The 56,047-nt window shown below is 44.6% G+C and overlaps 1 protein-coding gene across 1 annotated transcript; it reads right to left on the bottom strand.

Moving 5' to 3' along the window:
* Window positions 1–25,574: 25,574 nt before the first annotated feature.
* Window positions 25,575–46,114, bottom strand: LGI2 (leucine rich repeat LGI family member 2). Its single transcript, XM_049795378.1, has 8 exons — window positions 45,931–46,114; window positions 45,762–45,833; window positions 42,770–42,841; window positions 39,428–39,499; window positions 38,783–38,854; window positions 37,498–37,667; window positions 32,167–32,331; window positions 25,575–29,619 (listed from the first exon to the last, which is right to left on the bottom strand). The coding sequence occupies exons 1-8, from the start codon at window positions 46,110–46,112 to the stop codon at window positions 28,802–28,804; spliced, it is 1,623 nt and encodes a 540-aa protein (XP_049651335.1). The 5' UTR covers window positions 46,113–46,114; the 3' UTR covers window positions 25,575–28,801.
* Window positions 46,115–56,047: the final 9,933 nt, after the last annotated feature.

Here is a 56,047-nt window from a genome sequence, read left to right as displayed (position 1 = left end):
TTTAAATACCTCTGAATGAGGATATAACCTATCATAGATAAAGCATCCATTTTAGTAGTTTTGGTAATTTATATCAGCATTATTCTATTTCATGTTCTTGTTAATCTGATGAAAGATAAGTACACGCTCAAACCCTCATGCACACATTTTGGAGGAAGCATCCTATGTTTGTGGGGGATACTATTACTTCTGGCATTTATCTGTTCCCCTATTTATTTTCTTTCCTTTGCTTTTGCTTTTCCTTTTTGGAAGCTGCTTTTTGTCCATTTATATTCCAGCTGCGCCTTCTCAATTTTCTCAGGTTCATTGCTGGTTTCACTATCCCGTATCAGCTCTTCTACTTCACATGCATGATCTGTCAGCAGGACAATATGATCTGCAGATCAGAAGCAGTTTAGCAGTTATTCATTTATGTTGAATACTTTTGTGCCCAGTCAGGTCTGTGAAGGACACATCTTAGGCAAACAACAAAGATCTTTAAAATGATGGTGTTTCTTTTTTCCTCTTCAACAGTTTTGGGCCTTCAATGTGTTGTATTTCTTTGTGTATTAGATGCTGCATGTATCTAATACATGCAGACATGTAATTGGAGACAGTCTTTCTTTTTTTTTTTTTTAAGCTACTGTATGACTGTTAGCTGGTGTGACTGAATACTGGAGTATTCAGAGTAAAGTAGCTCTCTCCTCCAGAGAGAGAGTGGAAAAAAAGAGAATTTGGGGGAAGAGACAGGAAGAGACTGTGATCTGCACAAACCAGCTCTAGGAGGGAGCTGCCGAGGTTGGTGGTGAGGTCTGCCAAAGGAAAGGGAAAAATGACACAAAGCAGCAGCCAAGAGGGAGGAGTGTAGGTAGTGGGTGGGATGCTCATGGAAAGAACTGAGGGGAAAGCTGTAAGGTGGTGGGGCAGAGGAGAGACTGCAAGCTTAAAAAGAAACTGATTCTGAAAATAAATAAACACATATAAGCAAGAGAACTATCCTAACTCTGAGGTTTTCTGAGTGATTGAAAATCCAAAGTCAAGAGTTATTCTGTTATATAGATTTTCTAGGAGGATTGTATTATGTATAACTTCATATGCAAGTGCTTTGCACAATTTTGTTTTAAAGGCTGGTTTCTCCAAAGCCATGTGATGTTGCAGCATCTAAGTCTTAGGCACACTTCTGTCTAGAGAAATCTTCAGCCTCAGGTAATACAGAATGTTGCATTGGAAAACAGCTGGTTGGGTGCTTCCTAACTTGCTATGGCTGAAATGCTCAAAAAATGGCTAGGGTGGTGGGCACAGGTGTTTGGACAGGTCACCAGACCTTAGATATGGCTAGTAAACACCCGTTATACAGAAACGTTCAGTTCAAACACTCTCTTTCGTGGACATAGCCTGACACCAAGCATGGACTTCAGTGAAGTCCTGCAGGCGCACCAGGCTGTGGATGAGGCTCTGGAAGATGCTGGATGCAGTTCAAATCCAACTCAGACAAGAAGGCTGTAAGTTCTTTAAAAGCATCTGTAAAATTAATTGGTTTGATTTGATCTAGGATGTATTGGAAAAGTTTAGCACTGTTGTTTCTGCTAGTGATAGTAGATAACTGCGTAGGGATTATGAATAAGTTATTTTATGTTCACCAGCAGAATTCGTGGCTCTTCTTCCCCTCACCCTAAGAATAAGGAAAGCTCAATAGGAACTAGAACAGAGCAGTAAAAAAAAAGTACCAAATCTCAGAGCCTGTTTTAAGGCCTTGTCATTACAACTGCATATAGAGTTAATATAAATGAATTCTGTTTTCCCAGAGGCATCAAACTCCTCCTGTCAAGACAGTCTCTCAGGAGAAACTGGAAAGTCTCTCACTGCCCTCCTTCTGCATTATTATTATTATTTTCCTTAAAATATCTTGCTATTGATGGAACTAAAAATGAAATATATGATCAGAGAAAATATTTTGTCAAGTGACTCAGACAGGCACAACTGATGGGTACCAAGGAAACGTGTACTGCATGTTATGTTCCTCTGAGTGTGTTAGAAAAATATAAGAAATAGTTCATTTTACTAAGAAATCCAGGTGGGGAATTCAGACTACTTTCTGTTACTATGAATTGAAGAGTGACCTACTACTGTCATCAGATCTGACATATGAGTGGCTTTTCAGACTTGTAAGTTCATTTTTCAACTGGTGGGGTATATCAAATCCCTGAAAGCTGTCTAACCATTGCAGAGACATTTATTGCTGTGACCACACCAGACTCTTTGGCACAAAGTCCATCACTTCACATATGTGGTCAATACTCAGCAGACTGTAAGCAAAGAACAAGGTGGAGAATATGAAGGACAACCAGCCTGATACTGTGCTTCCTAGTCAATTTAGAGGGATTAAAGGAAGAAAGTTCACTTACTCAGAGCAGAAAAAATAAAGTGAAGCATTTTTTGTTAAGAATATCACAGCAAAATAATTTTGCATTTGAAAATGTCTATCTGGAAAAAACAAAAAGTATCTGCTTCGTTATGCAGTTTTTCTGGATTAATGAGGAAATTTCTCATCAAACCCTGACTGCACACCTTGGAATGGGCAACGGCACCATACAGAGACACTGAGCTGAAGTTTGCCTGGTGTACATTCAAATTGTGCAGACCTTTGAACTTCAACTTCAGTCACTTCTAAGTGAAGTTTGGTGAGCATTCTTTTATCTCCATGGAAGCTTCTCCAGTTGGTAAAAGCAGTTAAATTTTAATTGGATCAAGGAGCTGAAGCTTGTGTTTCATAACTGGCAGGATATAACCTCCCTTCCTTCACATAAATACTTAGTTATGGAAGTGCAACAGCTTTAACAGAGGAAATTAAGAGATCTGTTTCTGTGCTCCAGGTTTGAATCAGATGGAAAGAAATTCAACTCCATAATTCCTTTATCACAGGAGCCGTTGGAGTAGATGCTGTTTTAGAGTCACCAACTCTTTTCTTTGCCTCTGCCGCTTTCTTGTATTGGTGACAATTTTACTGATGAGTTTATGATCCTATTAAATTACTATTCCAGTGAAAGTGGATCTATACCTTTAATTTATTCATTGCTGCTTGCTTTACCTTTGAATTTCATATCTTTTTCTTTTTATTCTCAGTTCCTAACTGTTTATTTTTAAAATAAACTCTTTCACCAAAAAGGGTTTTTTCTTCATGCTTGTTGGTCACTGAATCAATTTAAAATATAATCTCCTAGTCCTAGTGAGAGGTCATATGTGGATGGTATGTTTATTTATTTACTCTGACAAATGGTGAAGGCACCAAGCAGTCAGTACCAAGCAGAACCCCATAAAACTAGATAAGATAAGGGCTGAGGGCTCTGACTTGTATTCAGCAGTGGGCAGAAATCACAGACTGAAGTGGGTACTCTCCCTGGCCTTTGCCTTGCCCTCCAGAGGCAGTTTGTATGGACAAATGAGAATTATGAAACAGCTTCTGGATCACAATTTTAAACCAAGCGTACTGAAATGAATGAAAATGGATTTCGATTAATTCATATATGCCATGCGTATCTATGGACTTTCTTTAGCCATCTGTTTCATATCATCTGCCTTCTTTTGCTAGTGAGATTCCCGAAATCCACCAACAGGGCACAAGGGGTGGTTGTGAGGGTGTGTACTAGCAATTTGGTGTGGTTAGCTGTATGCAGAGCTAAGGAGGCAAAGACATTCGGATCTCTGCTGAATAGGTCAGACCCTACATGGTTTTGCCAGAACTATTTTCTCTATAAAGGTTTTCTCCATCATGGACTTAAAAATTTTGGATCTTCCCTGAAAGGGGTGTCAGGCATTGGAACAGGCTGCCCGGGGAAGTGATTGAGTCACCATCCCTGGAGGTATTTAAAAGGCACGTAGATCTGACACTCAGGGACATGGTTTAGGGGTGGACTTGGCAGTGTTAGGTTTTACAGTTGGAGTCGATGGTCTTAGGGTCTTTTCCAACCTAAATGATTCTATGATTCCATGGTTCTATGATTCTATAATTCTATATCAAGATTCCTGTTAAGTAGAAGCATCTTTGCTTTACAGAAATACATACATTGAAAGGCTGGAATAAATAAAATTAACTAGTCCTTTCACCACTGGAGGTGGTGTCCAAGAGGACCACACTCTATAAGAAACTTCAGGGCTAGAAGATGTGGAGAGAGCTGTGGTGGAACTTTAAATGCTACGAGGAGCCTAATTCCTATCCAAACTTTAAGACATCTGGCCTTTCTGCTTTAAAAGAAGCAATAACACTATCGTCTAACGGAGTGTACTGAGTAATATGCCCCCTTGGTGTTTCTGTATTTGAGTAGGATAGCAGCCAATTTGTGTACACAAGGAATAAGACTTTGGTGGAACATTGCCAGTTTTTAGGACCCTCCTATGAGCTTGCTGTGCTCAGTCATAGTTGTTCTCAGTTCTAGACTGTTCTCAGTCTATTCCTAAAATAAAGGAAAAAATCCACACAGTAAGAAAAAAGAAGTCAAAGCCTTGTTAAGGCACTTCCTTGGACATTTTGCTGATGGAGAGTGCACTCTGCACTCTCCAGACCTCCAATTCTGCACTGTTCATGGGTTTCGCTAAGGGCACAATGTCATTTTTCTTAACTTTAGTGGTTGGGCAGATTCTGACACACCAGGAAAACGTATCTGTTTCAATTTGGTATTTAACAAGGTGCACAGATGGTGTTAAAAAGCAGGTAGAAGTGGTTAATCACCTGTGAATTTTAGGCATTTTTCTGCTGACCACAGAGGACTTTAGAAGTGCATTTACTGCATGGGTTTCTCCACGATGATTTGCATTTTCATGGTTGTTTTCAATCAATCACCCCAGAGAGGTTTGCAAATCTTTTCATTCCAAAGCGGTGAAGACCTGCCCATGTCCACATTCCTAGCGCAACAAATTATTTGGGACCTGAATCATGTGGTATTCAGTATTCGCATTCAGGCATATCCGTACCTCATCCCACCCTGAATTGTTTCATTTTACTGACACCATCTGTTTCTTGTGCCTAAACCAATTTGTATTCCATTTCAAGAGTTGTCCCCTATGCTCAGCTTTCTGACCTTGTAAATCGATCTCCTGTACAGTCTGTAACAAATACTTTCCTGAAATCTGGATGAATTATGTCAACGATTTCATCTTTATCAATTCAGCAATGCATTGAAATGACCCTAATACGTTTGTCATACATGATCTTCTTTTAACAGAACCATGCAGCTTTCCCTTTACTAAATCACATCTCTAACTGAATTGTAATCTTCTTCCTTATAAATGTTTCCATTATCTTGCTCACTATTACAGTCAGTCTTACAAGTCTGTATTTTGTTGGGTCTTCCCAGTGTCTCTTTTTGACAGCTTCTGAAGCTGCTCAATGGTGAAGTGCATTTCAGGTAAATATCATTGATATGCTCCTTAAAAGAAGAAGAAGAAAAAAATTAAAACCTCGTAAAATATACTCCTGGTGTTCAATAGTAGTTTTAGAAATTCTCTGAAATAAATGGAGAATAAAGGAGGATTTCTTTATTGCTGGCAGTTAGTGGCATTGATGGATCATGGCATAGCCATTCTCAGTATGGCCAAATAATTTCACTGTATAGAATTTTATATAGCTACAGCTAAAATTCAATGAACTGATTCAGAAGGTTCAGGATAAACTATAACAATAAGTTAAGCCCTTAAATCGATTTGGTATTTTAAAAGGATAGGGAGCAGCAAGATGTCATCTTCCTTCACAGATGTAACTTTAACTGGAACTGTAAATCCAAAGCAGAGTATTGGGGGATAAGGGTATATAATGTGTGATTTAAGACCCATCCTGGAAATCAGTGAGGATTTGAGTACACCAACTCTAAAACATAATCGGAGCGTTATAAGAGTCCATCCAGAAAGTTAGGACGATATTTTTTTAGAAGAATAAAGATAAATTTCATATCTTAAAGAGGCTATTTTTGAAGAGTGCCAGGCAAGATGAGAAAAGAAAATGACTGTGAAAGAAGAAGCAGAGCAGCAGAGGCATAGATAACCACTCATCCTACTATCCTCTCAAGATACGAGCTGGGGATGATTTCTATCAATGAGTTCCAAATATAACATTATTCAGCTTTCATTATGTTGTCAATCTAATTTGAATGTAAGTTATTCAGAGCACATGGCTGTTTTGCCTTTGTGTTTGCCTGTAAAGCGCTGCGCACCCAGAGCCAGGAAAAAAAGAAAGAATTCTTGGATTAGAGGAGACAATGTCTTAATTGAAAGTCCTGTGTGCAAATGCTTGTTTCCTAATCACCTTTGTGAAACCTGCCCCTGCTCTACCCCACAGAGCAATTCCTCTTCAAAGTAAGAAGAATTACAGCTTATTTTATACTAATACTGGACAGCCTCTCCACTTATGAGGAATGGGAGAAACTCCTGCCAACTTACATTAGTTTCTGGGAAAAAACACCTGAACTCCCAAGATTTGGCTTTGGTGATGACCTTCAGTTCACAGAGCTCTCGGTATTGAACAAACTCCATGTTTGAGATGAAATCCTGAATTCACACTGAAGTGAAATAGAGTTTTTTCATTGATGTTAGAAAGGCCAAGGTTTCAATCCTTCCTTTTAAGACAGGAGTTATAAAAGATTTTGCATGCTGTGGCATGGTTACATTAGAGTTGAGTGCTGTAGAGGTAGCTCACAAGTAATAGAGAAAATATTACCCCTAGGGCTGCAAGATCTAAGGTAGTCACTGTGACCTAAAATAGCAGCTCGTTATGTGCCGACAAGTCCATCTTCCTTCTCTTGACTCTAAATAAAAGCATAAAAGTTTAACTGAAGGGACAATTAGAGCCTGAGAATGTGCATCTACCTGCCCTTTATTAGCCAACTGGGTAATTTTCTAGCTTTCAGCCTCCCTTTCCCTTATATCCCCCTCTTTACAATAAATCTACTCTAAATTTCCCTATTTTTGTTGCATTGGCTCTTTCTCCTCCTCTTTGTATTTTATTTCCGATTTCTTTCTGCCCCTTGGCTCTAGATGGGCCCTTTTTCTCTCTGACTTTATTTTGTGCGACTGTCTTTGAGCAGCTTTCCATGCTCTCCACCCCAAGGCCTGACGGAAGGACTAGTTCACAATTACAAAAGTCCAGATCAGAGAGGCTTTCCTCTGCTGAATCCCCAGATCTGTCACTGGCCCATCCATAGCTCCCATCTCATTCTCAAACGAGGCCAGAGTGAGGACTGCTGTCTTTGCTGGAACTCTGGCACTTACTTTTGGGCACAAGGTGCGTTTGCAGTTTGATCAGAAGCCATTGCAGGGCATCATGAAGAAGGCACTTGTGAGGCACTACAGCACATCCTACCCAAGCCTCCAGTAATGTGAGCCAAGGATAAAGTCAGTCCATGAGAGTAACTACCAGCAGCAGGCGGAGCAGCACACTCGGACTGGGATGTAAGCAGAGACTCTGTGTGACAGACATGGATCTATCGGCACGCTGTCGGACCACTGCCTTTCCTTTGGGTGGTACACAAGAGCTGGGTCCAGCAGATGAGTCCACAGCTCTCACAGAGAGTTCACACCACTCCCTGCGAGGGTGGGCTGGGTATGTGAGGCAGGACTTTGAAAAATGCCAGGTAATGATGGAAAGCACAAGAATTGACCAAACAAGATGAATACCTACCATATAAAGCTAGGCATGTAAAAGGTGGAGGCTTGAGCTAAGCCAAGTGTATTGAATATCCAGCTGAGAGTATAGTGGGAACAGTTTAACATATGAAGACAATATTGTTTCCATCTCAAGAGCTGAAAAAGGAAAATGAAAAAAGAAAGGGGGGGGGGGGGGGAGGGAGGGTAGCCCCCCTTTACTTGGGAAAAAGCCAGAGAATGGTTCTTGCCTTCATACAACAGGATGTACATACTGGTGGTGCATTATATTTCGGTTTTGGGAGCTGAGCTACCCTCTGTTCACAGTGGCAAGAGGTGTGTCCAGGCACAAGATGCAAAGCATGGCACGTCGGAGCGCATGGAGCAGCTCAGTTAGCGGTGATGGTGCGCAGCTGCAGAATGCAGAACGGCTCAGCAGGGAACACCTCCTCGCCAAGCAGCCAAGGGACGAAGGACAGGCACAGAACAAAGGAAGAGGGCTAGTGATGGTGGATTGTCACTGTAGTTCTTTCAAAGACTAAAACGCAGCCAAGCAGAGGCCGACAGGTAGAAGAACCAGCACCTGAACAACTTACAAGGGGCACAGGAGCAACCTGGGCAACACCAAGCTGGGCTGAAAGCAGAGTCAAAGCACTAGGCTGCTACCTGCCAGCAAGCAAGTCTGGGTGCAAGCACTAAACACCTCCCCAAGCAAGAGGAGAAAGAGGCACAGGAAAGCTGAGGAGGCAGATTCTCAGGAGAGCGATGGAGACCAAGCTGCTCAGCTCCCAGCCCAAGCAGAGGGGTCCTGGCACGGAAGAGTGAGCCGCACATTGTGCAAACTACACAGAAAATCAGTGGTGTTATGTGATCCTACATGCAAGTTAAAAATGGCAGTGTTTTGTGACTTTTCAGGGGTCTCATGATTTGGGGGCTTCAGGTGAGCAGCAGTAGTACAGGGAGTTCTGTAAAACATTCTTCGCTCAAGGATCCATTCCACATATACCATACTTTTACTGAATTTTACAATAACTAAGCATATTAGCAAATGATACTGGAAAAAGTGTTTTATGGTAAAAGGAGGGGAAAGAATTCATGAATTTGAGCAGGCTGCAGGATAGCATTTACCCTACGACTTATCTGTGTAAGAGGCAAAGAGCTATCCCATGCAGGTTGCACCTGAGGTGTTCCCCCACAGCCATCTTGTTGGCAGTAGGGCTGTGTCGGTGCTTGCGTGACCTGGACCCTGTGTACCACACCAGCAGAGGCAATGTGGCAGCGAACTCCCCTGTTGCATTGCCTGTTGGGTTCATGCCTGCCACTACAGCTACTGTTTCTCTTTTTTGTTAAGGGAAGGATTTAAATCAGCTCTCAAGTTTTACACTGGCATAATGTTAGGACGAAAGCAGTTAGTAACCAGTGGGGAAAAAAACACTGCCACAAAAAATAAATAGAAATGAGGTATTCTGTTACAGTATTGGGGCATTTCAACCCTCAGGGATTATTCATGTAAATGAGTCTTGTGCTTATTCTGTCAGGGAACACAAATTAACAGCACATGAAGAAATAAGAACCAACAGTCTTAAAACCCCAGATGAAATCAAACCACACAAATCAGATCCCATTATAGATTTCAGGACCATGCTCTCGATCGGAGAGAATTTTGCTTCTGTAAAGTTGTTAAAGTTGACCCCATATTAGGGTGAGAGTTTTGAACTTACCTCCCAAAACGTCTGCGGTGTTTGGAGCATGGTTTTTCTTTTGGATTGTGCCCGTCACCACATAAAGCTGAAAGGTCTGCAAATATGGTTCATTTGGAGAGTATGTGGAGGTTTGATTTATCCCAGAGATCTATTGGCATAGAGGCTTACCAAAGCATGCTTTCAGGAAATCAGAGTTGACTGTTCAATGCTACCACCATAAGGGCTAGCATTATTCCCCACAAAAAATAACAGCACTTCTTCTGCTTAGCTATGACCCTAAACAACACATAAAGTTGAACTATGAGAGAGAATACTCCCTGTAATTCTGTTCCTGAATATGTGTAAATCTCCAAATACTGAAAAAAAATTTAGACTAGTACAGAGGTTAAAAAAAAAAAAGTTTCAATTATATGAAAAGTGATCACAATAAGGAGAAATCATTCTTGATATCAACACCACTGGCAATCCAGATATCTGGAATTTACTTGCTGCCTTGTCATCTGCTCATCAGAGTCACAACATCGGGGGGGAGGGTGTTGTCTCCTTGTCTCTGAATGCTGAGTTTCCACTAGCTCACACTTTTAAACTGTTTAGAGGGGTACGAAAGCAAGATGATGAACAGAAGGAAGATTTTTGCTTGGTCACTTGAGCCTTTGGTTTGGAGATCTAAATTACCTGAGACTAATCTAAATCTTGTCATGTAGACAGGGCACTTCAGAACATGGTTTAGTGGGCATGGTTGATAGTTGGACTTGATGATCTTGAAGGTCTTTTCCAACCCAAATGTTTCTATGATTCTATGATTCTATAAATTACCTAACTAATTTCTAATGAGAGTGAGTTACAATGTTTAGTCTGAATCAGAATGGCTTTCAGACTGTGAAAGGCATGCTTTGCATCTCACAGGGATGCATAGTTCCACAGCAGAGGAATTCAGATTCAGCCCCTATCTGCACTAGCCATATTGGTACCCAGGTACCTTACCTTGCTTATCTGTCTTTAGAGGTTTTTGTTCAGCAAGAGAGCATTACTTTAGTCTTTCTACAGCTTGTTATGTTGTTTACGATCCTACTCAGGCTGCTGTTGTTTTTCTTCTTCCCAGTGTGAAGGTACAACATGCTGTTACTGTTTACAGCAAATAGGCTAGCAGAACTATGCAAGCTAAGGAGAAACCTACATGCACTGGTATATTTGCTGTAATATTTTCACAGAAACTTGAATATATAAAATTTTTAAATAATTTTGGTATCAAAATGGCTCATTTTGTAAAGGAAAAGAAAAAAAGCTCAAAATCAATTTGTGGAAAATACTGTGAAAGAAATACCTTGAAAATGTGACCTGCTTTTAATAATGTCTTAAGAACTGGCCTAATTTTAGTGACCTCTTAGAGGAATGTAATACTACCTAGTATGTTCAGAGGTGGTATATTCTTTCCAGGAAAAAAAACCCCTCCAGATTAGTGCACGTAGAAAGCCTGAAAATGGCATTCTGGACAAATTAATTCCAATTTCATTTGTACCTGTACAACTCAGTCTGTGAGCCACTTTACAAAGATGTGGTCCAACCTCTAAGAAACAGCCAGACTTGCAGACTTCAGAATTCATCACTGAGACTCAGAGCAGGAGGTTGCTCTCTGAAGCCATGAAATTGCATGTAGATATTTAAAGCCTATATGGTGTTTCTTGTCTGCCTTTAGAACTCACCCTGCCTGCTTCCAGCATATGTGTGTATATGTGTGTGTGAATTAAAACATGTTGCCCCCTCTTGGTAGTATAAAAAACTTGTCACTTAATGCGTCAAAAGGACTTTGGTATCTATTATAAAATCACAGAATAATTGAAGCTAAAGGGACCTCTGGAGGTCATTTGGTCCAACACCTTGCTCAAAGCAGAGCAAATGTCAAAGTTAGGTCAGGTTACTGAGGCTTTGTGCAGTCTAGTTCTGAGTATCTCCAAGGATGAAGATCCCACAACTTCCCTGGGCAACATGGTGCAGTGTTTGACCACAGTCATTAATTTCTTTTCTTCTACCTAACCAGAATGCCCATTACAGCAACTTGTGAGTGTTGCCTCTTGTCCTTTTGCTGTGCAATACTTTAATGTAGAAGAAAAATTGTTCTCTGTTTCATCTAACTCTACACAGACCTACTCATATTACAGGGGAGGGAGAATGAAGATATTTTCTGGCTATTACAGCTTCTTTTTGCAGGCTGCCCTAAATTAAATTATACAGTCAATTCTCCATTATCAGAAAGTAATGGCTGAATTCAATGGTTTTTATTGATGCATCACATTGGTGTTCAGATATGGGATTTCCCATGCCTCAAGGCTGCCTTTACAGGGATTAACAAGTCTTTATTTCTATGGTAGAAATACACTAGATTTTTCATGTTTATGAGAAATATAAGAAACTAATGATATTCACTCACTCTTCTACTTTGTCCTTAAAACATATGTGGCAGACCTGTAACCACTGAAATAGCTAGTTAAAGTTATAAATGTATTTGTATTAGTGAACATATAGGTAGACTGTGTAGAAGGGAGGTTACTGTACATCCTTAATCTAGACTGGCTTGTTTAATTTTTCTTTAACTATGTTACAAAGAGAGTCTGAATTATAATCTTTCATTTAAAAATTAAGAATTTTATTCATCATAATTATTTTTATACCCATAGGTTAATGAATTGGGCGGCTACCTCGATCATACATCTGGATGATTAGGAAATATGAATATCAAAGGTTGGGAACTGAGGTAAAGTGAGACTAATGCCAGTATCCACACTTAGTGCTTGCATTGGACCTTGGGCTTGGACACCAGTGTTCTGCCTAAGGCTGCGATCCCCCATGCCCTAGCTAACACCATGAGTTTTGCAAGTAAAAATTTCACTGGGCACCTACTTATTCTTGTGCATGTGGTCAGAGCCACCTTTCAGTTTGGACTGAACAACTCCATATCCATCTTGTTATCAAGTCTGGCTGAAAACCTCCAGGATGGCTTTCCTCTACTTAAAAGTCCAGATTTGCTCCACTATGTCTCAGAGCACAGTAGATATGTCTACAGTGATCACAACCACTTTAACTTAAAAACAGTACTGGACGAGAAGCTCTAAAGATAAGGATGACCTCTTGCTCTACCTAAAAAACCCCAAACAGTGATGAGCACTCACACACATTTCTCACGGGCTGAGGCAGGGTGCAGCTCTGCAGTGAGTCATTTTCCCTTTGATAGGTCCCCAGATGCATATACTTCCTTGCTTTCACAGAGGTGACAGCTACCCTGCATAATCCTGCATTCATCGCAGGATATGAGCAAGCACCCACAAAGGTGCTCTGGAGCAGTGACAGCACCCATCTAGCTCATCCCACAGAAACTTGCCCGTAAGGTTCATCACCAGTCCAGCTCCAGGAGAGGCTCGGGCTGTGAAACCCTACCTCCTGAAAACAGGGACCTGCATATTGCTGGGAGGCCAGGGTTACATTCTTAAATCCTGAGAGGGCAAAACCCCACGGAGCGGTTTGTGGATGGCCATTGCAATTTCTAATCTCTTCTGAGGTGCCTGCCTCTACCTAGGAGCTGGGCAAGGTGTCAGGGGCAGCCCCCAGGCTGTTTGGCAGGACGTCCAAAGGACACCTTGGCATCACCCTGACATTCCTATTAGTCTAGCCCCAAGTGACTCGATCATGGATATAGGGACTGGGGGAAGGGCAGAAAACACAACTTAGGTCTTCAGCATCCTGTCCTGAGGCCTAATCTTATAGATACGATGTCCTAACTATCTTGTCACCCACAGTTTCATATGCCAAAGTTGATGAGCTCCAGGTAACCTTCACAGCTTCAGCGCAGAAGAATTTGTCCTGTACTCGCTAGAGGGAGCCCATGGGGTCCTAGCAGTGCTAAAGAGGAAAGAAAATGATTTAAAGGCAGAGACCAGCAACATTGCTCTTTTCCCAACTTGGTTTAAGTCACTAGTCATCTTGGTCCCTTTTCCCCTTTTCTAGATCTGGGATTTTTATACAAACTGCAGTTGGGGAAGGGAGACTTTCAGAGCGCTGTCTGAAGAGAATCTTGCATTTTATAAAGACAAGACTATATACGAAATACTAACATGGTCAGCTGAGCTCTGGTCCAAACATTGTTGGCTGAGATCAAATAGCATAAAACGGCAGCTGTCTAGATGTTCCCTTAAACATCACCGTGACCAGGAGCACACTGCAATGCTAACATGCTCAGACACTCTTCTACACCTTGAGACCGAGGGCCCAAGTCCTATTTACAGAGTGGTACAATGAGGAGTTGACCTCCTCCCCAGGCTCCTATGTCACAGTGGCTAAAGGGGAAGAGTTCTGGTGGAGATATGGATTCACCATGCAAAGCAATTAGGATGGACTTCAACCAGTGGTACCACTGATACAGTGCACATTTCAAAGGATTACACAAGATGTGACATGGCCTTGTTTTTCTTCTCTTCTTTATGCCACTGTGCGCTGCTGCTACAACTTCTTCTGGCATCTAAGGAAACAAACCCAGAGCTGCTGCAATGTAGGGAGATGGGCAAGATTTGAGGAACCATGGAGTGAATCATCCTGGTAACTAGAAGGATGGGCAGGGGGTAGGTACCCTAACATGGATCACAGCCGAGATGGCTTGAGCATGATGGGATCCCAGAGGGCAGGGCGTACCCCTACCGCATGGGTCAAACATGCAAGAACATGACAAACTGGAGGTTCCTTGAGGGCTTGGGCTTGCCAGCACTGTGTAAGCCTACCATTAGTGGCATTAGCCCCATGTTTCACTCATTTGCTCAGACTCTTGCTATGCTTCCCTTTCCTGCTTGAAGATGCCTGTTTAATTTTGCTAAGGACTCTGAATGAAGATAAGGCCTGTGTGTGTAATAACAGACTGAAATTAAACTTCAAACAAATTATCTGTTAGGATTTAGGAAAATCTTATCTGGGGAGGAATTAATCCTTGCTGCTTGTTTTGGGGCTTTAGCAGGCCACCGGGGATTTGAAAGAGAACACTTTTTCAGGTCTGGTGCATACACAGCAACTGGAGCAATGTGCATAATTCTGTGGCGGTGCTAAAAAAACCCCACAAAACCCCAAACAAAAAAAAAAAAAAAACACAACCCCAAAAGACACCTAAACATCTGAATTGTAGCCTGAACTGACTGCAAACCAAATACAGGTGCTGTACATCATCAGCTGCCACTGTCAAAGCCCTGGTCTCCTTGTGACTAATGTCCCTGCTTCCTTCGTCATTGTTTCTCAGGACACTTCTGTAAGCTGTCTCTTAAGCCTTATTGCTCCATGCCGCATGGTTTGGAAACTAGCCATTGCACCCTCCCAGCAATGTGAGGTTGTTCTGAGAAGATGCTGCTCAATCCAGCCTATTAATCAAATTAATAGAGAGGGGGTAAGAAGTGTCTGTGGGGGTTACTTTGCTGAAAAATGCTCATGTGGCTTAGAGTGCTGTTGGGAATGGGACTAGAGGTGGGGCTGACAGAAACTGGGCAAAATCAGCCCCATTTGAATGCTACCATGCTGTGATGGTTTGAGGGATTTAGTCCCAGGAACCATTTCAGACTAACACTTTAGTTCTGCTTCACTCACCTGCAAGTAATGCCCATAACAGACAATAAAGACAAGGACAGAAAGACCTCTGGAAACACCTTACCCTCTTACCACAGAGATACCTCAAGTTTCCATCAGCGAGAAATTCCTGGTGGAGGTCTTTCATCTTTTTCTCTTCCATCCATTTTTTCTTTCTTTCAGCTTAGCTGTCCACACCAGCTGTAGGGTGAAAGAGCAGTAGAAAGAAGGAACAAGAGAGAAAAGGAGCTTTTAACAGCCAGGAGGAGATAAATGAGTGCTCTTTGGAAGTATAAACTAGACCAATAGTCAGGAAAATCACATGGGAATATCTCCAATGTTTATTGTTTTGTGGTTTTCTTAAGAATATTTTCTTGCAATTCTGGGGGCATAGATTATGCAGGGTTCAGAGCAAAAAGCCGTTTCAGGACTGCACAACAGTATGAGAAGAGAAACTGCCTGAAAACATTGTCTCAGATTTCCATTATTCTCAGCCACACAATGGGATAAGATGCAAATCTTAGGTGGAAGTATTAGATGCCTGAACTCTGCAAAGATTTCCACTGAATCCGTTGTGTATTCCACTACTGTCTTGGGAATGTTTGACTACATTGCCATGCTATCAGATAGTTATGGTTCAGGGTACCCAGAGCAACCTAACAAGTAATAGAATGGGCTAAACTTGCATCCTGAAACGCCAGAAGACTGAATGCACCCACTGTAGGTGTCCAGAACATCTGACTGCATTCCCTGAAGCTGTGTATGAAGAGGGATATCTTGCCTGAGGGAAGTGAACACAGTCAGAATCTCAGAACACAGCAGGAAAACATGTACAAATAAAGAGCAAAATGCCCTTTCCCCCTCTTTGATAGTTGGCTTAGGTTCCTTCCCACCCATGTAGGTAATAGCTCTCTGGCCACTCTGCCTCCCCATCCACTCTTCCCTCCTTGCAATTTGAAGCAGTAGTCCTTTGGTATTTGCAGGTCTGTTTACCATTCCAAGGACTCCAAGTCACTGCCTGGCCTACCATAAAGATGCAATTTATTAGGAAGTTAAACAGACGAGAACTCACTGAAGTCCAGCTCTGTTCCCCTCCCCAGCTAGCACCATCTCTCATTGCAGAGGTACAGGTCTGCATCATTGCTCCATCCTGTCTCTGACCATGGATTACATCAAGGAGAGGAGCTGAGAGGGCTCGGTTCAATGTGTGGTCTTCTTGGTCAGAAACCACCTCTCTCCAGAGCAGGGCTCCTTCCACTCCCTGAGCTGCTCGTGAACCCATGTTGCTTCTCATAAATCTCAAGTGTCAGCAGAGGAATTGTGCATAGGCGGACTATGCAAGGAAAGATCTTTGAAACAACCTTTTTCCCTTTCATCACAAAGAATCAGAAGCAAAAAAAGGAGGACCCCTTCTTTACCTCTGAAGCTTCTGGCAAGGACACCAAATTTACAGCCACTGAAGCACGGTGGCATACCTCCAGCAGTGCACAGTCCAGTGATGCCCCGCCCAAAAAACCCATGCTCAGTACGGAGATCTGAGGATCTACCAGCCCAGAAGTGCTGTGTTGGTGCGGTACTTTGCCTCAGCCATCCAGCCCTGTTGGATGGGCAAAACTCCCTGCAGTCCCATTCCTCCTGGTCCCCAGCAATGCCGCAATCACACGGATCAAGTGTGGTGCTGTTGGTGTTTCTCTTGCCTACCTAGCCATCTGCTGAGAAGAAAACCAAACACAGCTTGCACCAGCTGAAGTTGTTCTTTCATGCTCTTTCTTGGAAGGCATCTAATGACCTGCTGGTAATCACTACCTGCATGATCTTTCTCACTATGCAGCCAAGCAGGACGAGGCAGAAGTCCCTAGAGACATGCAGTCTTTTTTCAGTCCAGCCTTCAACCTGGCAGAGAGGTCACTACTGAGCAATCTCTAGTCCATGCAAAAGGAGTATGTTATCTTGGCAACACTTCAAATGTCTGCTGACCTGAAGAGTGAAAGACTAGAGACAAGAGGTTAAGTAGTTTGGTGTGCTGAACGCATGGTATAATAGCTCCTTTTTACCTTTCTTGATTTTCCATCTGTACCTTCCATACAGCTCTTGACAACAGATGTCATATGTTTTATTGTAATAGATATTACTAGCAAAAGGCAAATACATTTCCAAAGGATTGAATTTGTTGCCATGGGAGGCAATGCAAATAATTTGGGGTTAAATACAAAGAGACAAACGAAAGCTCTCTTGTTAAAGTAAATACAATCTCATTGCTTTGCATTCAGTTTTAGAAGGTTCATGAATATCCTTGTTTTCCATAACCTTGCACGTTATTGAAAAAGATCTTTCATTTGCTCCTACTCTTGGCAATTTCCTTAGATATTCTATTTCCTTGCATCTGCAGAAACTGAGATGTTTTTTGCGTGCTTGACAAACCATCAACATCTGCATGTGAAAGATTTCAGAGAGAAAAAAACAGTTAAAAAAAGAAGATAGAAACCTTTCCTAATAGTTTTTCCCTTGATTTTCATACACTTGTGTAATAGGATGTATCCAATGGTGGATTTTTCAGAAAATATATTTAAACTGAGCAAATTCAGATTTGATTTGTTGACACTAGAGAACAAACTCAGTGAAAGAAGTAGTCTGTCTTGCTCAGAAGCTGCCTCAGACTGAAGCTGTGTACTCCTCACAGGAATATATTTCTATCTTCATAGAGGAACCAGTTGGAAAACTGGTCTTGATTTGAGAACATGAAACAAAAATACAGAATTATGCAGGTATGATACCTACTGGAGGTAGCACCTGTAACTGGAGGGTCACCAGCCAGCACACTGAGGTGACACATTTGAATACCTACTCAAGGTCATGCTGCAAAAAGAAGGGAATGCTGAAAGGTGCTGTGAGCATCCAGGCGTCCTTTCTGCTTTCCCACACAAAATGGTTTATAACTCTGTGCCACGCTTTGGTTTCTTGGCAACAACAGTTGTCAGGTTTTAGCAAATCAGGGAAGGGAAGGCCCAAACCTGATCCCGATGAATTGGAGCAAACTTTCTCCCAGTTTCTCTTGCTGAATTGTCCATATAAATCAGGGGCTTCTGACTGAAATTTGCTTTGTACAAAATAAGCTGCAGGAGCAGTTGCTACACACTGTCTCTCCAGATGGGAGGAGCTGCTCCCTGAGGAGCTCCCATCCCCATTTTCTGTTGCTCAGCGGAATTCACATCCACTGCTTCTAACACTCTGTCTTTTGCCCAGAGACCCGCACACCCTCAGAGGCTGCCTGTGCCCAACAACCACACATCATTTCCAAGGAATGAAGGGGGTTGCTTATCTATTCTTATTTCCAAGTGTAGGCTCTGGGGAGCCCCAGGACTGGGATACCAGACCCTGTCTCCCCTCAGGATAGGGGAGAGTTGAGCTTTCCTACCACCCATGCTCTTACAAACAAGAGAGGGCCCAATAAGCATTCTCCTTAGCCCACCCACGGGGAGATCCTGGCAGCAGCTCATGACCTACTTCAGATCAGAGGGTTTGTGGAAGACCATTTTGTCATTGTTCTTATGACTCTAGCTAATTTTTACAGTGTTTACCTCCATGTCAGAGTATTCATGGATAACTACAGATAGTTGGTCTTCTTGGGTTGAAAAGGATGATCCTGAGCTAGCTGTCAGTGTAGACAAGTGAAGGTGAAGTACAGCAAGGAAGAAACCCATGGATGAGCCTGAGATGTTTTTAGTGAAGACAAACTTAATGCCTTGGGCTGCAGTTGGGAGCAGTAGGAGTGACTCACTCTCTTCCCTAAATTATGCCACTGCGTGGGGCATGCATCAGACATCAGCAAGCTCCCAGTTATTCCAGAAGTTAGTATGCTGTGCCAACTCATTACTTCCTAAATAGCTTCAGTGTCAGTGCTAAGTGCTAAGTGGCGACTTAACTGACTGCTGACATTCACTACAAGGTCACTAAGCTAAGTCTATACTTAGGAACACTTTGGTGCAATGCAAATGACATGGAAGTGATTTCATCTATACACATTTTGACGAGGATAAGAGGAACAGAGAATTAAATATTCTTAGAATGGCTGGATTTTCTATGCAAGTGGTTATAGGCAGTATATTTCTTCTTTGCTCTCCTTCCATAGGGAGGACCTGAACATAAGGAAAAAAAATGAACAAAAGGAAAAACTTTTTCACTGTGAGGGTGACCGAGCACTGGCACAGGTTGCCCAGAGAGGTTGTGGAGTCTCCATCCTTGGAGATCAAAAGCCTTCTGGGCATGGTCCTGAGCAACTGATTCTAGATGACCCTGCTTGAACAGAGGGGTTGGACCAGATGACCTCCAGAGGTCCCTTCCCACCTCAGCTATGCTGTGATTCTGTGACTTTTTCTGTTTTGGCTCAGGTCATGATCTGACAGCCTTTCCGATACCCGAATGCCTTGTCTCTGCTGATCCTTCCTATCACAGGCCTGACCAACATGGACAAAGAAGGTAAAAAAACACCATTAACATTCAGCTCACTAAATAAAACCTGGAGAAGGAGTCTCAGGAAAGCAAACACCAAAGGCAACACCAATAAGGAATTGAATAAGAGCTGAAAAAGTGAGCATTCCTGCATTTTTTCCTAAGGAATCTAGCATGCCTTTACTGATGACTGCAGCAAATGTGCAGCATTTCTCACTGCAGAGAGTTATTCTTGACTTACACAGCTCTCTTTACAGTCCACATACTGCAAATGGATTCTTCCCTCGCAGTGCTCACTGAAGAGAGTCTCCCCAAAAAGACCAGTGCGTATGGTCAGATGACAGCAGTGTGCAGCTCCACCTGGCAGCCTGGAGCTTTCAGCATCTTCATGAACTCCCAAATTCAAAGGGTAATTCTCATCACCCTACCCCTACAGCTCTTAGCACGTCAGCAAGTAACCTATTCCCAACTGCATCCTCGTCCTGCCCCTTGCTGCTAAATCTCTGCCTGTCCTAAAGCTCCAGGCATTTTAGAGATACTTCCTGCACCCCCTGTGTACCAAGCAACATCGTAGAGGCTATCAGTACCATGTTCAAAGTCCTGGTCACTTTTGCCAAAATATTCCAGAGTAGAGCAGAACACTGAAGTCAATGTCTTTTTAAAAGAGGTTTTTTAGTTCATTACTTTCATGGATAGATTAGCATTTCCCTTCACACCTTCCATGGGGAAGCTTGTCTCTACTGAGAAAAAGGGTCACGGAGCTGCCTGATGCCAAGCTACAAGAACTCCTTTGTTCTCCTCTCCACACCACACCAAAGGGTCAGGATTTGCACCAGTTGGCCCTCATTTGATAGTGCATAAAAAATATCAAAAGGTAAATTATCCTCATCTGACCTGCAGATGTTGATATGAGTCTCCCTACAATGATAAAGATAAATATCTCAGCTGTCATTTAAGGGGAAATGGCATACAGTTCTTCAAGTCTGATGATTCAGACATAATAATCTCCTAGCGATTAGGAAGACAGAGGCAAATAAATTGGGGGCAAAGGGGAAAGAAAGAAAATTGAAAGGAGATAAACTCTCTATTACCTTCCTTTTTACCCCCAAATCTGTCTTGATCCATATCAGAGAAAAGCAAAGGAACCAATCACTATTTGTTACTAGCAGGGCAGCAGAGGACTGGGAAGTGCGTCTGCACATATGTGCGCTCCATTTCAAGCCAAAGGTGGCAAGAAGGCATTGAAGTGCCAGTTAGTTTCATATTTCACTTTATTCTCTTGGCTTAGGGCAGGTACATCCTTAATGCACATGGGGACAAACCACGTGGGAGTCGTGGAGCTCCCGCAGCGCTGGAGCGGGCTGGCTCAGGCACATCGACTGCCTGCACCTCTGTACCTGCACTGTCATGTGGGGTGGGACTGGGATTCAGCATGGACATGAGCACAGCCTGCTCCACACAGTTGTCACCCCGGATTTCCTTATAATTTTCCAGCCCAAAAAGCAGTGAATGGTTTGGGTTTGTTTTTTGCCTCCTACCTGCACCCATTTTCAGCCAGCAGCATGCTCCAAGCTCATCCAGCCTGTGTTGTGACAGGGAAGGAGAGCTGCCCAGGCTCTCACAGTCCCAACTGTGTGGGATTTTATAGGACAAATTCCAAGTATGAGGTTTGGCTTTTTAAAAACCATAAAAATCAGGTGGTAGCTATTCCTATGATAGAGGCAGATCCAGTAAGTTGGTGGGAAGTAACTGCAGGACTCTGCAGTTACTCACTTCATTAAGTCTTAATTGTAACAATTTCAAGGTGCAACCCCAGCACCATAATCAGATCCCGAGGTGACAGAGGCACAGATAATTGTAATGAGCCTTTCTCTGAAATGAAAGGCCTGCAGTTTTCTTCCCAAATGGTACATGCTAATGGTACAAAGCAGAGTCAGAAAATGCTGTCAGCAGGAACCAGGAGAAGCTGGGGATCCAAGGAGACCCCTGGGCTACAGAGTTTACAAATAGTACGCAGATGCCATTAACCAGGGTTGCTGATATAACTTCTGTTTCTCTTTCTAGCTTGATCTTAGAGGCATCCCAAGTAAATCTGCACCATCCTGACCTCATTGGTACTTTGCTTTCTGTAAAACTCTGGCAGAACCATTTGCCGTAGTCGCAAGACCAGAAGAGAAAGAAATGGAAGAGAGAGATTGATTAACGTGCAGAGCCGTGCTTCTCCCTCCTTCCATGTGCTATCCCTGGATCCCTCCACACTGACACCACCAGCGGTGGATGGTGAGTACTTTCTTGACCCACTGGCCTTTCATTCACAGGACTAAAATGGAGAATTAATTGCCAGGGCACACCTGCAGCTGGAGGATGAGTCAGCCCCAAGGGGCTGCTGAGTCAGAAGAACTGAAACAGCCGTTGAAGTTGGAAAATGAGCATTCTTGTACAATCCAGTGCTAATGTCCAAGCAGGAAATAGAAGTGAACTCTGGAATAAAAGTCACCAATTGCAAATGAATAAAAATGGGAGCAACACTACCAGAAGCCCTTCACTCTGGTGATGTCATGGTTCCCAAATACCCTTCAGAAATGCAGATTGCCTACAATGTAATAAAAAGGGCATTTTCTAGAGTGTGCAGAGCTTGCATAGTTTAATTAAGCATAAACTAGGGTGACTCTGGAAAGGAAAATTATGTGGATTGCATTCTCTGAGTGACCTTGGAAAGACACTTAGATACTTTCTCTACACAGCAATTAAGTAAACGCAGACTTCATATGCTGTCATTCCTATTCTTTTCCTGTCTTTAGAAACATATTTTTTGTTCTGCCTGATTCCCTGATCTCACATTGATTTATCTCTGTGCTTAGGAAATGTGATTTGTTTCACTCAAGGTAACTAAACATTAGTCTACAGCCTCACCATCCCTAGTTTTCTAATCTCTACTTCAATATTACTTATATTAAACTCCTGGCACCTGCTTTCCTCGCTTTCCACCAAACTCTATCTAGGCTACCTCACTGGCATGGCAAAACTGGAATAAGGAGATGCCTATAGAAATTTCTCATCCAATCTTCCCAAGACCAACCTAGTGGCCTTCTATGATGGAGTGACTACATCAGTGGACAAGGGAAGAGCTATGGATGTCATCTATCTGGACTTCTGTAAGGCCTTTGACATAGTCCCCCTACAACATCCTTCTCTCTAAATTTGAGAGATATGGATTTGATGGATGGACTGTCTGGTGGATAAGGAATTGGTCACATCCAGACAGTAGTGGTCAACGGCTCAGTGTCCAGATGGAGGTCAGTGACAAGTGGTGTTCCTTAGGGGTCCATACTGGGACCAGTACTGTTTAATATCTTCATCAATGACATAGTGGGATTGAGTGTACTCTCAGCAAGTTTGCAGATGACACCAAGCTTAGGGGTGCAGTTGACACAACTGAGAGACGACATGCCATCCAGAGGGACCTGGACAAGCTCAAGAAGTGGGCCCATGTGAACTTCATGAAGTTCAACAAGGCCAAGTGCAAGGCCCTGCACCTGGGTCAAGGCAACCTCTGGTATCAGTACAGGCTGGGAGATGAAGGGATTGAAAGCAGCCCTGTGCAAAAGGATTTGGGGGTACTGGTGCATGAAAAGCTGCACATGAGCCAGCAATGTGGGCTTGCAGCCCAGAAAGCTAACCCTATCCTGGGCTGCATCAGAGGAAGCGTGACCAGCAGGTCAAGGGAGGTGATTGTTCCCCTCTGCTCTGCTCTGGTGAGACCCCACCTGCAGTACTGCGTTCAGCTCTGGGGCCCCCAACATAAGAACGACATGGACCTGTTGGAGCGAGTCCAGAGGAGGGCCATGAAGATGATCAGGGGGCTGGAGCACCTCTCCTATGAAGACAGGCTGAGAGAGTTGGGGTTGTTCAGAAGAGAAGGCTCTGGGGAGACCTTACTGCAGCCTTTCAATATATAAAGGGGGCTTATAAGGAATATGGAGAGAGACTTTTTACCAAGGCCTGTAGTGACAGGACAAGGGGCAGCAGTTTCAAACTGGAAGAGGGTAGATTTAGCCTGGACTTACAGAATAAATTTTTTACAATGAGGGTGGTGAGGCACTGGAACAGGTCGCCCAGAGAGGCTGTGGATGCCCCATCCCTGGAAGTGTTCAAGGCCAGGTTGGATGGGGCTTTGAGCAACCTGGTCTGGTGGAAGGTGTCCCTGCCCATAGCAGGGGGATTGGAACTGGATGATCTTTAGGGTCCCTTCCAACCCAAGCTGTTCTATGGTTTTATGAAGACTCATATCATCTCTTTCAACAAAACCCACAGATTGTAGAAGTTGTATCCCCCTTGCTTACCTGTTGAAGTGCATCAGACCCCCCCTATGAATCATTCCAGGGTGGCACTCTGCAACTCCAGATGCTTCTCTTTAGCATTTTCTTCACCTGAAGCTATGACGTTAAGTTCAGTTTGACTTTGATTTTGCTGTGCGTGGCTTTGTAGGGAATCACGTCCAACTTGCAACGCATGCAGCTACCCACCTTGTATGTGGATGGCTCCAAACCATCCACTCAGACATGAAGATAACAGAATTTGCCTAGTGCTTCATAACATGGACCTCATCTTCCAGCAAATTTCCTCCCATTCAATATTTTGCAAAACACCTCTGCAAATCATCATGCAGCTCTGTGGCAAGAATGGCAATGCTTTATGGCAAAAGTGGTACTTGGGTGTGAATTAAGTTTTTGTAGCTGTCATCTGAAATGCTTTCACAGTGTCAAGTCTCTTATTTTGTGGAGGATCAAACACCATGTGGCCAGCTGGTTTTGTCAGATTTTGAACGTCAGTTTTGAAGCCCATTAGATCATCCAGCCTGCAGTTTCTCAGAAAGGAGGCTGGACTATATGGGGAGTGCAAGAGCGGTTAAGGGGCTGGTTTCCAGACACTGGAAAAAAACCCCCAGTGTTAGCAGCTGGGCTCCATTTCTTCTGGGTTAAAGTGTGAAAAAAAAAGGTCTCAGTAATTCCTGGCTGTGAGCATTGCTGCCAAGAGAGAGCGGTGGTGGCAGCTCAGGTCTGTAGGCCAGGAATGAATGGGACTTGAGGGGGTGAGTAGGACTCTTACAGCTGTTTCTTACACATGTGCCTTCAGCTTGACCTTTCAAAAAATCTCTGCTCTGTCTTCCCCTTGAAATTTGCAGAGGAGTGACCATCCCCGCATTGCTCTTTGGGAATGCTTTTCTCTTGGTATCTTGCTGTGACTTTCAAGGAGGAACAGAAACTTTCCGAGGAAGATTTGCAGAAGGTTGTAACGGGTGAAAAACAATGTTCACCTAGCAAGGGCAAAGAAACCGGGGGAGGGCAGGTGGGGAAATGGTGCTGATTTGAAGCTGATGTTTGAGCTGTGATGGAGTTTCAGTGAACCACACCACAAGGGCTGCTGACTCATAAAAAGGTGGAATACCCAAAAGGAAAGCAATGATCCCAGAGCAATTGCATCCCATTATGGTACGTCAGACATGTCTTTGATTGCACAAGCCTATAATTAGTTATAGAGGATTGCGCTGTTTCTGAAGAAAGAAGAGGAAACAAAAAGAATTATTCCCTGCGTTAGTGACTAGCAGGATCAGTGGATAATGCTCAAGGAGTGCTTTAAATAAAATGTATTCACTGTTGATAGATTTATATTTATTTTTGCAATTTCAGAGTAAATGCCAATGATTCAGTAAAATTTAACAAATCTTAAGGGACACCACAGCGATGATCTGAAAGTCTAGGGATTAATTTTAGGGCCGGGTTCCTATCCACTCTGCATGTAAGAAACCCGTGTTAAGTATGTTAAGTATCTTTTGAAAATTATTTTTAAAATTAAGATCTCTTGGGTTTGTGATAAAAAGAAAGAAAGGAAACAACCGAATTTAATATGCACCAAAAATCGTAGGAATAGCTGCATTACATACTCGCTAACACTAGATGGGGTGTAAGGAAAGAGTGAAGGGGAAAGCCAGGGAACAGCAAAATCTTGGAGGTCCAAGCTACCTCAGGCACAGAAACTGAATTTAAGTAAGCTGAGCGCGGCTTCCTCCACCTTTTCAAAAGGCAAAACCGATCATAAATGGACAAGGATCTGTCTGCCTACTTCGTCCATCCGCCTGGCAGTGTGGATCTTCACAGTGTAGATATTTTAACATGCACAACACACCAGTATTAGTCTCATTAACTACATTTTATTCCTATACTGAAAGAGTACATACATGTGTCAGTAGCATAGATTGCATCAGCTCCTCTTTACTAAAAAAACCTCAGTGTATATACAGCCTTAAAATGTTCCCACTGTAGATAGCACATTGTATTAAACCTATTCTTATATAAACTACTGTTCTTTACATAGTTTTATGTATTTTAGAATACATTAAAAATTACCAGGTGGCATGTTCTGTTATCCTTTCTCACTGTCCTGACAGTCTAAGAGCTGCAATAAATTATGGATATGCACAGGTAATTTACTATTCAAAACAATTTCTATTACAGAATGTAGGCCATGGAGACAACACTGTTGTTGCATTGGAAAGGCAGAAAGTATTTTCGATGCTTAGTGACATCTGTTGTAATGGCTGCATCCCGCACCTTTTCCTTGCTAGCAAGAAGAGCAGAAAAAGGCTCTTTTTGAGACCCTGCCTTTTTTTAATTCTGTGAAATGTACTGTAACCTTTTCTTCATCAACTGGTGCTTTTTGCCCTCTCTCCTCCCTGCTTTGACCTCCCGTGCACTAACCTGGAACAGGCAGGCTGGCGTCTGATTCCAGGCTCCTCCTGAAGCTGGGAGGGGTGCTGAGCTGGGCTTTCTCACCAACCAACACAGCTACTCAGCAGAAGCGGCAGCCTGCCCACAGAATTCATTTCCCTCCCTTTCTTCTTCTGGTCCCGTGTGAATGAGCTACAGTCCTGTGGATCACTTTATCCTCTTTATTAGGCCTGTCTCTGCAGAGACCATTTTAATTTAATTCAGCTTGATAGCCAAGTCCCCAGATCCCCTCGGCTCTTGAAACACTACAATCTCCTGGTATTTGATACACAAGCCCTTTTCCACCATCCTCTTGCTTCCCGTCAAGTAAAAAATGCCAAGATCCAATTTCTCTAAACTAGCTTTTAGCTCTGACTGATGCCCCTTGCTGAGTGAACGGTACTCACAGTGAGCCCTAAAAGAAACTGCTGGTGCACTGAGAAATGCCCCTCCTCACGAGAATATCTGACTCTATTTAAACATGCACGGTCAACAGAAAAGCAATAAAAAATGCCTTCCCTCAACACAGGCTAAAGAAACATCGCTTGCTGGCCATACCCACTTTAAAAAGTAAACTTGGAACATGGGAAGAAATTGCATTCACTGGCAGACATATGAATCATCTCTTTGTTTTGTCACATTTGCTAGCTTAATCCTAGGAGAGGTATTGCAAAAACCTACTGCGGAGGGTTGGTTTGCATCTACTGGTCTGATTGAACCACTGGGACCGACATCACATTGGGATTCGGAGGGCAGTGCTCAATACTTCAGATGGCTGGATGGGCTGAGTTGCCAATGTAATTAAAAATAAAACTAGGATGAGCAACTCTATAGGAAAAAAACTAACACGTAATTTAAAAACAGCAAAAAAATGAGTTATGTTTCTGACAGGCCAGTAATAATTTTATTTCATAGCAGTGAGGCAAAAGTTGGGGAAGGATGTGATATGCCATGTCACTGGTAGGTTATGACTCCTCACGGGACTCCTTGTGCATAATCCTCTTCTGCAGCACTGTTCACATCTTGGATGTCAGAAAGCCTATGAGAACATCTCTTTTCGTGATAATAGGCCATGTTTCACATGTCCAGGGCAAAAATGAGAAGCTCACTCAGCACAGAGATGGTGAGATAGCCCTGAGTATGAAGGAATAAAGGACAGTTTCCTTTGCTCCGCCTGCTTTACACAAAGCCTTCCTATTATCCAAGGCAGCAGTGCAGCAGTAAGACATGATAAAACAACCTAGTATGCTAAGTGGTATGAAAACTTAAAGAGACATATTGTGTAAGTGAACAAACAAGGGCTTTGATACACAATTTTGTTGGGTAAGGATGGTGCAGAGCCTTTCCAGGAAAACGGTCCTTTGCTGTTACCTTGACAGAGGCTCTGCGTACCAGGACTGCCCTATTTAGGATAACTGAACGCTTTAGTCTGCAGCCACCCAAAACACCAACACAGCACTGTCTGTTCACATCCTCCTTTTTAACCTCCAGTGGATTGGCAACCTGGCAAAAGGCTGGAGCCACCAAGAGAAAATCCTTCTTGGAGGCAGCGTTAGCTCTAGCCTGAAACAGCTCCAGCTGCCTTGGTTTCAAAAGACTTGGTGATACCGAAGTCATATTTAGACCTCAGCCAGAAGGAGGATTCCCCAAATAGAACTTGGGATGACCCAAACCTGAGTTTATTGCTTGTGAACTATGCTGGGGGCAGAACGCTGGAGAATAAATCATCTCATTGCATGCAGATGAGCTACAGCACGGAGTACATGAATGTAGATGTGTGGTTTAGGCTAAGCTTAAGCTGTGCCTTCTAGAATGAGAGATCGCAACAGATTTTCTTGTTAAAACGCCCCAGAATCTACTGGGATCATCAGGAAAAGTATGAATAAGGGCAAAATGGGGTGGATTTCTGTAATACCCATTAAAACAGAAAGTGGATGGAATTTGTAGTTGATTCACTCATGGCACCATGCAGACCTCTGTTATCTTCTGTCTGTGTTAACTTGTTAAGATCTCACAGTCCAGAAGTGACATCTTCTTTTCCTGGCTGCCCAGTTACTGTGGGTGGGCTACTTGTTACGCCCAATTTGTTGCTGAAATAGTGAATAATGGAAGAAAAATGGCAATAGATTTTTACTTTCCCTTTAATCTACAATGAATTAAAATGATGCCTCAGACTTACTACAAGCCACAAAGACAGATTTTTGAAGACAGACCTCAAGAAGCCAAAATAAAGTGTATTCTGGAACGTTACTGTTTGCTTTTATAATTCATCAGCAACCATGAAGAACTGGCTCTAGTCTTAAAATCATTACTAACATGTTAGTTTAAGAGTCAAGGTCATTTCTATGCTTTGTATGGCTTACTCTTCACTTTCTTTATGAGATCTTCAATTCAAGGTAGTTTTCTGTGTAGAATTTAGATCATTCTCTTAGATGTTAACATTAATCCTAATGCACTGCATTCTCCCCTGAATGACTGCAGATTGCAAAGTGTCTTTGAAAAAGGATAAAACGGACATGCCATGCAGTAACCAAGTAAATGCAATCCCTGATTAATATGCAAGTTTGAAAAGTTCAGAAAATGTCATGATACTCCATAGGCGCAGCCTGTTTTTGGAAAGGTCTCTTTTTGTTTTGTTTGTGTATAAATGTCATTCTACATGAATTGCACTCCAGCAGCTTTTCATAAACTCAAGTCAATGACAATATGTTCAAATATTTGAGTGTTTCCTTTAAAACTAGAGGCAAAGAAAAAATCTCTTCGATCCGTTGACACAGCTGTGAAAGACCGTGGTGCTTGCACATAGATTTCTTTAAATAATCTGAAGATCTTCTTTTCACCGTCCCAGTGGTAAATCTGGGAGAAGGTATAGTCACTTCCCAAGGCTAGGTAGTAATTGTTCTTGAAGGAGAAAGGCTGCAACGTCATGGCTCCTCGGGATGGAAGAGCCTGTATCTCCACAAACTGTTTGCTATTCCATTTCATAACTCTGGAGTCACCTATGAATCTCGTGAGCGTGATGTACAGGTTATCTTGCATCCTGAAACTCTTCACCGCCAAGACATCTTCCATGTTGGGGATTTCACTGTGTGGGACAAACTTCTTGGAAACTTTGTTCCACTGGAGTATAATGGGAACCTGGGAACGGCTAGAGAGGATTAAATGTGATTTCCCGTCTATATCAAGAAACTCAGCATCGGTGTCCCTGAACCACTCATGAAGGGACTGGTATGAGTAAAATCCTTTGTTATTCCACTTGTACACTGTTGACAAACCTGCTTTAGAGCTATCTGCTATGACAAAAAACATTTCACTGTCTATCTCAAAAAGCTCTATATCATTTGGCTTGGAAATGCGAGATACTTCAATGTCCTGGAATTTGACAAACTTTGTCCAGCTTTCATCATACTTGTAAATGTGTGAGCCACCAAACAGCTGTGCCACCACCACAAAGACTTGGTCACCAACAAGAATGGCTTTACATCCCACTATGGACTGACCTATTGCCCAAAGAAAAAAAAAGCACATATATTAGCACAGTACAAAGCACCCTTTAAACCACAAAAAGATTACCAAATCACCCCTCCCCTTTTTTAAATCTGCACCATCTCATAATTTTATCTTTTGCTACATGCTGTCAGAGCTTCTTTTCCTGCTTTTTTCTCCCCAATAACCGGAAAGATGACTTCAAAGGTTGGAAATGTCAGAAATGTCACACCCCTCAAAGTGTGCAAGTCTGATGCACCCTAAAATGGTCATTCCTTTTTATCCAGAATACTTTTTCTTTACCTGTTTGTTCAAACACATGCCCCGTAATATCCAAAACAATTCTTTGAGCCAAATTTTATTATTGCCAAATAACAAGAGTTATTATCCCATGACTCAGCAGGAATCTGAAATTCTCTTATTCTTGGAATGTTTATCTTTCCAGCTTAACTAGAAGAATGAAATACAGTCTATTTTTCTTGCTCCAAGAGGGCCAGACTCAGTTTTTTGCTACTGTAAATAGAAATATTGATGCATCTTGTGGATATATCACCTGACAGCAGGACGAAAAAGATAAATCTAAAAGTCTGTTGTTCCTGCTAAGTATTCTTGAGATTATGTTAAGCTAGAAATATTTAGGAATATTGCGGTTCCCAGATTAGATCAGATGGGGTTGTGGTCCGTTTTGAGAATGTCAAGTCACTATACAAGAACCACATCAAAAAAGTAACAACCAGACTATTTACAAAAGGTTTTGCTGGAAGAAGAGAGGAATTTCTCTCTGAAGCACACAGTTTAAGTAGAACTGTAAGTGCACAGATTCCCCCATGCGTGCTTGGTCACAGTCACTACAGGAGACTCGCCCTGGCATCTCTGCTGGTCCCCTACCCATAGTTGTTTCACAGCTGGCCTGGGATGGTCTACCACCCTCTCAGTGTAGGAGGGGTGGGATTCATCTCAAGTACCATATGGTATCCGCTACGTAGACGTGAATGCTTAAGCTGATCATCCAGGCTCTTTCTGGTCTAACTTAGTCAAAAAGCACTCTAGAAGAGATTTCACCTGGCCTGCAGATGTCTCTTTTTGCAGAGGACAGCAAGGCCTATTCTCTGCATGTTAGCTCCAAAAGCAATCTTGACAACTAGCTCAGCTCCATAAGCCCATGTTGTAAAGGGCTAAATTTGGATATCTGAATGCCAAGCATACAGTTAGTAATGAAACTCCCCATGGAGCACATAGCTGGCTCCTGAGCTCTGCAAAACACTCTCTAGGCTCCATGAGAGGCACTTTAATGTGCCTGTGTCCCCTGGCAAAAGTCTCTCGCTCACTTACATTTCAGAGTCCAGAGCTCAAGCTCAGGCCTTCCAGGAACACAGGACGATTGTTCAAGAAACAAGTCTGGGCATGTATGCTGGGTGTGGAGCGAGGACACAAGTCCCCAGCAGAAAAGTCTCCTAATCATGCCATTCCCAGGAAGGTGAAATATGTCCAGAAGACAGCTGTCTTTGGAAATGACCCAAACTCAACTTCATTTCCAGAGCTTTTCTAGAGCTCTGCTGGTACATATTTCCCCCTAATCTACCAAAACACAATGAAACCTAAAAAAGCAACATTATTCACTTCCAGAATTTCCTGATGGAGGGATAGCATCTTGTAAACTTTCGTTACTGACACACACAGCTGATCTGAAGAGGTAGATGCTTGCTGCCTTTGTAGACTTCAACACCAGATGAGGATGCAGCATACTCTTTGTTTCCCAAAATGCAAGGCAAAAAATAATCTATCACATGTAACAAGGAACAGGGGGGAAGGATGCCCCATGGATAAATTTAGCTCCTGACTCTTCAGAACAAGTAGCTTGAAGGAGCTGGGAAATTGAGCAGCTCTAAAAGCTCTGTCCCTGCTCTTGTGGTGTGACTGATCACCGTAAGCGTTGGTTAGGGGCAGAATGGTTGTTAGCATTAGCCCATGGCATCCCATGGTCTTTTTGTTTGATGAGTCATCTGCCCAGGATGCTAATTCAGCATGTTTGTAAATGGAAAGTAAACATGAAAGCTTTACAGCACATCTCTTAGGTAGCAACCATGGTTTAAATATTTCTATGTCGTCCTCAGCTGTGAAACACACTTTCCTGGCCAGCCCACCCTAGAAGCATTTTTCAGACCTATTTCCTTCTACATGCAGTATCTTTGTACTCTATTTTGCAGGCACTTTGGCAAGAGCAAGAGCTCCTTCAACTTACACTTTAACTTGTAACGTGATTCAGGCAGTGAGTGCTAAGCCGGGCCATGGCATGACATTCACAGCAAGTGTTTGTGCCTTCAGAACAATTTACATCATCATACACAAAGAGCCTAGTTTGTGTGCTACAGCAAGGTTAAATGTGCATGTATTAACAAGATGCACTAATCCATGAAGTCACTCATGTCCAAACATTACACACTTTGGTCTGCCAAATTCAACAGAGAGTTGGGACAAAAACCATCAACTGGCCCCATCTACGAATGTCTTCCTTGTGAAATGCCAACAATTCCTCAACTGGAATCTCGGTGTTCATATACCTGTGATATTGTCATAACTCCTGAAATTCATTTCAATGTGATCCCACTCCAGCACCATGCAGTTCTCCATGCTGGGCTGTGCAATGGCTACGAACACATCATTCTTTGAGTTGAACGTATCCACTGAAACTGACTGGTAGGGCAAAATCTGGTGAACAACAAAATCTAGAAACATAGATTTACAACAGTTAGGATACATCCTTGCTGGAAACACAGAGTAAGTGGTCACCGATTATAACAATTTACACTGAAAAATGAGTGAAATACTCTGGATTTTGTATAACACTAGCATGGAAGTGTCAGTGCTCATGTTAGGCGTGCAGCAAGAGGGGAAAGCATCTCCTGCTTTAGGCATCATAAACTGTCCTCTGGAAATACAGTTACCAAGGAGTTCAAATGGGTAAATAGTGGCAGAAATCAGATTTTCCAGCTAGGCTGACTGCTATCAATGAAATCAGGATATCAAGAGAGAAGTCTCTCCCCACAGCTGGAGGTTGCTTTCCCATCAAGTGAAATGGCCTTGCTAGAATCACTTTCAAGCTGAGAGACAGCAACTTCCAGCTGAAGTCCAATAACTTCTTAAGTCATGCAAATTTAATCACTAGCAATTTGTGTTATGCTAAACCAGGCAGAAAGTGAAACGATATCGGAAGTTTGCCTGGGGATAACCCCACTTCAGCTAGACCATAGACAAAATGGTGTAATCAAAAACTCAGTTAACATAACGTTTTATGGGGCATTGTAAAGTAGTTTAGGCATAAAATACAACCAACCTGCAAATTACTATCCAGTGGAAAACTTATTTTAGACACTAAGACTGAGGAGTTGGAGCAACCTGTAAAGACTAGGGGTGTAACTCCAAAATTCAAGATTTTTTTTCTCAAAATCTAAGTGCCTTTGTAGATTTAACTCTAAAATTCACCCTGGGCTAAGTCAGCAGTTAGCAGAGAGCCAATCTGGGGCAAAGTGAGGAGACCTGGGTCTGAATTTGATCTTTGGCCTGACAGCTGGGCAAGGTCGTTATTATCAGAAAAAGAAACCGGTATAGCAGAGCTGACAAAGAAAAGCCAGAACTTGGGTCTAGAACGCGGCAGAAGGCCTGCGCTGAAGTGATGTATGGATATAGATACATAGAAAAAGAAATGCATCTTCCACTACGACGGCATCTCTCTGCAGAGCCACGCACCACTCTGTTTCAAGCTCCATTTGCTACATGCCTTCACCAGGCACTCCTACGTTGGAAGGGCCTGAGCATCCAGGGATTTTGGTGAAATGGTAATTAAGTCCTCACTCCAGCCCCTCATTTTGGTGCATTATGAAATAATTGGTTTTGAATGAAGAACTCTCTGTCTCTGCATGCTTGAAAGCCTTGCCCTTGAGGAGTTACACTTCTGGAGAATAAAGATAGATGACTACCATTAAACAAACAGAGCAGATTCTACAGCTGCGAAAGAAATGACAGTCTCCATTCTTTGAGGGACTATTATAAATAGAGTTTGGGCTTGATTCATAAATGCTGGTAGGAAAACATGAAAGTTATCTTCATTCTCACTGTGAAAATAAAAGGACTGGAGAAAACTGACACCAAAGTAGGCAGAAAGTAAAAGTGAGTGATAAATCATGAAAGGTAACTAAGGATGGAACAATTGCAGATGCAGTCACAGAAAATCAAAATATTTTTTAAATCTTGAGAAAAAAACCACAAAAAACTAATGCTGAAAAAGACATCTCTTGAAGTCTGAACAGTTGTGAAACACTTTGAGGGAATCCGTGAATTAAAACAAACCCGTCTGTGTTTTAAAACCCACTGCTCATTCAGAAATGATTCGGTGTTAACACAGCTATTTTTACTTGTACCTGTCATTGAGCTCTTTTTGTCACTGGATGAGTAAAAATGGGTAACAAAATCAGTCATAATCAGTAAAAAGCAATAAATGTTGGTTTTAGCACCAGCTGGAAATATCAGACTCTAATGTGGAACAGGGTTACACAGTAAAGAGATGCTGCCGCATCAAGCTTGCCAAAAATTTACGTCCTGGGGGCTCGATTTAGTTTTACAGGCAGGTCCACATGCCTTGCTTTCGTGCTAGAAAGAGCTCGTACAGTAAACACAGGGTTGGGGCAGGGTGTTTCCCAACATTTTCTCTTTTAAGCTGGATCAGCCTGCACAGGAGAGGGAAGAGGACGCAGCCCTCGCCTCCCCGCTGTGCCGCTCCAGACAGGTGGTTTTGACACGGCTGAGGGCTGAATTGGTCCCCCAGTCCTCCAGCCGCCCACTCTGCCTCTGCTCCCTCTGCTGTTGAACTGGCATGAGCCATCATGGATGAGGGACCCAACGCTTGTGTTGTTGGGCTGATTTCCCTTCCGGCAGCCCGGGCTCTGGCTGATCCCAGCACACAGGAGCACCGATGCCGGCAGAGCAGAGGGGGGTGCGCGCGGAACGCCGGAGGACTCTAAAGAGAAAGGGGAGCGATGACCTGCTTGGGCAGCAGGTCCTAAACTGCAGCCTGCGACTCAGTCCCCCTCTCCTCACGTCCCTTCTTCCCCGCCGTGGGGACTTCTACTCCAGGCGAGGCTACCCAGAACCTGGGGGGGCTATCAGGGAGCCTTAGCCAGCCCTTCCCAACGTGGCGGCACAGATGATCTCCAGCATAGGAGCGAGTACGGAGCAGATTAACTCTTAATTTGCAAACTGCCTTCCTTCCAGCCAGTGGGGAAAGAGAAGACCACCTCCAGAAGCCAGTCCCAGCTAGGTGAAGAAAGGGAAACCAAGCTTCTAAAGCTCGGTGAGATGATCCCAGCCTGCAGGTCTAGGCAAAGCAGGTCCCAGGCACGCACTCAGCCTGCTTCCAGTGTCTGTGGGAGCGTGAGGCCCGTTTTCCAGTCTCCTGAAAGTAAGTTACACGTTCCTCTGCCGTGCTTACAGCCACAGCACAGCCCCCTCGCGCACTGTTGTGGGAGAAAGACAAGAAACGCAGTGAAATGTTTTAACCTGCTTCCGTAATGCAAGCCGTGACAAATTAAAAAGAGATGCTATCACTAAAAGAGTTAAAAGTGCAGACCACCAACACGGTGAATCGCTTTCTCTGCGTAGAAGCGACCGGACCGTGTTGTTCTTTGGCTTTTTTTTTTTTTTTTTTTAATTTGGCAGCACCTCTTTCCATCTCTCCTCCTGTTACCATTGTAGCAGTTCAGCGAATGCAATGAACTGATGGAGCCACCGACATGCATGTTTTACCAAGCAAACTGCTTTGTTACCCCATCCTACATCCAGTCATGCTCAGCACAGAGTACCAGAGACCAGAAATGATGGAAAGTCTGATCACACCCAGCAAAGGAGGGGAATACGATACTAAAGACTAACATGAACGAAAGAGGTTTGCAGAGCACTGCCTGTCACCGAGTGGGAAAGGAGACTACACCTACAGGGTATGTTGCTTTACTTCAGAAGCCTACTTACAAGCCTGAGCCTGTGACTAATCAATCCTCAAAGAATGAATGTGGGCATATTTACTTTCCCTTTGGATGTGGGGGAGGCAATGGCAGAGAAGGAAAAAGCAGCTGTGGCCTGATGCCGCAGACCACCAAGGCCACCGGAGGGTTACAGCTCCAGCAAGGTAACTTCCAGTTCAGCGCAAGGGACACGATGCTGTCTCTGAGGTGACACGTTCCCGAAGACTTGCATTTCTGCTCTAATCTCTGTTTTGTCTCTTGCGGGTGACTTCTGCACGCAGTCTGTCCCTCTCGGACACTTTGTAAGGATGCTAGAGCTCCACGTCTTCTGCACCCCCACCTTCACTACGCGCTGGAGCTCTGGGAAGCCCGCTGCTGCCCACCCCCAGGCCAGAGGGGTTAGGCACACAGCCTTCCCTTACAGCAGCCAGAGAATGACTGGATTGAAATCGTCCTTTACTACCCGAAGAGCGCATTAATTAGAGCTATATGCTGTGCTGCTGCGAGAGCATTTCTCTGGTGGCTTTTGAACAAATATTCAGCTGGGCAATCCTTGCACCACATAACGCCTTAGCTCCCCAGCAAACTCTACAGCATGTGAAATTAGATTTATGCTTGGTGTAATTTCGCTTACAGCAGACAAAGGGACTAACATAAAGGGGAAACTTTGCTTGCAGCAACTTTGTAATTAGGTTTCTAGGTTCAAAGAGATGACAGAGGGCAGGCAGGTAAGTATAGGTCTGAGGACTAGGTAGGTAAGGCTTGTTCTCGCACACTGTTAGTGCTGCACAATTGCTTAAATCGGACTGAAATGAAATAAAGCCTGCTTTTACTTTGTACTTCTGCATCTTGGTGATTCAGCAGGCACAGGAACATAACTTTGGTACCGTTCTAAGCTAGGTCGCTCTCCTGTTTCTGACATCCTTTTATGTAGCAGGTAATCACGCTTTACCTCTGCTGCTCTTCTGACATGTTTCTGAATTCTGAGTTCATTCTCTTTTCCTTTACATACTGCCCTTGGATTACCTTTGACACCTTGTCCTGAAACTTTATTTTACATTACTGGTAATCAACTTTTCTATTGTCTTTTAATGATGATGGCTGCCTCGATGACAGATGAGAGCTCAAATGCCTCTGATACTACTGTATAGAAAAAAGGCAGAGTGCTGACATCATATACCTGAAAAATGCAAAACAATACTCGCAGCTGATATTCTCAGTTATATGATGTGACTACATTTAAAGATAGGTAACTGCAGCTGTTCGGTTATAAAATATAAGCATAACGACATGCAAGTTTCTATTCACTTCCTTCAGCATGCTTTACATTACCTAAAATAAAAATCAAGATCCTAAACAAGACAGTAGTCGGAATATTATTGGGCATTTTTCTCCAACTTAATGGAGTTCCATGAAGAGCTGCTGGCAGCATTGCCATCACATTTGATGCTATTAAATTGTGGCCTACTGAATAAAGATAACAGATATAGCCACATTATTTGAGCTTCTTTTCATTGCTTTCTGTGAAATAGAGAGATTTTGGGAAGCTCATCTGCCATAACTATATGGCCTTATTCCAGATAATAGAAAGCATTCTGTGATAAAAATTAAGTTACAAAGTAAGTCATAATCAAGTCTTTTGGAATATGAATAGTCAGAGCTCTTCTCCCATTATCACTTAATCCAAATAAAAACTCGCTACTTACTTTGGCTTCAAAATGTAATTTTCCCATTTTATGCTTCCTCTGGTACTCGGAAGTGCTTTGTATGTAACCCTTTCCTCCCCCCCAGGTCATGCTCACAGAAGCAAAAGGGTATAGTCTAAACTTCTGATATATAACCATTTGTAGTGTGCTTAGAAATATACATTCTGAATACCTGTAGTGGTGCATTCATAATCAAAACTTGTCACATCATTTAACTTCTTATCCTGATATTCTGCTGGACCAATACACAGGACATCAGAAACAGTGGAATTTGTCATCTTTAACCACAAAAACAACCACTTGGCTTTGCAGTCACACTCAAATTTATTTCCCCTTAAATCTCTAAAAAAACACACAGAAATAAACATATTTGAAAAGGTTGATAGAAATATGAATACTGCAGAACTGTTATCACCTTGACATGCTGAATTTAAAAATATCTGAGTAGCCTTGAATGGGTTTTGAACTGAGAACAGAAAAGTTTCTTAAGTTTTATTTGGACTCTCTTAGTATGGACCCTCCTTCACTGAGTGTTGTCCTTGAAAAAAAGTCTCAATCTAGGAAATATGCCCATGTATAATCTTACTAATAGAGCACTGTGATTCACGTATGAAGTCACTCATGTTTATAAGTTTTCATAGGAGTAGGACTATAACGTAATAAATCCTGACAGTGTGGTTGTCTGCTGCAAGCCTCCATCCCACCATCTACCGCTGACACAGAGAAATCCCATTCCTTCACTAAACTACTCCAATACCGCCGGTTGACGGAGTGGCCTTGCTGGTACCATTTCCGTGTTACATTAAAATACACAGGTAAGGCTTGTATTTTTAGAGTCGCTGCTGATGTGGAGTGAATTTAACCTCCCCCTACTAACATATGTGCAATTTCAACACTGTACCTGGTCTTCGATCCCTTGGCAATTTTTGTGGCTTACAATTATACTTTGCTATTTGGGAGAGCCAGGCCAAAAATAGGGGAGGCCGACTAGCAGCTCAGTTATACAAGAAAACACTGACAGTAAGTCAGCAATATGCTACAACTGCACAAAAACAAGAAAAAAAGCTTCTTTTTTTTTTTTTAATGAATGCCGTTTACTAAAATAATCTCAGGGAATACATGCAACGATAACAGGAAAAAATGCTCAGAGAAATTGTAGTTTTAAAATTCGTTGTCTCCCCTTCTCTAAAAACAATTCATATGACACATCACAAAGAAGTACAATAATGCAAGCTATATACAGCACCACGAGAAGCAGCAGTGATCTGAGAAATAGCAGTTATTTCAGAGGAGTCTACTAAGTAAACAATTTTAAAATGAGAAAAGCTAGAACAACAAAATGCACGTTTCTTTTCTGTGCACATATCAGATACAGCACCACACAAACCCAGAATGTAAAACTCAGAGTAACAGAGTGACAGAAGCAGGCAGTCAACAGAAAGATTCTCATTACTTACAGTTCAATTAAAGAATCTAAATCACTGAAGACATCCCTTGGCAGAGCTTTGAGATGGTTATTGGCCAAAGAACTAGAAAAGAAAGTTAGAGCTTAGTATCATTGCCGTCTCTTGTCCGGCTGACTCTTACTAAGTCTGAGCTCACTTACAGGTTGTTAATTATCTGGTACTGCCTAGCCATGGCATTGTTAATAGTTACGAGGAACAGGCACATATTAATTATTCTCATTCAAGGAAGGAGATTGCTTGAAGCTCATATAAAAGTAAAATATATAAAGCTTTTTTGTTGCCCACGTGCAAATGTAGCACACAGAGCAATCACTGAGCGCACTGAAAAGAAACGGGAACGTTAATCGTGAGTCGGTAGTGTCGTGGTGGTACCGGCGCAGCAGCCACAGGTCACAGCCGCACCCCCCCCCCATACAAGCTGCGAGGGTGCGCAGGCAGCCGAACGTGCCGCAGTGCTGCCTGAGCAGGAATCTCTTAAAGGCCGTTTCTTAATTTGCAGAAGGCACGTTACTGACAGCGGGAGGAAGCTGATGCATGGAGGGGACGGGAGGTTTTCTGCGTAGTGGGAAAAGCAGCAGTCCCCCAGAAGAGTTTTGTTCAAGTACAAGTTACTCTATGAAGTGTTAAACAACTTACAGATGAGTCAGGTCTCGAAGGCCACGAAATGCATTTCTTGAAATGGTTTCAATTTTGTTTCCTTCAATGAATCTAGGCAAAAAGATAAATATTTTAAAAGACTTTAATCAGCACTATAATTAGCATCACCAGTGCTTTAACCTATGTTCTCCAAATTCAGCAGATTCCTGGGCCGCCCCTTCAGACTTAAAGGCGGGGAAGTCTCAGCGGAGCCGCTCACATTCCCTGTTTCCCTTTCCCAAGGTGGACCGTGAGGAACGATGCAGGTACCGGGCAGCACGAGGGAGAGTGCGTGACACAAATATCCAGCAGAAGAGGAACAAAATGAACAAAGCAAAAAACATTATTCCTCTGTTGGTTAATCCTCTCGAGGTGTGTTATGTGAGGCAAGAGACTTGTGTCGGAGAGGCCTCTGAGGTGGACTTTAGAAGCTAAAGTCCCACCTTCCTCTCACAAATCACCTGCATTTTAAGACCACGGGGCAGCACAGCAGCGCTGGGGCTGCCCGGGCTCAGACGGACGCCGTGACGGGGAGCTCCCGTGGCTGCACGCACAGTGCCATCTCCGCACCCAGAGCCGTGACGTGAACTGCAGCTACATACTGGTAGACACCTGAAGTCTGCATCAATGGCAAGACCGCTGCCTTGTTTTTCTTCTTGCTGCCGCAGTTCAGCTCTCTCCTGCCGGGATGCCACCTCTGCAGGGTGCCCGACTGCACACAAGTCATGGCCCCGTGCGCTGGGGAAATAATGACAGGCAGGTATCGATTCCAGGAGCACGCTGCTCCTCCTGACTGCATGTCAGCATTTAAAGAAAGAGCTGATATTTAAGCATCTTGACCCCTGAGCACTTGAGGATGCATCCCTGAATACGCCATCAGCCCTGCAAAGTGATTGCAGCCAGGTGGCCATCAAGATACTGCATAGTACGGCTGTACCTGCATGAAGACAACTGCATGCTGACTTCATAAAAGGTTTTATGAGATAAAAGCGTGTCCCTTCCTCCTATGCATTCTTATTTGCCTTCCGGGGAAACAGAGGAAAAATGCTGTGGGCCAAGGTCTCTTCTCAAGAGAGACAAGATGGGGATGCGGGAGACGACAAGTGTTCTTGGTTCTGCAATTTAGGCATAGCCACAATTCTTCATGAAGTGACCATGGCCCTGGCTGCAGGCAAAGGGTGCGGATGAGAAACTTGTGTCCACCCGGGGGATGTCAGAAGAGGGTCAGCCGTACTCTGTTACAAGGCTGCCTGGGGACATGAATTCAATCTGCAGAACAGAGAGCCAAACTGCCTCCTGACACCCTCACCGGCACCTGGCATCGCCGCACAGCGCCAGCTCACCGGTCCGTGCAAATAAACACAGCTTCACTGAACACACTGCAGCAAGATGATGGACATTTGGGCTGAGACTCAGATATGTGCTGGATTCCTGAGTCACCAAGCCTGGCCTCAAAGGGATGCTACCCTGGGAACCAGCAAAGCTCCCGTCTTTATCAGACCTGTCTTATCCAGACTCTGTACATGGAGCTAGTTAGTTTCAGGGCGCATTGAATGCCACTATCAGTGCTGCAAGTGCAGCAGGACACAGCTGGAGAGAGATAGATAGATATAGGTATCTGCTGTGGGTGCTCCCCAGCTGCTCTTCGTCCAGAGACTTTGCTTTGTACACAGAGAACCTTGTCATTCTTGGTTGTCAGCGGGGTTTTCTTATTCCCCGTGAGGTCTGATCACTGCTTAACTGAGAGACAGGAGTTAGTGAAGCTGTAACGGTGTTACCGGCTGCATGGCAAAAACAACCCCAGAGAAAGGCCACTCGCAGCCAGCCCCCAAAAGGCAGAGGTGTGATTTGCTGGGAAGAGGAAGAGCTCTGTGGACTTGGCAGGGAGGATGACCACAACCATTAACCGAGACCACTTGTTCAGCTGCTACTAAAGGAAACTGGAACTGTGAGACTTTACCAGTCTTCACTCTGCTCCGTGCTTTGCAGCTGGTAGCCAGGGACAGAGATTTCCCCATTGACCAGCTGAGGAGGGGCAGGATTTTTTTCTTTCAGACAGGGGCTCTGGCTGCAGTTACCAATGCAACTGCTACAACTGCGTATGATGCTGGGACAAGCTCCATGTTAAGACTCATCAGCACTTGAAAGCAAGTCATTAATGAAACAACATACAAATGGTTTTCTTCCTTTTTGCAAACATTCTGCAAATTACGTTTTTTCCTGCAGACACGTGGAAAAGAGAATGGTTAGACAACTCGCTATTGCTGAAAAATCCAGATGTAGCTGAATCGTGGATTTCAGCACATACCATTTACCATTATCCTCTATTTCCTGGTCTGCAAATTCCATTGCTGGCTGTTCCGCACACAGCGGACTATAGTCCTGAGTATACCCCACCTTAATACCTACTTGCCTGCAAGACTTTAGCAAGAAACAGTTTTGTGAGCATTGGTCTTCCTTCAGAAAAAGGCAGAAATGTTTTCCGCAGCTACCTTTTGGCATCGGAAGGTGTGTGGAAAGATGAATTTTTTTCAGATCATATTCAGAGTTTCAAACATACCAGCTCATGTCCGGTAACACAGAGAAATGGCAGTCCTTTGGAGTATGAAGTGAGGACAACCTGGTACCAGGGCTAATACTTTTTTTTAAAAGAAAAAAAGGTGACCTAAAAAATAAAAAAAAAAAAAAGATCGGGCAATGAAGTAATGTAAAAATCAATAAAGAAGTGAACTAAGTAAAGAAAAGGAAAGTTAAATAAATTTAAATAATAATATAGATAATTACAATAATTTATATTATATGAAATATAATTTCATAATCATGTATTTGTAATGATTTATAATATAAAGATAAATGCCACAGGCATTAAGTGGGATATGAGATCAAAGACGAAGTTGGAGAGGAAAGTTTAGGGGAAGAGAAGCAGTCTGGTAATCAGGGTTTGTTCTGGGCAGTACACGGATACTCTGCACCTCCTCTTCAGGCTGCCAGCAGGCCCAGAGAGCCTTCCCCACCTCTTTCCTGAGGTTCAAAACCCTTCGACAGTGATGGCACTGTTCTGGAAAGTCCGGACAAGCTCTTGCTCAGCAACGCTTTTTTGGCGTACTGTAGTTGCACAGAGCCACCTTGCATTCACAACATATTTTAAAAATCCACTGCAACCTCTGAAAAGTGGTGAGCCATCGTAAAGGACATTTGCACAGGAGTGGAACATAAATCCTTCATCTCCCCTGCTCCTGGGAATCAGAGTAAAGACTAAGACTCCGCGGCAGGAGTCTTGGCAATTGATCAAAACATCTTGATTTATAAAGGACAGGGGAAGACATAAAATAAGAAACTTACAGGTATTCTAGATGGAAGAGACCAGCAAAGGCATCATCTCGTATAACAGTGAAGGAGTTGGAGTTCAGCAAGCTGAAAATGGAGAGCAGGCATTAGGAAAGCACATTAAAACTTGACACACTGGATTATGCCCGTTGTGTTTATTGCCCATGACCAAACTAATCTTACTGACTCGAGCCCATATTGCCCCACCAATGCAGCACACATAAAATACTGTGGAATGGTCTATAAAAAAAAATCCAAGGCATAATGTGATGCTAGTTAACATCCACTACTCCCCAGGAAAAATGTTCGCTGTGCATTCACCTTGGTTAAATGCAACCTGGTCCTTGACTCTCTGGTCCCCTGAGCAGGACGAGCCGTCCTTAGAGGGTAGGTCTGCTGAGTGTGGACCCCAGTTGCCCACCACGCCTCCAGCCACACCAAAAATTTTCAGGAGACCATCTCAGCAGCACTCCTGAGCTCCCAGAAAGGGGGGGGAGCCCTTTTGTGCAAGCACGGGCTCCCATTTGTGCAGTCCCGGTGGATCAGCACTCACTCATCCTGGCCTCCCAGGGGGTGCTCCAAGCTTGACCTGCAAATGGGCTACAGCCCGCAGCATCGGGAGGAGACCACGCAGTTCATGCCAGCTGGAAATGCAGACGTGCGCAGACCACCAGAGACCGAGTCCTGCTACCCTTGCAAAGCAAAACCCTGTGTCCACGGGCAGCGAGGAAGAGCGGTGGTACTGCCTGCTGCAGGCACTGCCTTGCCCTCCCGTGTGAACTTCAGGGACAGAATGTGTTAGAGCTGTGCTGGAGCAATTGTCACCTGAGCCAGGACAAGGCGGTCGGGGAGAAGGATGCTTTGGAAAGGCTTTGCCAGCAAAGTTCCTTCGTTGCTGGATCAAAGCATAACGATCTCCAGCGTTGATGTTCAAAGGCACAGAGAGCGATCTTCTTTTAGGAAAATAGCAAAACTTCTAATTCGGTCAAAAAATCAAACGCTAGTCGAAAGAAATAATTTTGGGAAAATCTCAGAATTTTCTGCTATGAGTGAATATATCTGCACTAATCGCTTTATTAGACTAACTTTTTAATCCTCTTTGTATGGTTTTGGGCATTTTACTAAAATTAATTTTGAAAACTAATGAACATGAAATGCAAACTTTCCCTGTGATCCTCAGTTATTACGCTAATACCAGACAAATGCCCCTTATATTATCCCAAAGAAATCTGACAAAGAAGCAGACTGCCATCAAAAATAAATCCTTGCGTTACTGCTTTACCATGCCTACTGCCACAGAAGACATAGTCCTGAGGTACCCAAGCGCTCAATGCATCTCTTTTGTCATTTAATCATTCTTTTTTTCTCATGTTTGAAGGGCAAATTCACAAATTACACTATCGAACACAATTTGTCAGGGCCCAAGCTGGTGGTGATGATGACAAACCCCTCTCACTCCCGTGTCTGGTCTACCGCACAAACTGACGTAGGCAACTCCTGACTTTCTCAGCAACTGACCTCCGCCCCACCACCCCACACACCGCACCGTCTCCTCCTGGAAATCTACTGCAGCTAATGAAAAGGGATAATCTTCAACTGCACTTCCTCCCTCTTCCCGGTACCACTATCCAATCCCATGCAGATTCCCCTCATCTACAACTTTCCACCCACAGTTTCTCTCGGCCCACCCTTGGATTCATCCCTCTCCTTCCCAGCTGGCACGAGTCTGCTGTTTGCCCCCGTTCACAGGTGGGCAAAGTCCCCCTGCCCGCTGCCCAGGGCTCTGCGCTGGCCCCCCAAAAAACTTGGGTTTGGGACTAGTCCCACGCTGAAGAAGGTGAAAGCCTCCATCCCTCGCTTTGCCCGCTTCTCCCCAGCATTTTCCATGGGGTGCTGCCACCCCCTAAATAGTGAGCCAGGCCTTTGAGAACGAGGTGGGGGTGCCTGAGGAGAGGACCTGGCCATCACGCTACCAGGTGCCTTTAGGGACTGCCTCTAGCTAAGACCGATTTTAACATCTAGCTCTGTGGCAAGCACTTAGCCTGGGGCTCAGGCGTGCCTTGCGTCTTTGCCGAATTTTTCTTCGGAGCGTGTTTTTGCTTTGGGGGTAACCTGGTCCTTACAAGGGGAGATGTGGAGGGTCCGCTTGGTGTCGGGCGTTACAGGCAGGCTGCAGTGGGCTAGGCAGGGCGCAGGCAGTGGCACGGCTTCTCTGCCGTCTACCTGAGAAATGAGGATGTGGGCTCCCCAGGGGAGTTGTACTGCACCCCGTATCTCTGCGCCTTCCCTGCTACTGCCTCCCAGGACGGCTAAATTAAAGCAAGTTTGGGTAAGCTACCGCAGCTCCAGTTGCACACCTGACTGCAACACCGGCACGACCAACCGACGTGCCCGAGGTCAGGAAGGAGGGAGGCCTGCAGAGTGCCGGGAGCTGGACCCCTGTCCCTCGGGACAGAGGGCCATCCCGCCTGCAGGTCCATCGGGTCGGAAGGCACCCGAGGGACCACTCTCCAAGTCGGATGCCGAAGCACAGAGTCATGCTGCAGACAACGCCAGCACTTCACGCACAGAGCTTTTCCTCCGAGGTACGTCCCATCAGCCTCCGCTTGCCCCCCATCGCACCCGCAACGTCCCAAAGCCAGCGCGAGAGTCTGGGGCACAAAGTGAGCAGGAGCGAGGGCCACCACAGGACCTTGGGGGGGGGTGGGGGTGGGGGTGGAACTCAGCCCTAAACTTACTAAAGCTGAAATTATTTATTTTTTTTTTTAAAAAAAGGAACTTAGGGCATCAGAAAGCATTTTGTCCTACTTAAGTAACTAAATGCACGTTTCATGAAGCGGTTTACGAGCGGAAAACGCATCCCTCCGATACGAAAGGGCAGCTACCTCAGCCGAGTTGCACAAAAGCTGGGGATTTGCCTCCCTTTCCCCAAGGGCACCCCTCGCTCTATTTCGGAGGTGCGGGCCGAGCGCTAATTGGCCGCTGCCTTTCCCAATGCCATACTTACAGCAGCTGCAGGGAGGGCAGGTGGGAAAACATCCTGTCCTTGACTTCGGAGAAGGTCCCGTTTACCAGGCTCCTGCAAAAAAAAAAAAAAAAAAAACCAAACAAAAACCCCTCGCATCTCCCCGGTTCCCCCCCCCCCCCCCCCATCTTTCCCCGGTCCCCGCACTCACAAGGAGCCCAGGCCGGCGGGCAGGCTGCGGGGAGCCCCCGCCGCCCCCACGCACAACGCCGACTCCCTCCAGCAACTGCAGGGGGGCGAACAGCGGGGGGACCTCCGCGTTAAAACGGGGAACGGTAAGAAAAACAGCGCGGTACCGCTCCAGAGAGCTAACAACCGCAGAGGACCCGCCATACCGGCGGACCTTCCCCTGACATCAGCGCGGCGCCGCCCCGTCGTTGCGCTTACGGGGACGGACCGGGGGCGGGCGTGGGGGGGGGGTCCCACGGTGCGAGGGGCGGTGCGAGCCCCGGGGGCCACCGTCGCCCTCCGCCTCCCGGCGGGGCGAAGCCCCGCCGGGAGCCGGAGGGCGTCGGTGGCCCCCGTTTCCGAGCCCGAAGATGCTCCTAGATGGAAGGGAGAAGATGGATGATGGATGGATGATGGATGGATGATGACTCGGGTGCCCCGAGTTAGAAACGGGGCGCCTCCTGCACAGCGATAATAATAAAAAACCCAAAGAATTACTCTTGCGGCTCCGCCCGAGCTTCTCGCCTCGGTGGGCGCGGGCCGGTTGGACGGTTTTTCGCGGTGGCGTCGTCGTTGAGCGCGCGGCTCCAGCAACGGCCTCCCGGTAGGTAGTCGTAGGCAGCAGTAAGACCCCTTCGTGCGGGGCAGACCGTGGTCTCATCATCTCCGCACATACGTAATCCCTCCGGCAGGCAAAAATGCAGAAAGCATGAGAGGCACCTGAGTTAGCGGATTATTTATTTCCTTTATTGTCTGATTAGGTAGAAACAAGACAGAGAAATGATTTGAGGTCAGCATTATTCCCACTTTTCTTTGCTCGGTTTTATCTTTTCAGTGATTTTAATGATGCGAATAATACACCTCTTCGCAAGAGCTATTATGCACCACATCTGCATCTCGATTCAACAACCACAATAACCCCGGGATGTTTATTTCGTTGGCAAGCAGACAGAAATTGTTGCGAACCGTGAGCCCTGTTGGATTTTCCTGTCATCCTCTTCCAGCTGGGTCATGGGTGCTCTATCCTGAGGTCACTGTAAGCTCCCCCCAAATAAATACAATAACGCAAACAGAAATCAAAAGCTTTTGATACTGTCTCTCACAGTATCCTTCCGGATGAAAGGTCCAGCACACAGCTAGACAAGTCCATAGTATGTCGGGTGAGCAACTGGCTGACAGGCCGGGCTCAAAGAGTTATAGTGGGTTATATAGCTCAAAGAGTTATATAGTAAATGGGGTTACATCAGGCCGGCGGCCTGTCACCAGTGGGGCTCGCCAGGACTGAGTTTTAGGGCCAGTGCTCTTTAATGTTTTTATAAATGATCTGGACACAGGAATTGAATGTACATTAAGCAAGTTCACCAATGACACTTAACTAGGAGGAGCTGTGCACTCCCTTGAAGGCAGAGAGGCCTTACGGAGAGATCTGGGTAGACTAGAGAGCGGGGCAGTCACCAGTCGTATGAAATTCAACAAGAGCAACTGCTGGATTCTTCACCTGGGATGGGGTAATCCTGGTTATACACACAAATTGGGGATGAGAGGCTGCAGAGCAGCCCCACAGAAAGAGAACTGGGGGTTCAGGTTGATGGCAAGTTGAATATGAGTCAACAGTGGGCCTGGTAGCCAAAAGGGCCAACAGCGTCCTGGCGTGCATCAAGCACAGCATCGCTAGCTGGTCAAGGGAGGTGACCGTCCCACTCTACACTGCACTGGTGCAGCCCCACCTCGACTGCTGTGTGCAGTTGTGGGCGTGTCAATATAAGAAGGACATCAAACTATTAGAGCGTGTCCAGAGGAGAGCGACCAAGGTGGTGAAATACCTTGAGGGCAAGACTTAAGAGGAGTGACTACGGTCACTCAGTTTGTACAGCTTGGAGAAGAGAAGGCTGAGGGGTGACCTCATCGCAGTCTACAGCTTCTTCAAGGGGGGCAGCAGAAGGGGAGGTGCTGATCTCCTCTCTCTAGTGACCAGCGATAGGACATGAGAAAATGGAATGAAGCTGCGTCAGGGCAAGTTCAGACTGGACATCAGGAAAAGGTTCTTCACTGAGAGGGTGGTCGGTCACCAGAACAGGATCCCCAGGGAATTGGTCACAGCACCAAGCTTGTCAGAGTTCGAGGAGCATCTGGACGACACTCTTAGTCCTATGGCTTAGTTTTAGGTAGTCCTGCAAGAAACAGGGAGTTGGACTCTATGATCCTTATGGGTCCCTTCCAACTCAAGATATTCTATGATTCTATGAAATAAAAAAGGCACGACAGTAGTTTCCCCAAACAGCAGCAAAGTTGTGATGTTCCCATGAACCAGACATTTCTCCATGAAGCACAGCTGCTGTGGCCATCCAGGGTTGCCACTTTGGGAAGCCTTTGATCTGTCCGCCTTTTCCAAGTGGCACTCAACACGCTGTCAGGAAACACAATTTCAGGGTTTGATATTGCTACAGGGTTTTAAATGTCTGCAAATGCCATATTGGTATGCAAAGCACCTTCTCTAAAAGATACACACCTGTTTGACTCCAAAGAGTTTAGGACCCCAGTTCCACAACTCAATTTGGCGGCTTTCACTCGTGCTAAGCCATTTCATGCAGACCTCTCAAACTCCCAGGGCACTTCAGAAGGCAAACCTGTATACCTGCTATCACTGCCCACAATTAATTTTGCAGACAAGGTGTTTTCTGATTGAACTAATTTAAATGCACTCTATTTGGCGATCATCTCCCCCTCTCCAGGGAAGAGGAAGGAGAATTTTCTCCCACCGTCCCCACCTGGGGTGTTTTGTGCAGCTTTGTCTGCAGCAGCCCTGCTCTGCTCAGTGAGGGGCTGCTGGGCACGGACCACCCTCTCCAGGGGTCTTAGAGGTGTCAAGGAGCCTTCCTCGTGAGACAGAGGAGGATGAGGTGGGAGGAGAGGCAGGTGCAGCGGGGCCGGGGTACTGCGCGGGAGGGAGCCGGCGGGGAGAGTGGAGGCTTTGTCAGAGGCTGAGGAGAGAGCCTGGAGCGCCAGCAGGACGCAGCAGACGGCCCTGTCTTGCTGAAATTAAAAATGAATGATTGCTTTGGAACATTCACATGACAGAAAACAGGTGTGTGGGGGGGTTAGAAATATAAATATGCATATACATATGCACATATAAATTTCCTTAAAAGAACATTAAAATATTGCTTGCTCTAAAAAGCGATGTCTACTGTACCCGTACAGTAGCCCTGCAAAAAAATGAAATCCTCTCTCTTCTTTGAGAAAAAAAAAGATGTTGAAGTAGAGCGCCAAAGAACGAGAAATAACACGGAAATGTGCATTCTGTTGCTTTCCTTCAATTCCAGTTTATAGGCTCAGGTGATTTTTTTATGTAGCCTTGCAGGTGCATCCATTTAAGTCATGCCACAAATAAATGCAGTCAACTGCATATGAATGATTGTGCTATCAGATTACCATAGATAAAATGGCATTTCAAATGGGTAACACAATCAAAGCAGCACTCAGACAGCATGTCAATGGGCATGATATGAAAATCTGAACAGATACGTGAGGTGCTAAAGGATATGCCATGTCTTTAAACAGTCACCGTAACCGAGTGTGTAGGGGATCATGCAGGTCCCCTGAGACACCGCATGTACCCCAGTGCAGACACGTACAACGGTGCATGTGATCCTCCAAGTGGACGTTAAATGGAAAATATTCTGATTCCCAGGTGAGTACGGCTCAGACGTCTCGTCACTTTCATGCATCAAGTTATCACCGTCATTTCTGCTAACACGACGACTCTTTCTCTTTTCCAAAATCTTGGATATTTATCTTGAATTGCAAAGAGAAATGGAATCAGATGAACATTTAGGAGTGTATAAATATTAAAATAAATACCCTGATGTGAAAGTTGTCGGCTCTGTTTCTTCAAGATCAGGAAGGTATTTCTTACACGTTCTCATTTTCGCTTCTCAATCCCTTTTTCATAAACCCCTGCTTTATTGAGTAAATATTAACATATATGCTTTCACTGCATTTTTTCCTGCAGCTTGACAGAAGTGGACAGTAGTGGACAGAAAGCTGCTGATCAGCTCACCCCATACAAAATGAGAATAATAGAAGGGAAGAACACTTCAACCTTTTTCTCCGAGAAGATTTAATTTCTAGGTTAATTTGCAAATAAAAATGAGTTTTGTTGGATCACAACCTACCACCTGCCCAAAGTAAGAAATTTGAAAAAAATTGTGGGTGAGAGGAAAGTATGTCAGTGGAAGTGTTCCCACTAGGAGGACTCTTAATTGCTTGTGACCCTGCTGTGGGAGGCGGTATGGGAAAATTAATGCTCTGAGCAATATTCATCTTGCTGAGTGTTTTCCTTTCTTTCTTCTCTCATGGTTGATGTGACCTTTTTGGACTCCAACTGCTAGAGGAGATGTACTGCAACATGCAGAGTACATTATTATTATCTTGAACGTTCTCCAGCTTTCGTACCAAATGTTTAGTCTGCTTGGTCAGGATTAAATGTCCTTTGCTTTTGACTTCTGAAGGTTTCTGGTCCAGATCGCACACCTGGTATGTTACCATAGTTTTCCTTTATAGACACACAAAAGCAGGTTTTTTTGCTGAAACATAGCACTACAAGATAGGCTTTTATGAAAACTGTTTTTAAAAAAATATTCTCAGAAATCAAACAAAAGTACAGTTTGCCAAATCCTACTTTGGGAGAGCTGGCAAGTCCTGTGCAGTGACACCCTGCTCACCAGCCCCGGTCTCTTACACCAGAGGCGTGCTGTGTGCCATGTGTGGTGGAGGTGGTTATTCCCATTACACCAGAAAAAGAGGACCTGGTCACACGTACTGTCCTTGCTTTCATGTTTTACAAACGGCCCCTAAAGAGGGATTCACAGTGGCTCCAAACCCTCAGATCTGGAAAGGACTCACTGTAGAAAAAGGGACAGGCAGAACAAGTTGGGGCGCCCCAGAGGTTTTCACACGTAGCTTCGCCTACGGTCCTATCCTGCAATAAGCCTTCTTGAGAAAAGGTACTAGTAGTATATTAGCACCATGTATGGAATAAAAACTTAATAGACGTAACAAGAGAAGTACCTCCAGCTGGCGCGGTACCCTGGGTGTGCCGAACCCGGCTGCCGCCAAGCGCTGGGTACTGCAAAGGGTGAGCAGGACGAGGAGCGACCGAGCGCTCCTTGCCTGCCCCTCAGCTCTTCTTCCCACCAGCTGTCAGCGGGAACTCAGGATCTCTGTGTCCTCCGTCCTTCTCTCCAAACTGGTTCAATCCAAATGAGCTCAAAACTGTCCAAGGGTTCTGGCAAACAGACACAAATGCAAACAGACAGTGCAAAAACAGAAGTCTCATTTCTTTAGGACACCAGGCAAAAGAAAAACCCCATAGACAGGATGACAATTATACGAGAAAAAGAAATTTTCATATTTGCAGGATGACTGTATTTCACTATTTCGCTATGTGAAATTTGGTATGCTATTTGACCACCTAGCATCCCCCAAAACCGAGAAGGAATTTTAATTTTTCTGTTTCCACCTTAAACTCGGGAAAAAAAATTTCTGAATTAGACTCGTAAATGAAAGTAAAATTCATCCTTTATACTCTTAAGGACAGAATATCCATAGCATTGGCTACAGAAAAAGTGGTCTACTTGTGGGTGAATTATGTCCTTTGAAAACAATGAAACAGAATTACTGTATTTTTTTTTCTATATATGGCCAAAGCTCAGATAACCTGCAGTCCCTCAGAAGCATAGGCACTTGAAAATAAATCCTTAGATAACCCATAATTTCAGTTAACCCACAAAAAGAGACAGGGAGGCTGTGGGAGAAGGAAAGAAGGCTTTGTGGGAATCATGGCAGGGGACTACTAAGATACAGAAGGCTAGATTTTGCCTTGTATATACCCGTTTGCTGACAAAATGTACAATCAGCTAATAAATTTTAATGCCATTTGATCAACTGCAGTTCCCTGACCATTTCACCCCAATTCCCCTTATTGATTACATGTGCACTGAACCACTTCAAACCTTGCCATTCAAACTAGAATTGCTGGGTACAGCACCCTTACGGAACGAACAGTCACTACATTTTAGAAGAGGACCCAATTCTCTGCAGTCCCAATTTCCCTGAAAATGGCCCCAAATTGGCTTCTGCACATTTGAGTTGAAGCTAAAGATAATGTCCGTCACACAACAGACATTGCTCAGCTTGGCGGTTGTGAACACCAGGTTGTAAACACCAGTCAGACTTAATCTGACACAGCTTTTTTTTTGCTAGAAAGTGCTATGATATTTTCTGAATCTCAGGAAAGTCAAACCCCATTTTCTCAGCAAAGAAGGACAGGCAGGACAGTCCAAGATTACCCAAAGAGATGCGGAGCAGCTTGGGTGTATTGGCAGCATAGCATTTGGTGCCATCTTTGCTAGATTTTTTCTCATCTTCCTCCTAATTTCTATGCGGTTTGGGTCCGTTGTGCAGCCTGGGCAGGCTAAATGCTTCTGGAAGTGTGAAGGGGCAGTGCTGACCGAAGGATAAGGGGCCTTGTCAAGCTCTGCCTGCTCCTCTCTCTTCCTTGTAAGTCTGTCCTGCTCTGTTTCCACCACAGAATTTATACACTGAAATACCTGTAGATGTTTCTGCTCTCTCACTGGCTCTTTCTTCATAAAGCGACTACCTGAAGGTGGTTTGCTCATTGCGGGATGCCCTCCCACTTGTGCCCATGTGAAGAGGCTCCTCCGTTGCTGTTTATACTCATTTCCATGCGAGAGTGCCTCCCCTCATTTTCTCTTATCCCAGTCCCGTGAAAATCATGTGTGGTAACTGCTGTGCTACAGGGTGTAAGTAGTATTTTCACTATGTTCTGTGCTTAATGATGTTACGTTATGTTAAAATATGTTTTGTATTTATAAAATACATTTATATTTTACTACAACATACAACCTAACCCAGTGCACTGAAAAGCTTATCCCAATGTATGATAGGCAGCAAAGAAGGCAGGTTTAAAACTGCAAGTATGAAGTAGGTGGAAATCATGATATGGAGACCACTAGCTTACCACAATCATAACATCATTTTGCCCTATTTGGCAAACTATATCACAGACTAAAGTTTAATTTAAGCAAAGGATAAAATTGCCACGTCCATCTATATTACCTATGTCAAACAATTGAGCAAGACTCATTTAAACTGATTTGAGACAGTGCAAACATTCCCCTCTAACAAGCTCAGGCATATCCACGTGTAGCGGCACATGCATGGGGAGTGCTGAGGGGCTCAGCGCTTACACTGCTGTTCCCCTCTGAAGGCAACGCAAAGTCCGCGTTCAGGCTTTGAGCAAGTAAAAGCTAAAACTGACTTAGGTGATGACTTCAGGTGTGTAACTCCATGTGCACTTTTCCCACCCCTCCTCTGCCCATGGCTAATTACCCAACTCAGGAAAGCTTCCCACCGTTGTCCAAGAAGTTTTTTAAAACCTGTCCAGGTTTTTCACCCAAAGTGCTCTTGACAAAATTTGAATTTTTCCTCTTGGCTCTCGAACAAGGCTGTTGCCTTGCCAGCAAAGGGAGCCTGCCCTCTCAGTTTACCCCACTGCCAAAATGCGCCAGGAGTTACCTCAATCTGCTTACTCCTCCCTTTGCTCCAACAAACTGAGTCCAGACCAGCCCTGGCACTTCCCAGTTGCCACCATCATGCCAGGCCTCAGCGTTGAGTGGCAGGGTTGGAGGAGATGACCAGCGGTAGGTGAGGACCGAGTCGGAGATTTCAAGAGAACTCAGCCCGTAGGTGTCCATGGGACCTGACGGGCTGCATCCAAGGCTGCTCACAGCCCTGGCTGCTGCCCTTGTGAGGCCACTCTGTCACCTTTGAAAGGTCTTGGGGAGCAGGAGAGGTCCCCAGGAACTGGAAGAAGGCAAATCTTGCACCTGGCTTTGGAAGAAGCCAAAAGCACAACGAGGGGAACACAAGCCAGTCAGCCTAACTTTGGTCCCTGGGACCTGTCTGGTTTAACACCTTTATCAATGACACCATGAGTGCGCTCTCATCAAGTTCATGGATGACACCAAACTGGGGGGACCAGTCAGTACACTGGAGGGCAGGTCCGCCATCCAGAGAGACCTGGGCAGGCCGGAGGAATGGGCCAGCAGGCATCTCCCGAAATTCAACAAGGACAAATGCCACATCCTGCGCTTGGGAAGGAAGAGTCCCCTGCAAGGACACAACTGGGGCTGATCTGGGCTTGAGCCGGCTGTGCGCCCTAGAAGCGACAGTGGCCAAGAGCAACCAGGGATGTACTAACAGGAGCACGGCCAGGAGGTCCGAGAGAGTAACTAAACCCCTTCACTCAGCGGTAGTGAGGCCACATCTGCAGTCCTGTGTCCAGTTTTGCTCCCCTCAAATAGAAGAATGAGGATGATCAGCTGGGGTGAGTTCAGTAGAGGGTCCCCAGGCTGGCCAGGGGCTGGAGCACTTCCCTGGGAGGAGAGGCTGAGGGAGCTGCTCTTGTCCAGCCTGGGGAAGAGACGGCTTTAGGGGCATCTAACAGCAGCCCCCCAGCATCTACAGGGATGTCATCGAGGAGGCAGGGCCAGGCTCTTCACTCACAGAGATGCAAGGTAGGAGAATGAGAGAGAACAGATGACGAAGATGATGAAAGAGGAGAATTTCAGACTGGATCTATGGAAAAAGTTTTTCCCCAGGAGGACAATCAGACGGTGGGACAGCTGCCCTGGGAGGCTGTGCAGTCTCCATCCTTGGGGGTTTCAAGAAACAACTGCCTCAAGCCCTGAGCAATCTGGTCTGACCTCAGAGCTGTCCCTGCTCTGAGCAGATGTTAGACGAGTGACCTCCTGAGGTTTCTTCCAACCTGAATCACCCTGCGATCGTGTGAACCTGTGGTAATGGAGCCTTGTTTATAGACTCCATAAACAAGGAGCCTGGATGTAGGCGGTGTCACTGAGAATAAGAAATGCAACTCCGAATTTTTTTGCCTTCCCTATATTTAAATTCTCATTAAAAATGATGGATTATTTCACGTTTTTTCTTTTTACATCACCCAGATATATTTATATACACGCACGTCCTTATATATAGAAACAGAGAGCGCCTGTGCATTTTCCTCTGTGTATTTTATCCACTAAATGCATGTTTTATAATCCTCGGTGTTTTGCAAGACTACAGGGTAATCTGCTTCATTCAGTAGTTACTCTTGCTCAGGAAAGGCACAACAGTCACAAATGCTCCGCAGCTTGGTTTCTGGGTAAACGGTAGCTCATTTGTATTCAGCACCCTGCGTAAAAGTGATAAGAAGCCAAATACTCCTAGGAAACAGCACAAATGAAATACAGCACGCAGGAGGCGAAGTATTTATAGAAACAAAATATCAGCATTTTCCACACATTTACACAAAGCAATTTCAGTCTTTTCATAGGAAAAAAAGAACATCTCTGGCACTCATTTACTCATTTCCCTGCAGTCATATATTTTGGCCAAAAAGCACTGACTACATAGAAAACCTTCAGGTCACAGCAAATTAAAGATCAATGACAACCTAAAATAGACGCTGTCATATTTTAACTCCTAACGTGTCTTTGTAACAAGAGCGTTGTTTTAGTAAGTAAATAACGTGACATTTCTGCTTGAATGGGATTTTAGCCTCTTGGCTGAACCCTGCCCGCAGATCCCCAGCCTGCTGTGAGAGGAAGAACTACATCTGCGTTTAACTCCTTGGGACTTCTGGATTGATTAGCTGAAGTCCGTTAAGCGCAAGACAGAGGCTTGCTGGTCGGAAAAGCAGCTGGCCACGTCTTCCCTCACGTGCGCCCCTCGGCCGTCTCTCTGTTCGGGACGGTGAAGCCTCGCCGCCTTCGGGTGCGATGCCCACCTGCACCCCGGGGGACAAGCCCCCTGCCCCACGGCAGGCGCTGGACCGGCTCCGGCTGAGGGCGCTCCCAGCAGTTGGGCCAAAATGCTTCAGCCTAGCTCAAGGAAAGCGAGGAGAGGACCGTGACAGCCTTCTGAAGGACTAAACATTTGCATCCCGCTTGTGTCGAACCGGCGACGCTGGCAGAGGGAGAGGCGGGCCAGGCCGAGCCCCCGCCGCCCGCCCGTGTCCG

This window comes from Accipiter gentilis, chromosome 3 (assembly GCF_929443795.1).
Source record: "Accipiter gentilis chromosome 3, bAccGen1.1, whole genome shotgun sequence".
In the NCBI taxonomy this organism is placed as follows: domain Eukaryota; kingdom Metazoa; phylum Chordata; class Aves; order Accipitriformes; family Accipitridae; genus Astur; species Astur gentilis.
Note: the sequence above shows the minus strand (reverse complement) of the source record. Positions and strands in the feature narration are given on the sequence as shown.

Excerpts from the sequence above, each read along its gene's own strand:
- LGI2 (XM_049795378.1), bottom strand. The coding sequence starts at position 46,112 with ATGGCGGGTCCTCTGCGGTTGTTAGCTCTCTGGAGCGGTACCGCGCTG. Across the intron at positions 45,834-45,930 it reads CCCGCCGGCCTGGGCTCCTT|GAGCCTGGTAAACGGGACCT; the intron begins GTGAGTGCGGGG and ends TTTTTTTTGCAG. Across the intron at positions 38,855-39,427 it reads CTTCGAGACCTGACTCATCT|TTCTTTGGCCAATAACCATC; the intron begins GTAAGTTGTTTA and ends TTTCTTTTCTAG.